The following is a 72,089-nucleotide window of genomic DNA, read 5'->3' on the forward strand; positions in this document are numbered from 1 at the left end:
CAATCTGGTGTAAGTTAAAATGGAAATTTATTGGCTGATATATCTGAAAAGCCCAGGGAAGGACTGGTGGAAAGTACAACTGGAATCGGGGTTTAAATTATATCAGTCAAAACTTAGCTGCTTCTCTCTTAGTTCATTCATTCGTTCAACAAGTATTTAAGTGCCTACTATGTACCAAACAGTGTTCTAGGAACTAAAAATTCATCAATGAGTGAGCCAAACAGACAAAAATTCCGGTCTTTATGAGATTGCATTCTGCCTTTAATTGTGATAGCTTCACTCTCATGTTTGACTTTGCAGTTTCCAGTTCACATCACTGCAACACCAAGTCCAATGGAAGAGGGAAAATCCACTTCTCCAACAGCTCAGAGTCAGCAAGTGAATTTGACTTTGATATTTCTAACTTAGATTTTCTGCTCATTTCTGAAAGAATCGCTGTCAGGTAGATGGGCTGCTTTTATTACCTGGGCATGGATCACCTGATCTCCCTGGAACCAGAGGGGGAGTCAACTGCACTGGAACCACAGTAGCTGAGAGTTGGGGAGAGGGGTGGATGGTCAAATGGGAATCAGCTGTTGCTTAAAGGAGGGTAACTAGATTCTGGGCAGCCTAATCCAATCAGTATCTACTGATTGGTGTGCTTTACTGAATAGACTTTTAAGTTTTTCTATAATTCTATCTGTCTCTCCTTTCCTTTATTGCATCTAGAGTTTGTGTCATTTAATGTTAAGTTTACAAATTTATTTTCTCATATTATCTTCCGCACTTCATATATATTTAAAATATTTAGCTCTTAATTCATCTTGACTTTATTTTTTGAGAGTGGTATGATGTAAGGATTGGATCTTTTAAAAAATGTGTGCTTATCTGGTATTCTGATTTTTTACAATGAAAAAGGATGGACTTGTATGATTGAAAAGTGTTCTAAAAGATTGACATTGCAGTCATTTATGTGTAAGGACATAATAAAAGATTGATATGCCAGTCTTTATGTGCAAGGACAGTGTGCACATCACTGTTTAGAGAGGGAGTATAGCGAGGTGATGCAGAGCACATCTACTGGAGTCAGACGGACCAGGGATTAAATTCTGCAACCAGTTAGCTGTATGCATTGAGCAAGTCTCTGGGTCTCAATTTCCTCCCCTGTAAAATGATGATCACCTCCTCATTGGATTGTTGTGATAAATAATGAGCCAACCTCTATAAAAAGACATAAGATAGTTCTTGGTGTATAATAAACATGGACAAGTAATAGCTAAAATTCTAACATGAAAAAGAACACTGTTCAATAATGGGAAATGGTTTAAATAAATTATGATACATTTATATGATAGAATATGGTGCAGGCACTGAAAATCATATTTTAGAAGAAACTTTAATGATTTGGAAAAATTTTCACCGTAAATTAAAAAAATTAAGCAAGGTGCAAAAGTATATAAAGTTTGATTCTAATGTTTAAAAAAATATATGTGTGTGTGTGTTTATACATAATTTTTTATTATACCCTTAGAGAAAAAGACTAGAAGGAAGCTCCCAAAATGTTAAAGGTGGGTATCTCTGGGTTCTAAGTTTATAAATTTTTACATTTATTTAAAACATTTTCTATAACAAGAATTACTTTTATAGTTAGAAAAATGTTATAAAATGCAATATAATTTGTGCTACAATATAGTATGTGCAAAGGGAGAATAAAGACGTGAAAGCTCTAAGAGGAGGTTGAAGAAGCAGATTTTGGAGTTCAGGGAGAGGGGCCAATGAAAAATACCTATCTAGGGCCCAGCCCTGTGGCCTAGTGGTCAAGTTTGGCACGCTCTGCTTTGGCAGCCTGGGTTCATGGGTTCAGATCCTGGGTGCAGACCTACATCACTCGTCAGTCATGCTGTGGCAGCAACCAAGATATAAAATAGAGGAAGAACTGGCAACAGATGTTAGCTCAGGGCTAATCTTCCTCAGCAAAAAGAAACAAATAAACAAAAACACCTATCTACCCCATCAACTTTGGCACCAACTGAGAGAGGCAAATTGAGATCCAAACAATCACTTTTATTATTAATAAAGTTTAGAGGATGTACCTTTAGTTCTGTCAGCAGGTTTGCTAACAGAACTATGTGGTCTTACAGTGTCAGTCAGTGACAGCCTCTGAACTTCCTTACAGCAAGGAGAGTCGAGGAAGAATGTGTGTTCTCATGCAAGGAAGAGGCTGAAGAAGCAATATTTCATCATGTGGATTTATTATAATTTATTTAAACCATTATTGAGGAAGCAAACTCTGCTCCTTCTCCCAAACTCACCCATCGGAAAATTCACTCCTTCCCCATGGAGGGCAAAGAAAGTGCTACCTGGGTGGCTTTGCTTCACGTGAAAACTTAAAGCCAGAAAAAAATGATGTACCTTCCCAACATTGAGGAGTGTTCAACCATGTCAAATACCATAGAAAGATCAATGAGGAAGAGGACCAAAAGAACATTTGTAGAATGATGAGGAAGAAATCAGATTTGAAGAATTCATTGGAAGTAGGACAGTAGAGATAATTTGTATAGATTACCTTTTTAAGAAGTAAGCCAGTTAGAAAATGAGAGAAAGAGTTGTAGTTTGAGAGTGCATAGAAGAAACAAGGTTTATGTTTTAGTTTATTTCTATGTATTCATTTAAAAAGTTTTAGAATCAGAAAAACTTAAGCCTGTGTATATCCTGAAGGGAGAGAACAAATAGGGAAAATTTGAAGAGAGGAGAGAGAATAACCAATGGTACAGAGGTCTGGAGTAGACAGGAGGCAATTTGAAGTGTATTTTTTCTGAAGCAGGAGGTTCCATCATCAGTCCAGCCCAAGAGAGAAGCCATGAGAATAACTAGGGGCTGACTAACGATGGTGGAAGCCTATTTGGTTGAGTGTGAAGGTCCCAACAAATTTTAAATTGAACCAATTAATACAGTTATTTAATTTAATTTTTCTAGGAGTGCAGAAGCAAAGGAAATAAATATTTTGGTACATTTGGTTTCATGAATTTGCAAGGCAGAAATGGCTTTTAGTGATTGGGCAAAAAATCCAAACAAATAAAATAAAATTTAACAGATAAAGAGTATTTTTTTTCCTGAAAGGAAACCTGTTCTGGAGGATAAAACTCAAAATGGATTTTGAGAAGCTTAAGGTTTAGGGTCTGGTAAGCTCGAAAAATAAAGGTTCATTTTGTTGAGCAACCCTCTAAATTATGTTTTATTGTTATTATGAAGTCCAGTTACGTCGAAAACAAATGTATCTAATAAAGTAAGCAAATCCATAAAATAAGGGATGTATGTGTACTGAACTGACAATGTTTGCCTGTGGCAGGACCTGATTTGGGTTACATGTGCATATTTGGACATATTAAATGAGACAAAGCAGGCAAACGTATATAAGCTTCGGTTTTATCTAGTTACTATGATCGTTAAATCCTTTGTTCCCATGGAACTTCAAAACTGGCAAAAGAACAAAGTTAGAACTTAACGGTGCTGCTATTTTTAATCAGTCATGTGTTCCAAATACATTAATTGCATACCAACTCTTTAAAATAAGTGTGCTTGGCTAAGAGACAGGACATTGTGTTTTCGAAATAAAGCATTTCCCAAATGTCTATTTTCATACATGTAATTCACGTGCAGGTTTTATTACAGATTGACCATGGATGTGATACTGACTACAATATGAAGTGAGGAAACACAGTACTTAGTATTTGACCTTCTCCAAATTTGATCCTGATCCTGTTTGAACCAATGGGCTCTGTTTTCACTGGAGAATCGTTTTATGTCTGTGGAAGGGCTCATCTCTCTCTCCTAAATCAAGTAACAAAGGAAATAACAGAAATTCAGGGTCAAGTTACCAGGTTTGAATAAAAACATGGAGGGAAGAATCTAGGAAAGATGGAGAGCAGATGTAGGTTGCCATGTTTAAATCAGGACTTAGAAAACAAAGCCAGATTTCCCAAGTCAAGGTCATGAGCATGTGGTAATGAGTAAAGTAGGAAAAGCTTGAAGAAACGTTGCAACAAAGGATAGGCAGATTGCTGAAAGAGAGGATTTTAAGTAGTTTAATAATTCTTCTATTTTCCTGACCTCACCTGTCAGATAAACCCCTATTTGGTCAACCTATGTGTTTCTCTGAATAAACATAAGAGTACCATTCTCTTTTTATAGGTTAAGTAACTTGTCTAAACTCATACACCCAGCAAGTGGTGAAGCAGAGATTTTCCCCTAAGTTTAACTCCAGAATTTTAACTTTTAACCATGAAAAGGAAATATCACCTGGGAGACAGTTTACCCTTTTCGGGCATCACTGAATTATTTTACGCGTGGGAAAGATGGGCAGGTGGGTTTCCCTCACAGTACCTGAGTTGTCCACCTGGTGGCTTTGCTCCCACTTCACAACTGGTTGGCCCTAGTTCACCAGGCTACAGCTTCCCCAGGTGGGTGGCCACAGGCAAGAGTCTGTCCCCATAGCCCACAGGAAAAGTGCAAAAAAAGACAAATTTTTCCACAGGAGCTCTCAGGAGAAACACTCTTGTTTCTAACCTTCCTCCCTAATTTTGAGGTTCCTCTCCTCTTTAAGGAGCTTCTTTCATCAAAACTGCTCAGTCTGAATTCTCACTTACGTTTTTGAGAAATCTCAAAAGTATAGTCTGGAGCTTGGTTCCGTCTCCTTCCCTCATACTCCAGGCAATGTGTGGAATCCAGGAACTCGTAAGGATTCCATCAATATGTTCTACCTTCTGACTACTCTTGGGCTCAGCCAATGGAAAGCCCTGGAGAATGAAGTCAGGATGTATATTCCCTGGCTTCTTCCTTCAAGTCAGCCGAGATGGTAAGTTTTATGTGTCAACTCGGCTAAACGATAGTTCCCAGTTATTCACTCAAACATGAATCTAGGTGTTTCTGTGAAATATTTTGTAGATGTGGTTAAAGTCCATAATTAACTTACTCTAAGTAAGAGAGAATATCCTAGGTAATCTGGGCAGGCCTGACTCAATCAGTTGAAAGACTTTAACAGCAGAACTAAGGTTTCCCAGAAGAACAAATGCTGTCTGTGGACAGGAGCTTTATCCTGTGCCTGAGAGCGGCTTGTCCTTCCCATGGCCCACCATACAGATTTTGGCCTTGCCTTGCCAGCCCCTACAATTACATCAGCCAATTCCTTGCACTAAATCTCTTCATGTTTATCTCCTACCAGTTCTGTTTCTCTGGTTGAACCCTGACTGATACAGTAGCCTTGAGCTGGCTGTGTCTCTTAACCAAAGGCCAATGCTCCTCTCAAGTGGCTGACTCGTTATGACTCTCTCTCCTTCCTGTTCTGTAACTGTTTCTGGCCTGCCAGTGGTAACAGCCTAAGTTACTGTATCATTACTAGCAGTTCGTCTATACCCCGTATGTGTACATGATCCCTTTGACACCTGTCCCTGAATTACCCTCGTTTGAGTGTGCTATTTCCTCTTGAGACCTAAGTGATGCATCCACTAATAAGAACACTTAAAATAAAAAACAATCATCAAGTGCATTAATTCATTTATTCAGAATATTATTGAGTGCCTGTTATTTGAGCTGACCAAGTGCTAGGCTCAAAGGATATGATGGTTAATAAAAACAACATGGTCTGTGTCTTCATGAGCTTATAGTTTGGTGGGGGAGGTAGACAAATAAACAAATAATTGTTGTTTTTTGTAGGAAATGCTACAATAGGGAAAGGATAGCATGCTATGAGAGCACAGACGAGGGGCTCCTAAGCCAATATTGAGTTGAAGCATCTGGAAAAGCTTCCTGAAGGAAGAGATATTCAAGCTGAGGCCTGAAGTAGGAGAAAAAATGAGCCAGGCAAAGGGAGGTGTGAGGTAGATTGTGTATGTGTATGGTGGGGAGAAGAGTTTCAGAAAAGGGAGTAATGTGTGCAAAGGCCTAGAGTCCTGAGAGGGTGACTTCTTTAAGACCCTGAGAGTCAGTGGGCATAGAGGGGAGACACAGGCTGCAGAAGCAAGCAGAAGCCAGGTCGTGAAGGACCTTGCTGTCATGTTAAAGAGTTTGGGTAGGGGAACCCATCGAAGGGTTTCAGGCCTGGGGATGCTGTAATCAGATTGGAGTTTTAGAAAGATCAGTCTGTGAGTGGAAAAAATACCGAAGGGGTGAGGTTGGAGTTCCAGTTATGCAGGCAAGAGGTGACTTGCATAACAGCAGGGGCTAGTCCAGAAGAAGAAAAAATGGTATATTTCTAGAGATATTTGGAAAGTAAATTTGACTTATCCCAAGGAAAAATGGGATTTTGGCTCCTGGGATTGAGGACGGTGAAGGGAAAAGAAGAGTTAAAGTGTCTCTTAGTTTCCAGTATTGGCTGGCTGGATGATGGTGCAGCGTCTGAGATAGGAAACACAGGTTTCGGGAGAAGAAAATGAGTTTAGTGATGAACGTGTTGAATTTGAGGAACCTATGGGATATGCAGGAGGAGGGTGAGTAGTAGGATATACAAATTTGAAACCTAGAAGAGAGTTTTGGACAAGAGGTAAAAATCTGAGATTCATTAGCAAATACATGGTAACTGATACTATGGGATTGGATGAGAAATTTTAGGGAAAGAATATAAAGTGAGAGGAGGGTCTGAGACCAAACCAAGGAATGCCATATTTGAAGGGATGGTGAAGAGAGGATCCTATGAAGGAGTCTGAAAAGCAGAGGAGGTAGGAGAGGGGGAGTACTCCTGAAGCCCAAGAAGAGAGTATTTCGAGCAGTTCTTATAAAAAACGGAGCGAGAAGGGTATGGAAGTCGTACAGGGGAATGAAGAAGACATTGGCCCCTCCTTCTAACCCAGATGGAGTGGGGGAAATGAATAATTTCTACGTAAGAGACTGCAGAAGAAGTTGTAACTTCCTCAAGAGAGAACCATGTCCTCATTAAGGCAAGGTAGTGTACATTCAGAGAAGAGCCTGAGAAAAGAGAGGGTCTTCCTTTATTACAGAGAGGGTTTCCAGAGGATATAGTTGTAAGTTTGGATAAAATGCCCAGGAAAGCATGGAGACATGTTTATAGGGCAGTGGTATGCCTGGAGTGGCCCTGTCCATCCCTCCTACCACTGCTGCAGTGTTCCTAACACACTGGCAAGATAAAGCCACCATTCTCTGCATGATAATAATATTCAGACGTATATATGATAATCATCCAGACAGGTGGGACTCCATAGCAGTGACCAATGGGGCCAATAAATAAGAAAGAAGCAATCTTTTGCAAAATAAAACAAATCTGAAGTGTGCAGGGTTAATTTGACGAGCTACACGTGCTGCTGTATACATCAGTGATTCCCAAATGACAAACCAGGAAGTTTTCCCTGATTCAAAGCAAAATGAAAAAAAATGCAAATAATGTAGTGAGTTTTTTAATGCATCTAAATATATTCAATTTTAACAATTGCCCTTTACCCTTAAGTTATATTATTTCTTCGCATTTTTTGTTGTTAAAATGTTTTCTTTTATGAAACAATGGTAATAATAAATGACAATTTATTTTAATGATCTTTCATGGCAAGATAAAATAGTGGCAACCTATTGATCTTACTGGTCTTTGATATCTCCAAATCTAGAAACCGTTCATTGGTTTTCTCACTTGTGAATATTATTTTTAGTGTAATATAATTTGTTCATGCCCATTAGGAATTAGGAAGGTAGAATTTCAGTGTTACTTGATGTAGTAATCTTTCTGTCAGTTGCCAAGTAACACCTACTAGCATCCCGTTGGAACACAGTTTGGGGAAGCTAGTGAATGTACTAGAACTTGAAGAACAAATGGTTCTGAATTCCATTACACTTGGTAAACCTTGCATACCAAACCTCTCTTCTGGGTTTCATTATGCATGTATCACATGAAAGACTGAGAAGTCCTGGAGTCAAGAAATCAATTAAATTTTGTTTATTAGATAAACAAATTAATTTGTTTGCTGCAGGAAAATTTTTTTCTGGCATCCCTAATTAACACCTCCTGCAATAATCTTCTGTTAAGACCAGTTTGAGAAGTGTTTGAATAGTTGCTCTTGAACGATAATCAACCATGTGCCCCCATTCTGTAATACAGACAAATATCTCAGGAAATCCAATCAAAGCTGAAGCCTATTTAAGTTCAATTTCATTTGTTTTTAATTATATCATACTGATTTTTAGATACGTCAGTCTGTTGGCTATGCTCAAAAATAACAATAGCAAATACTTCTGTGGCTTTTACCATGTTTCAGGCACTCTTCTAAGCTCTTTTAGGTGTACTAACTCATTCGTTCCTCAAAATCACTTATGAGGTAATTACTAATATTATCCCCATTTTATGGATGAAGACATTATGGATGAGAGACACAGGGAGGTTATGGTACTTGCTCAAGATCATACACTTGGGTCCAGAGCTCTAGCTCTAGCTGTGCTGCTCTCTCATGGGCTCCTTATAGCCAGAATGGTCTGCCAAAGCTCAGTTTCCCACCGCACCGTGGGATTGGCCATCTGTAAATTTGCATCAAGAATGAAAGATGGATTGAGGTGCTCTGAAACTATCCACCTGACCTGGATTGACTGTCTCTCAGGCTTTGCTTCACTACAGCACTTTCTGAACTTTCCACAGACTTTGGAAATAGTAGCAGCACTGAGTGAACCCTCTTTGAAAGGAGTCACCAAGGTATGGACTGACCACACTTCTAAGGAACCATGGACCCAAGGGAAGAGTTAACCTCCAGCCTCTCTGGAAGGAGTTGGCCGGGATGGACTAACTTCCTGGTCTGGATTTACTCTGGGAGAGGCTCTGGTTTCAAGGCTCTTGGCACAAAGTCTCCTGGGAAGTGGTTAGACTAGAGCTGGCTAGTGTCAGGCTGGGGAGGACAGAGTGGGTGGCAGTGGGGGGCCAGAGGCCTGCTGATCCCTAATTGGGCCTCCATCTCAATTCTTTTCTGAATTCTTAGGCTGTCAAATGCAACTAACCTTTCGTTTAAGAAAAAATTATGTTCTGCTTTTGGGCCTCTTTAGAAAATTGTTCACATAAACCCAGTGACTCAGTTGGTCTCCAGTGTAACAATTCTTTTGTGCCACTAGTAGAAGGCCTGTCAACTTTCAGTGCTAACTTAAGTCCAAGATTGCTCTGCTCCCATTTCGTGGCCACATTATATTGGGAAAAACTTCCAAGTACCTCTGGAAACCTTCAAAGATCATCCTGCATTTAAATGGTATGTAGCTGATGGTTTTTAGCATATTGAAGCCAATCCTCCTGGGGAGCAGGGAAGACTGAAACATTTAATTTAAAGGAGTTAAGGCAAGAACTGAATATTAAGAAAGTAAGTAGGGAGGAGTTGAAATTAAAGTCATAGTTATTGAACGGCAAACATAGTTTTAACAAAACTATATATAATACTTTTAGTTACAAAACACACAGGGAACCCAGAAATATAAGTAGTAAATCTATTTGGCTAATTTGGAGTATAACCAAGCATATGAGGTGAGAAAGAGTGTTTGTCTGTTCCTAGGACATTAGCAATAACGTCCAAGGATGGAAGGGAAGAAAACTCTCTTGTGTGAGGGGAGTAGTTCCTTATTCTTTCCTAAAATAACAGTTTTCTTCCTGTTATCGTGATTTTCCCCCTTTCTTATTGAACTGACAAAAGAAATTTCAAGTTTATCATAGTAGGAGATTGTCAACCTGGAAATCAAATGGTGGGGTATCTTTGTAATTGGGTGACCAAGTCATATTGAGATAAAAGCATTTTGCTCCTTTAGAGATGGAGTAAAATATGTGGGGCCCAAATCTGGCTCATAGGCCATTTGCTGATAATCTCTTGTTTCAGAGAAATTTCAGCTTTTGAGAAATTCCATCCTAGTATTATTTTGGGTTGCCAGTTTGTTTTTACTAGTAATTGCATATTAAAACTCCACTTTGTTTCACTTAACAGATGACATCTAAGACCATAGATGACAAAAGACAGATTATCAATGGAAGTTGTGGAAAATCCTTCCAAACTATTTTAAGAAAAGAAAATTTTAAACCAGGAGTAATTAAGCCCAGCTAGACCTAAAGCTGAGATGCACAGAGTACATACTGGAGTCACTTCTATCCCTATAATTAAATGATTTTGTGGTTCAGCCCAGTCTTTCACACAGAAATGAGTCTGTTGTTTGATGGAGTGAAATAAAACAGAGAAATCTTGACTATTAGCAGATAAATTAGGGTCAAGAATAGATTATTTTCTTAATTATCTGTGTTCTTATAAAAATGCAGGGTAAAGAATACCTGTAAATGTCGCAAACCACATGCTCATGTCTATTAGTCTCTGAATAGCTTTATAGCATATTTAGTGCCTTTTTGGTATTTGTTTGATTCTGCTTCATTTTTAGATAAAGGTATGTATATACGCCGGTGTTGACCTTAAACAAAGACAGCCAGTTATTTCTCCAGCAAAAATGGATTTATTTAGGATCAGCAAAGAACTGCAGTGTGGAATATGCAAACATGGCAAGCGAGGTGCAAGTCTCCCAGCAACAAGGAAAGAAGAGATCTCTCATAGAGGGGAAAAGAAAGTTGGGAGGGCTACTGTAGACAAAGTGTCCACTGGAGGAACGGAGAGTTGGATGTGTAGTGGCTTTTCATTGGCTGAGTTGTGACAGACTCTCATTGGCTGAGTTGTGACAGACTCTCATTGGCTGAGCTTGCTGGTGAAGAAGATGAAGTCTTTCTTCTTCCTATTGGACTCTGCTGTTGACATAGGGCATGAGAGCTCCCCCTTTTGGCCTCCTGACTCCTATTTAATGAAGTTTCTGTTTATTAATTTGACATTTTACCCTTTTGATCAAGATTTTTTTCTGAAAGCATCACTGATCAAGCATCAGGTTTTTCTGGTTCCGGCAGCTTTTTGTCCCTCAATGCCAGGAAGGAGTTTTTCTTGGTGTTGGGTCAGAGGGAAAGTGCAGATTGGAAACCTATTGAGGCCACATTTGAGTAATGAGGAGGGGTAGAAGGGAGAACTCTCAGGCATTTTTCTTCTCTAAAGTCCGTATGTTATCAAGATCATAGGCACCAAAGATCATCTGAAGCATTATATCATTGTCAAAGGTTTGGCAGACAAACTTTCAACAGGCCTGGTCCAGACGTCTTGGGGAAGCTGTCTCATCAGATGTCACTTCTTCAATTCTGGGGAATCTTTACTTTCAGGTCACCAGATGATGTGCAGGTCCAGTCAGGGTTTGGTGCTTTCTTTAGGTGTGTCACATGAATCCTAGTCTATTCCTTGAAGTTTTATGGCACAAGAGTTAGTTAGCAGTACCTGATGGGTGCCTTTCCAGCAAGGCTGAAGGAGTCCTTCTGGAAGTGTCTTTTCCAATAGACAAAATCTCTAGGTTGCAAGGTGTTCCTCTCCCTGGAGTGCACTATGAAAATATTGCTCTACCAAGCCATGGTTATTTTTAATAGAAGCAATTAGGGCTTTGCAACATTGGAGTATATCTTCTTTTATCAGCTGTGAGTCAAAAGACGCAGGAGCCTGGTGCATTGGGCCTCCTGTGACTATTTCAAAGGGTGAAAGTTTATGAGTTCCAAGGGGGGTGGATCTGAGATTTAGAAGGACCAACAGCAATGCTTTTGGCCAAGGTATTTGGAGGGCCTCTATAGATTTTGCCAACAAAATAAAATCTACAGAGTTTGAGTCTTAATATTGCTATGGTGCATTTGACTAAACCATAGGATTGAGGGTGGTAAGCACAGTGAAAGTATTGTAAAACCAGCCAGACAGCTCAGACTTGTCGAAATACCTGAACAGTACAATAGGTTCCTCAATCACTGTGAAGCTCAAGAGGAGTTCCTCAGGGAGGGGTCATCCTTTCCAAAAGGACTTTTGCCACAGAAGAGGCAGTATCCTGTCTGCAAGGGAAGGCTTCAGTCCAGTGAGAAAACACACAAACTATTACTAAAACATCTTTATACCCATGACATGGGGGAAGCTGTATGAATTCCATTTGCCAAGCCTTGAAAGGTCCATTAGGCAGTTGAAAATGTCTGGGAGCAGTACAAATAGGCTTCCCTGGATTGTATTTCAGAGGAGTGGGACAAGTGAGGTAGGCACTTTTTGTAGCCTTGTTAATATTTCCCCACCAACATCACTTCACAAATGCTATCATTTTGTCAGTAGATCAATGGTTTAACGCATGTACAGTGGTTAAGAGTGGAAATTTTAGAGTCTCCAGAAGGACTGGGTTGTTATTTGGTCTGAACCAGAGTTTTCTCTTTTTAATCAAACCAACAATTGTTGAATTTCCAACCTTGTTTTTCCTTTTTTGAGGCTAGTTATTGGGCTTCTTTAGTCAGTTTTTTTATGTTATCATTTGGGGAAATATCCCTTTGGACCATGACAGAGGCTTGCCTGTTGTTGGTTCCTTTAAGGGATGCATTTCTTGCAGAAATATTAGCAAAGTGATTTCCTTTAGCTTCCAGAGAGTCAAGTTTAGAATGCCCCAGGATCTTAATCCCCGTGTCGCAGGGTCCAGTTGCTGGCTATAATACCCTATAGGTCGATTGTGGTCCCTGTGTTTTGGGGTGAGTACCCCAAGGGCATTCCCTTCCTTTTCATATACAAAGAGGAAAAAGGGAATCTGATAATTGGAATGTCCAAAGGCAGATAGGTTCATCAAACTCTTCTTTAAGGCCTCAAAGGCTATGTTGTCTGATTCTTCCCATAAAATTGGGTCAGGGTTGTTGTTCTTTGGTAAAACATACAGAGATTTGGCCATAAGAGAGAAATTTGGAATTCAATTTGGGCAGTAACCAACTAGCCCAAGAAAACCTTGCAGTTGACACTTAGTTTGGGTTTTGGGAAACTTAGGACACCATGAAGACTATCTGGATTCCGGTGTAGCCCTTGTTCTGATAGCAGACATCTTAAATATCAAACCTGGGTTTGGGCAAAATTTCTTCTTGACAACCTTATGTCTTTTTTTTTTCTTTAGGGTATTTTTTTTAAATTAAGGTTATAAAAGTTAACATCCTTGTGAAATTGCAGTTGTACATCATTATTAGTCATGTTGTAGGTACACCACTTCACCCCTAGTGCCCTCACCCCACCCCCCTTTCCCCTGGCAACCACCAATCCGTTCTCTTTGTCCATATGTTTACTACCACCTATGAGTGGAATCAGACAGAGTTCATCTTTCTCTGTCTGGCTTATTTCACTCAACATAATACTCTCAAGGTCTATCCATTGTTGTTGTGAATGGGACGACTTTGTCTTTTTTTATGGCTGAGTAGTATTCCATTGTATACATATACCACAACTTCTTTATCCAATCATCAGTTGCTGGGCACTTAGGTTGGTTCCATGACTTGGCTATTGTGAATAATGCTGCAATGAAGATAGGGGTGCATGGAACTTCTGGAATTGCTGATTTCAGCTTCTTAGGATAGATACCCAGTAGTGGGATGGCTGGGTCATAAGGTATTTCTATTCTTAACTTTTTGAGGAATCTCCATACTGTTTTCCATAGTGGCTGCACCAGTTTGCATTCCCACCAACAGTGTATGAGGGTTCCCTTTTCTCCACAGCCTCTCCAACATTTGTCACTCTTGGTTTTGGATATTTTTGCCATTCTAACAGGTGTAAGGTGATCTCTTAGTGTAGTTTTGATTTGCATTTCCCTGATGATTAGTGATGATGAGCGTCTTTTCATGTGTCTATTGGCCATCCGTATATCTTCTTTCGAGAAATGTCTGTTCACGTCCCCTGCCGATTTTGTAATTGGGTTGTTTGATTTTTTATTCTTGAGTTGTGTGAGTTCTTTGTATATTATGGAGATTAACCCTTTGTCGGATAAATAACTTGTGAATATTTTTTCCCAGTTAGTGGGCTGTTTTTTTGTTTCAATCCTGTTTTCCCTTGCCTTGAAAAAGCTCTTTAGTCTGACGAAGTCCCATTTGTTTATTCTTTCCATTGTTTCCCTCATGTGAGGGGTTATGGTGTCCGAAAAGATTCTTCTGAAGCTGATGTCAAAGAGTGTACTGCCGATATTCTCTTCTAGAAGACTTATTGTTTCAGGCCTAATCTTTAGGTCTTTGATCCATTTTGAGTTTATTTTAGTAAATGGTGAAAAAGAATGGTTGATTTTCATTCTTTTACATGTGGCTGTCCAGTTTTCTCAGCACCATTTGTTGAAGAGACTTTCTTTTCTCCATTGTATGCCCTCAGCCCCTTTGTCGAAGATAAGCTGTCCATAGATGTGTGGTTTTATTTCTGGGCTTTCAATTCTGTTCCATTGATCGGTGCACCTGTTTTTGTACCAGTACCATGCTGTTTTGATTACTGTAGCTTTGTAGTATGTTTCGAAGTCAGGGATTGTGATGCCTCCAGCTTTGTTCTTCTTTCTCAGGATTGCTTTAGCAATTTGGGGTCTTTTATTGCCCCATATGAATTTTAGGATTCTCTGTTCAATTTCTGTAAAGAATGACATTGGAATTCTGATTGGGATAGCGTTGAATCTGTAGATTGCTTTAGGTAGTATGGACATTTTAACTATGTTTATTCTTCCAATCCATGTGCATGGAATGTCTTTCCATCTCATTATGTCGTCGTCGATTTCTTTCAAGGTCTTGTAGTTTTCGTTGTATAGAACTTTCACTTCCTTGGTTAAATTTATCCCAAGGTATTTTATTCTTTTTGTTGCAATCGTGAATGGGATTGAGTTCTTGAGATCTTTTTCTGTTTAGTTCATTGTTAGCATATAGAAATGCTACTGATTTATGTAGATTTTATACCCTGCAACTTTGCTGTAGTTGTTGATTGTTTCTAATAGTTTTTCTATGGATTCTTTGGGGTTTTCTATATATAAGATCATGTCGTCTGCAGACATTGAGAGTTTTACTTCTTCGTTGCCTATTTGGATTCCTTTTATTTCTTTTTCCTGCCAAATAGCTCTGGCCAACACCTCCAGTACTATGTTGAATAAGAGTGGTGAAAGTGGGCACCCTTGTCTTGTTCCTGTTCTCAGAGGGATGGGTTTCAGTTTTTGTCCGTTGAGTATGATGTTGGCTGTAGGTTTGTCATATATGGCCTTTATTATGTTGAGGTACTTTCCTTCTATACCTATTTTATTGAGGGTTTTTATCATAAATGGATGTTGGATCTTATCGAATGCTTTCTCTGCATCGATTGAGATGATCATGTGGTTTTTGTTTCTCATTTTGTTAATGTAGTGAATCACGTTGATTGACTTGCAAATGTTGAACCATCCCTGTGTCCCTGGTATAAATCCCACTTGATCATAGTGTATAATCTTTTTGATATATTGTTGTATTCAGTTTGCCAGAATTTTGTTGAGGATTTTTGCATCTATGTTCATCAGTGATATTGGCCTGTAGTTTTCCTTCTTTGTCTTGTCCTTGTCAGGTTTGGGGATCAGGGTGATGTTGGCTTCATAGAATGTATTAGGTAGTGCTCCATCTTCCTCTATTTTCTGGAACAGTTTGAGAAGGATAGGTATTAAATCTTCTTTGAATGTTTGGTAGAATTCTCCAGAGAAGCCATCTGGTCCTGGACTCTTATTTTTGGGGAAGTTTTTGATTACTGTTTCTATTTCTTTACTTGTGATTGGTCTATTCAGATTCTCTATTTCTTCCTGATTCAGTTTGGGTAGGTTGTATGAGTCTAGGAATTTATCCATTTCTTCTAGGTTGTTCAATTTGTTGGCATATAGTTTTTCATAGTATTCTCTTATGATCCTTTGTATTTCTTCAGTATCTGTTGTTATTTCTCCTCTCTCATTTCTAATTTTATTTATTTGAGACTTCTCTTTTTTTTAGTGAGTCTGGCTAAGGGTTTGTCGATTTTGTTAATTTTTTCGAAGAACCAACTCTTTGTTTCATTGATCCTTTCTACTGCCTTTTTTGTTTCAATATCATTTATTTCTGCTCTAATTTTTATTATTTCCCTCCTTCTACTGACTTTGGGCTTTGTTTGTTCTTCTTTTTCTAATTCCGTTAAGTGTCGTTTGAGGTTGTTTATGTAAGATTTTTCTTGCTTATTGAGGTGAGCCTGTATTGCAATGAATTTCCCTCTTAGGACTGCTTTTGCTGCGTCCCAAATAATTTGGTACAGTGTGTTTTCATTTTCATTTGTCTCCAGATAATATGTGATTTCTTCTTTAATTTCTTCAATAATCCATTGTTTGTTCAGTAGCATGTTGTTTAGTCTCCACATTTTTGGCCCTTTCCCAGCTTTATTCTTGTAGTTGATTTCTAGTTTCATAGCATTGTGATCAGAAAAGATGCTTGTTATTATTTCAACCCTCTTGAACTTATTGATGCTCGCTTGGTTTCCCAAGATATGGTCTATCCTTGAGAATGTTCCATGCGTGCTTGAGAAGAATGTGTAACCTGCTGTTTTTGGATGAATTGTCCTATATATATCTATTAGGTCCATCTAATCTAATTTTTCATTTAATTCTATAATTTCCTTGTTGATTTTCTGTCTGGATGATCTGTCCATTGGTGTTAATGGGGTGTTGAGGTCCCCTACTATTATTGTATTGCTGTTGATGTCTCCTTTTAGTTTTGTTAATAGTTTCTTTATGAATTTTGGTGCTCCTGTGTTAGGTGCATATATATTTATAACTGCTATGTCATCTTGGTGGAGCGTCCCTTTTATCATTATATACTGCCCCTCTTTGTCTTTCTTTATCTGTTTTGCTTTGAAGTCTACTTTGTCTGATATAAGTATGGCAACACCTGCTTTCTTTTGTTCATTATTGGCTTGGAGTATTGTCTTCCATCCCTTCACTCTGAGTCTGTGTTTGTCTTTGGGGCTGAGGTGTGTTTCCTGGAGGCAGCATATTGTTGGATCTTGTTCTTTGATCCATCCTGCCACTCTGTGCCTTTTGATTCGAGAGTTCAATCCATTCACATTTAGTGTGATTATTGAAACGTGGGGGCCTACTGTTGCAATTTTATCACTTGTTTTCCGGTTCTTTTGCATTTTGTTCTCATGGAGAGCTGTTACTTTGTGTTATTGTCCTTCTGCTTATCTCCTTTGTTCTGGATTTTGTAACCCCTTTCCTTTTTTTGATTTTTTCAGGAATGAGTTTCTTCCTGAGCAATTCTTGAGGAGGAGGTTTTGTGGTGATGAACTCCCTTAACTTTTGTTTATCTGGGAAAGTTTTTATTTCTCCATCGTATTTGAAGGATATTTTTGCTCGGTAGAGTATTCTCGGCTGCAGGTTTTTGTCCTTCAGAGTTTTGAATATTTCATTCCAATCTATTCTAGCCTGTAAGGTCTCTCCTGAGAAATCTGCTGATAGCCTTATGGGGTTTCCTTTGTAAGTTATTTTCTTCTGCCTGGCTGCCCTTAGTATTTTCTCTTTGTCATTGACTTTTGCTAGTTTCACTACTATATGCCTTGGGGTTGGTCTTCTTGCATTAATAAAGTTTGGAGATCTATTGGCTTCTGTCACATGAAGTTCCATTTCTCTTCCCAAGTTTTGAAAGTTCTCAGCTATTATTTCTTTGAACAGGCCTTCTGCCCCCTTCTCCTTCTCTTCTCCCTCTGGTATACCTATAATCCTTATGTTGCATCTCCTAATTGAGTCGGATAATTCTCAGAGAGTTTCTTCATTTCTTTTTAGTCTTAGTTCTCTCTCCTCCTCTGCCTGCAGCATTTCTATATTCCTATCCTCCAAATTGCTAATTCTGTCCTCCATATTATCGACCCTACTGTTCAGAGAGTCCAGATTTTTCTTAATCTCCTCCATTGTGTTCTTCATCTCCAGTATTTCTAATTGGTTCTTCTTTATAGTGTCAAGCTCTTTTGTGAGATAGCTCCTGAACTCATTGAGTTGTCTATCTGAATTCTCTTTTAGCTCCTTGAGTTTTTTCATAATGGCAGTTTTGAAATCATCGTCATTTAGGTTATAGATTTCATTGTCTTTGGGATTGTTTTCTGGGTGCTTATCATTTTCCTTCTGTTCTGGAGATTTAATATATTTTTTCATACTGCTTGATGGCATGGATTTGTGCCTCTGCGTAGAGATAGAGTTTAGTCGCTGCTTCCACTTGTTGCGACTGGTGTGGGGGGGGGGGGGGGAAGCTGTTTAGACTGCCCCAACCAGGAACCCTGTCAGCTGTTACTGACTGGGCCTGGACCCCTCCTTGTAGTCACAGTGGTCCTGTGGGGTCCCTCATCAGTTGTGGGTGCAATTGCAAGGGGGCCTCAGGCTGTTGGTGCCTACTGCTGCAGCTCACTTAGATGCGCTCCCTCCTTGTGGTCTGCAGCGGTGTTGTGGGCTTTCCCATCAGCCAGGAGCAGGATCACCTATAATCACCGATTTGTCCCTAACAGAACCCACCAGATCACACTTGTCCACTATAAGTCCCAGCAGAGCTATGGGTATCTTCTGCAGTCTGTCATTAGCTCACCTAGCTTTGCTGCTTTTGCCCCAGGGCCTTCCCACCTTGCGATTGCCAGTTGGGACCTCTCCACTAGTGCTGTGCAGAGGCTTTCGCTGAGGCTGCTGTAAGAACCTGGAGTTCCCCCCCCCGGGCTACATAGCTGTTTCACCAGAGCTCTACTCTGCCCCACTCCACTCTCACAGGATCTCTGGGAGCCCCTTGCCTCGTCTGGGACACGGCCAGAGTCCGTGGGCCTGGCAGTGGCTTGTAAGCTGCTGCCTTGTGGGGAATTCTGCTCTTGGGAGCTTCCTGGTGTTCTGAATGCTGGGTGGGGCCCCCCTGCCAATGGCGAGCAGAGGCCCTCCCTGTTGGGGGGGGTGCAGGACCCTGGAGTGACCCCCTGGGCCGCAGAGCTGGGTGTTGGAGCTCCACCCAGTCCCCAAGCACATCCATGGGAAGTCTGGGTACCCCCTGCACCGACCCGTGCACCGGAGACCCAACCTTATGTCCTTTTAAGGCTAAAAGCTTTAGCAAGTGGATGCTGTCTTCCTGAGAGGAGACTTGGGGAGGAGCGCAAAGAAGCAATTATCCACATATCGCAACAAAGTAGAACCCCTAGAGAATTGTATATCATCCAGATCAGCCTTCAGGATATGGAAAAATAAGAAGGGCTCTCAGTAAAGCCTTGAGGCATTACTGTCCAGATGAATAGTTTTCCTTCCCAAGTGAAAGCAAAGAGGTGTTGACTAGCTTCATCAACTAGAATGCTAAAAAATGCACTGCATAAATCAATTACCATAAAGAACGTGCTCCCAGTGGGAGTGGATATTAGCAGCATATGAGGGTTAGGAACAACAGGGTGTCGAGGAAGAACAATGTTGTTTATTGATTGGAGGTCCTGAACAAACCTCCACCCTTGGCCCTTAGGTTTTCTCCCGGGTAAAATAGAAGTATTACAGGGACTAACACAAGGGATAATGAGGCCTTGAGCCTTGTAATCTTCTATTATGGGCTTTATTACTTGAAGGGCTTCTTTACTTATATTGATTAATTCTGGGGACAGGTTTTGAGGGCTCTATTTGAATCTTGGTGGGGGGTGCACTGTGAATTTTACCAATATCCTTTGGAGATTTTTTTCCATAAGGAGGGTGGTAGCTGATTTAATAGGGACAAATGATCAGTGTTTCCAGAATCAGCTCTAGTAATGTCATAGACAAAGCAAATAAAAGATGATAAGGGTCATTTAATTCACCTAGTTGGCTGTTTTGATGACTACTGTCAAATTCTAGAATTATTTCCCCCTTTTGTGAGAAAGAAATTCCAGCATGATACTTTTCCAAGAAGTCTTGGCTTAATGAATAGGGGTGGAGGAACGAAGGAGAAATGGGTGTGTCTCTGTCAAAGGGCCACACAAAAGGGAATATGTCAGAGACAAGGAACCTTTTGAGGTTTATTAGAAATCCCCATTGTCTGAACTATTGTAGTACTCCAAGGCAGGGACTGCTTAATAGTAGTGCGGCTGAGCACTGAGAGTGTGGCTGAGGTGTCAGGACAGAAGGAGATTCACCTCCAATCTGGAGAAATGTTTCTCCAAACTGATTAAGAGGAAGGAGTGAGAAGAGCCCCTGTGGCTCCTCAAAGCCCCATCATTGAGAATTTGGAGGACATTGGAAAGGCTAGTTAGAGGGCCAAAGGTACTTGAAGCGCTTAAATTTGTAAAGATCTCTTCTCCAATGTCCTGGCTCTTTGCAATAATAACAAGAACTAGAAGAATTTTAGTTTTGCTCAGGGGCCTTCATTTGCTGGAGTTGAAGATTAAGAATTTTATCAGTCTTTCTTTTAGGTAACTCATCTAGAGTGTGAGAGAGTTGGCTTGCCAGATGAACTAAATTTGGAGCGGACATGGTTTCCCATTCCATCCTGATCCGTTTAAGAGCAATTTGAAGTTGATTGTAATAGTCATGAACAGCTTCATAGGTTTTTGCACACAAGCCTGAATTTTGTTCCAATTAACAGGCTCTGGGAAAGCCTTAGGAATTGTCTGATGAAGTTGTCTAGTGATGTTTGAGCCTTATCGTACAACACGCCAACGGGTTGGTTTCCTGTTTGTAATTCTAGAGAGTTTTCAGGATTTTCCCATTTGGCAGTTTTTATCCAATGCTGCACCTGGCCGTCACTGACAAGCATATGAACTAGCTAATATAAGTCAGGGAAACCAGGTTGATAAGTTTGAACGACTATATCAAATTCCTCAGCAAATCTGTGAACATCTTTGGTTATTTTGGGAAAATCTTTGACTTTGGCTCACAGTGCAGCTTTAGTCCAGGGAGTATAAGAAATTAAGGGTTTAACCTCTGGATCGTCAGAAGGCTTAATGTTAGGGGACAGGTTCTGATAGGTTCAGAGGCAGAGAGAGTGGGGAGAGGTTCAAGGAAAAGGAGAAGTTTTGCAAGAGTGTTAGTGTAGGGAAATTGAGAGTAGAGAGGAGGTTAGATGGTATAGAGGGGAAGGAGGAAGATGGCGCCAAAGGCAGAGTCTGAGCGCAAGGAGCTGGGGAAGGGGAACAAGATGGTGCTGGAGGAGGGGAACATGAGGCTTTGGAAGTCATTTTATCTTTAATCTTTTGTTTGCCTCAGTTAATCTTAAAATTTTATTTTGCAAAGAGGCAATTTTAGATTCCTAATAACATTTGGAAGGCTCCAAATACCAATCAAAACAGGTGTTCCATTCAGTTTTGGAAATTACAGAGCTATGGTTTTCCAGTTTGGTTTTAAGAAAACTAAGTTTGGGGAGTTCAAAAGTTCCCCATAATAGCCATTGATATTTTAAATTACTTTTGGTTAAATTGATCCCTTTAGTTGGAAATGCACGTGAGGAGTGCCCATAGTTTTTAAACATAAAATCAGCTAGGGTCCCTGTAAAGGATGAGGGACACCCTCAAAATGCTTAGATAAGTGAGATACCATTCTTAGAGTTTTTTTTCCTAGAGCAAAGGAATACTTGAACAGCTTAAACAGCTCAAACTGTCTGTAGGCTTAATACCAGCCAGTCCCAATAGAACAGTCTGATTTCATTAAGATGCATCAAGGTCGAATCAATGCAGTTTCATGGAACAATGCAGTTCCAAAGAACGTCCAGTTCCCAAGGGAATTGGACTGAAGGTTGATCAATGCAGTTCTAAAGGACAGTCTCCTCTCAAGGGAGTCAGCCCAAAGGCTGATGGCATAGTTCTAATGAAGAGTCCAAAAGTGGGACCAAAGGCTAACCAGTTCCAAGTATGGGAATAGTCCGGTTCCAAAAGGAATTGGACCAAAGTCTAGCGCAGTTCAAAGAAACAGCTAATTCAAAGAGTCAGGCCAAAGTGCCACCTGAGTATTCACAAACAAGGCCTTAACCAGAAAAGGAGGATGCCTTGAAACAGGTCTCAAAGAAAGCCTGGAGAGCCTCAAATGCAAAGAGGGCCACAGCTCAGATCCAGGAGAAAAAACTTACCCTCAAACTCAAGCGTCAGCAAGAAAAGCAGTCAACTCAATGGTCTCTTTTGTTGACACTACGTCTGTTTGCTCACCAACCTCAGAGTTGTCCGGAGTCTTCTCTGGATCCCCATACAGGCCACCAAAATGTTGACCTTAAACAAATAGAAGCCAGTTATTTCTCCAGCAAAAATGGGTTTATTCAAGATCAGCAAAGAATTGCAACTGGGGGTCTGCAACCATGGTGAGCCACGTGCAAGTCCCCCAGCAGCAAGGGAGGAGACACTCTTTTATAGAGGGGAAAAGGAAGTTGGGAGGGCTATTATAAACAAAGTCCATTGGAGGAATGGAGAGTTGGATGTATAGTGGCTTTTCATTGGCTGAGTTTGCTGGTCAAGAAGAGGAAGTTTTTCTTCTTCCTGTTGGGCTCTGCTGTGGACATAGGGCGTAAGAGCTCTCCTTTTTGGCTTAGGACTCTAATTTAATGAGGTTTCTGTTTATTAATTTGACACTGGCTTAATAGCAAGTAATAGTAAGAATTTTATATGCATAGAAAAAATGCCTAGAGGGTATTGCAGACATTTTCTGTTCATTCTTCAACCTGGAAGGTCACCTTCACAGGAAGCTTTCTCAGCTTTACTCATGCAAAGTCAGTTGTTTCCTCCTCTCTGCTCCCACAGCACTTAGTCCAGACCTCCACTGTAGCATCTATGTATTACTTTAGTGTAATTATTTGCTTCCCTTTCAGCTGGGAACTTCTCAGAAGCAGAGACCTTGCCTTCCTCATTGTTGTGTCTTTAGCACCTAGCACAGTGTGTGGCATGCCTTAGGCACACAATCACTTTTATTGACCAACAGTCTTTTCAATGGGAATCAAATGTAGAGAGTATGTTTGGCTTGCAGTTATAGCTGCAATTCAGAGGCTGGAGCTGTCTCAGACTTCTTTTTTGCCGTTTAGCTTGTCTAGTACCTCTGACCAAAAACTCAGCCCATTCCTAATGTTTCCACATGATCTTGTTCAGACTTCTAGTCTGCCCCAAATCCCAGAGAATGTTCAAAACTTTGGTTATACTGAATTGTGTTATATTAAATTCAATTTGAGGTTAGGGGGCTGTAGAAGAAAAGTTCAGAAATCTTTGGGCTTTATGTAAAGACTTGGATGTAAGAGTTAATCAGTTTCTATATACCCAACAATAGAGTACCTTGATGGTTATTCCATTCTACTCACTGTAGGGTTATGGATGGGCAAACTTTCTGTCATCCAGTATTAATTTAACTTAATTTATTTCATTTTTAAAAATTAATTTATTGAGATATAATTCATATCCATATACTTCATCCATTTAAAGTATACAATTCAGTGGTTTTCAGTATAATCATAGAGTTGTGCAACCAACACTACTAATTCCAGAACATTTTCATCACTTCTGAAAAAAACTCTGTACCAATGAGAGTTATTCCCTATTTCTTCCCAAACTCTACTCCCTACGCCTAGGCAACCACTAATTTTCTTTTTGTTTTTGTAAATTTGCCTATTCTGGACATTTCATATACATGGAATCATACAATATGTGGTCTTTTGTGACAAGCTTCTTTCATTTAACATGTTTTCAAAGGTGATCTATATTGTAGCATGCACCAGTGCTTCATTCCTTTTTATTGCTGAATAATATTCCATTGTGTATGTATGTCACATTTTATTTACTCGTTCAATAATTGATGGACATTTGGGTTGTTTCCACTTGTTAGCTATTATGAATAGTGCTGCTGTTAACATTCCTATACAAGTTTTTGTGTGGACGTATGTTTTAATTTTTCTTGGATATATACCAAAGAGTGGAACTGTTGGATCACATGGTAACTCTATGTTTAACTTTTTGAAGAACTGACATTCTGTTTTCCAAAATGACTGCAACATTTTACATTGCTACCAGCACTGTATGAGCATTCCAATTTTTCCACATCCTCACCAACACTTGTTATTGTCTGTCTTTTTGATTATAGCCAACCTAGTGGGTAGAAGGTGGTAGTTCATTATGGTTTTCATTTTTATTTATCATGGCTACTGATGTTGAACATCTCTTCATGTGTTTATTGGCCATTTGTATATCTTCTTTGGAGAAATTCCTATTCAGATCTTTTGCCCGTTTTAAAGTTAGATTATTTATCTTTTTATTGTTGAGTTGTAAGTGTTCTTTATATATTCTTGGTACAAGTCCTTTATCAGGTATATGATTTGCAAATATTTTCTCCTATTTTCTGGGTTTTCTTTTCGCTTTTTTCTTAGTAACATTTGCAGCACAAAAGATTTTCATTTTGATGTAATCCAACTTATCTATTTTCTCTTTTTTTTGCTTGTGCTTTTGGTGTTATGTCTAAGGAACTATTGTCTTATCTAAGGTCATGAAAATGTAGGCCTTTATAAAAAGAGTTTTATAGTTTCAGCTCTTACATTTAGGTCTTTGATCCATTTTGAGTTAATTATTCTATATGGTGTGAGGCAAGCGTCCAACTTCGTTATTTTGCATGTAGATATCCAGTTGTCTCTACCATTTGATGAAAAGACTATTCTTTCCCCACTGAATGGTCTGACACCCTTGTAAAAAATTAACTGACTGTAAATGCAAGGCTTTATTTCTGGACTCTGAATTCTATGTCATTGATCTATATCTTTATGCCAATGCCATCCTTATTTTATTACTGTAGCTTTGTAGTAAGTTTTGAAATCAGCAAGTGTGAGTCCTCCAACTTTATTCTTCTATTTTAAGATTTTTTTTTGTCTATTCTGGGTTCCTAGGATTTCCATGTGAATTTTAGGATGAGTTTGTAAATTTCTGCAAAGAAACCAGTTGGGATTATGATAGAGATTGAGTTGAATCTGTAAATCAATTTGGGAAGTATTGTCCATGAACATGGGTATATCCATAGTATCTAATCCATGAATATGAGCTGTCTTTCCATTTATTTAGGTTGTCTTTAATTTCTTTCAACAATACTTCATAATTTCCAGAGTACAAGTTTTGCACTTCCTTTGTTAAGTTTATTGCTAAGTATTTTATTCTTTTTGGTGCTATGGTAGATGGAATTGTTTTCTTAATTTGATTTTGAATTGTCCATGGCAAGTGTATAGAAGCATAATTGATTTTTGTAGATTGATTTTGTATCCTATGAATTTGCTGAACTCATTCATTCTTATTCATTATTCATTCTTATTCTTATTCATTATTCATTATTATTATTTGTTTTAATAGGTTTTTAGTGGATTCCTTAGGACTTTCTGTATATGTATACAAGATCATGTCATCTGTAAGTAGAGATAATTTTACTTCTTTCTTTCAAATCAGGATGCTCGTTATTTCATTCCTTCCCTGCCCCCAGTTGGTTTACCTAGAACCTCTAGTACAATGTTATATAGCAGTAGTCAAAGTGGATGTCTTTGTCTTGTTCCTGATCTTAGGGGAAATATTGTCTTTCACCGTTAAGTGTGAAATTATTAGCTGTGGGTTTTTCATAGAGGCACTTCATCAGGTTGAGGAAGTTCCTTTTGATTTTTAGTTTTTTTTTTTTTTATATCGTGAAAGGGTGTTGAATTTTTTGAAATGCTTTTTCTGCCTCTCTTGAGATGATCACGTGATTTTGTCCTTTATTCTACTGATATGATATATTACATTAATTGATTTTTGACTGTTAAACCAACCTTACATTCCTAGGCTGTCATCCATTCTTGCACCTGCTCAGCTCAGACTTATATCTTGACAAGTGTTAAGCCAATGCTGAATCTTCATCATGTTGCTGTATTTCATTTTTTAAAAATCTTTTTATTATTTGATGTTAAGTATGGCATTTATAATGGCATCTTCTATTGAATGTCACACTGTCAAATCCATAATTCACCACCTCTCAGTTTCCTAATCTTTATAGGGCTCTTACCAAATTGTCTTTTTTTTTTTTTTTTTTAAAGATTGGCACCTGAGCCAACAACTGTGGCCAATCTTTTTTTTTTTTTTTTTTGCTTTATCTCCCCAAATCCCCCCGGTACATAGTTGTATATCTTAGTTGCAGGTCCTTCTAGTTGTGGCATATGGGATGCCACCTCAACATGGCCTGACGAGTGGTGCCATGTCCGCGCCCAAGATCTGAATCCTGGGTCGCCTCAGCGGAGCAGGCGAACTTAACCACTCGGCCACGGGGCTGGCCCCTTACCAAATTGTCTGTACTAGAAAATATGAGAAATTGGTCTTTTCTCTTCTCATTTATCTGAATATAGGTGAAGAGGACTTTGCCTAAATTGAATCAGAACAGGATGAAATTCTTAAACACAAAATAAATGTCTGTCTGTAATCTATCTTTCAAATGGAACACAGTCTTACCAAGTTATATAGTTGTTTTTACTAGACTCTTAGTTTATGTGATTTAAAGATATCTCTAAGTCTCAAATTCTATCATTCTTGGTTTTAAATCAACCTCACCTTTTCCTTTACAGTTGCAAGGGTGATACACTTACAGCTTATAAACCAAATTCGGCCTGTTGGTATGTTTTATTTGGTTCATAGGCTTTTGAAATTTAAGCTGAGCATGTACTGTGTAGGCAGACACTACACCCAACCTTCCTATTATCTTCTATTCTGCATTTAAGCCAGGCCCCTAAAGGCTTTGGAGTTTGTAATGCCTGTAATAAACCATTTTACTTTTGACATCTTTATTTATCTCAATGGGATCATTATTTTCTGGTCATCCAACTTCTGAAACTTCGAGTCATTGTTGCTAATTTTTTGTAAATTTTTTTGGCCTTTAAAATATATCACCCTATGTATTTAATACCACTGAACTATACACATAAAAATAGTTAAGATGGTAAAAAAAAAAACCACCCAAATTAAATATGAATAGATTCTTATTGTGTAAGATTTAGACAATCAAAAGTACAAAAGCCCTGAATGTCCTCTTCCATCTCTCTCTATCACTCCTTCCCTGTCTTCCAGCCCACTTTGTAGACATTTACGCACACACACACACAAGTTATTTGTTGTTTATATAAAAAGTAGGCTGGACGAATATACCCTCAACTCATTGACAATGGGTACCTCTAGATGGGGAAGTAGTGGTAAAGAGGAGTGAAGGAGGACTTTTCAGTTCTGAACTATTACTACCAATGCCATATGAACATGATTTACATACATCTTTGTATGAAGCCTACCTCAGCAAGATGTGAAACCTAAACACTACAAATGTGAAGATTGGTAGACTGACAAATGTAGAAATATTACACTGTATCAGTCAGTGTTCCACCTGACAAGCAGAACCAATAGGGGAAATAAATAAATAAAATATTATAGATAGATAGATAGACAGATAGATGATAGATAGGTAGGTTTATGTGATTGTTGGGGCTGGCTAAGCAAGTCTGAAATCAGTAGGGCAGGTCTTCAGGAAGAGAATACTACAGGCATGTTGGAACTCTATCTTCCCCTTTTGGGAAAAACCTTAATTCTACTATTAAGTCTTTTCAACTAATTGAATTAGGCTCCCCCAGATTTTCCAGGATAATCTCCATTGCTTAAAGTCAATTGATTAGAGGCTTTAATCACGCCTGCAAAATATCTCTATAGCAAAACCAAATAACTGGATACTATAGTCTAGTCAAGTTGACACATCCAAAAAGTCATCACATATACAAATTAAAAATTTATGTAAGGAAAAGACACTGTGTATAAAGACAGACAACAGATAGGTAATATATATTTATAATATAGTTAATAAAAGGATTAATATTCAAAATTTATTGAGTTCCCCCAAATCAATAAGAAAGACAAGAAACAGCTGATAGAAAAATGGGCAATGGATATGAATAGACAATTTATATACAAAATAAAATAGTCTGATGAAAAAATGTAAAAAATACTCAAACTCACTAATAATTAAAAGAATATAATCACAAGCAATAACTATTTTTTTCCTGATAATTTTGGCAAGCATTTAAAGAGATGGATAATATCAAAAGACAGCAAAAATGCAGAGGAATGGGCATTCTCATTCATACAGAAATACTTTGGTGAGAGTGTACATATGTAAAGGCTTTTAAAAAAGAATTTTAGCAGTATCTATGAAAATTTTAAATGAGCACATTTTTCACCTGGTGAACTACCACTAGGAATCTACTTTCTCTTCCTCCCATTGTTTATCACCAAGTTCCAATGTTTGAGCTTTTATCCCTGAGCCTCCCAACTGAATTCCCTGATTCTTCTCTCCCTATCTGAGTTCAGCTTTCACGCTACTGCTACATAGATCTGCCTAATTCTCCCCCATCTCTTTTTCTCTTATGCACACACACAAATACAAATATGCCGTAGCATTATTTGTAACAGCCCCAACCCAGAAACAACTCAAATGTCTAACAACTGTAGCATGGGTAGGTAACTTGTGATATATTCATGCAATAGGGTATTTACAATAAAGGAAGTGAATGGACTATTAATCAAATATCAACATGTATGGTTCTCAAAAGAATACTGTTGGGTAAAAGAAGGAAAACATCAAAGGAAACATAAAGTATGATTCCATTTAAACAAAGTTCAAAAAAGGCAAAACAAAACTACTTTATTTAGGGATGCCTACCTAGGTGGTAAGACTATAAAGAAAAGCAAGGAAATAAATGATTATTCCAAATGTTTGAGTAGTGATTACCTTGGGAGGTGGGGAGAAAGGGAGTTGTGATTGGGGAGGTGAATTCAGGAGACTTCTGGGGTGCTGTGGATCTTAGACTTCTTGACCTTGATGGTAATGACATGTTAAACTGAACACATGTGTCTTTGTCTCTATTCTCATAATTTGAAAAAATACCACTAGGAAACTTCCTGAGATGCTGGCAGTATTCTATTTCTTGACATAATGGTGGTGGCACAAATTTTAAAATTTTCATTTTAAAAATTAAATTTACATATGATTTCCACACTTTTCTGTCTGTTGCATTTGACTTGAAAATTGTTAAAAATAAATTAGATAAAAACCTTTATGAATTACTCCCTGCCTACAGAATAAAGTTCAGACTCAGTATGAACTTTGAAATTCCTCCATATACAGACTACCTCAGCCTTTCTAATTCTAACTTCCACTACTGTCTTCAATGCAAACCAAAAAAACACCAAACCAAACAAAACAAAACAAAGCTCCAACAGATACTAATTTTACTAAGTTGGCTTTACAAAAAAAAAAAAAAAGTTGACCTTTCCTCTTACTCTTTATTTGAAAGTAAATGGGGACAGATTTTGAATTGCCTACCACACGTTTTTCTAAGATGAATCAGAGCAGGATGAAATGCCTGCTTAGTCTGGCTATAATGAATATGTGTCTATAACACAATTCTCAGAAAACTCATTTCTCCCCAGTTGTTATCTAGCTGGCATTGTGTGTTTAAGAATTTTCTCTCAGTTTAAATAAGCTAGAAACATTTGTGGAAGGCAAGTCTATGAGGTGTTAGATACTGGTTTGTGCCCACCAAAACACAGTGAAAAATAAACAAACAACCAGAATTGAGCCCTGAGTCTTCAAGCACAGACCCTCAGGTTCACACTTAGTCACTTCACACGTAGACACCACTGGAAGAACCAGGACCTAATGTTCCTGGAAAATGGGACTTCTTAGGTTCACAGATGTTTACTGCAAATACCTGAGCCCCATGCTTCGGGTGGAGATCTCAGCAAGAAGACTGATGGACAGCTTCCAGGGGAAAAAACGAGGGAGGGGCAGGATGTGGTCTTGGTGATTCAGAAGTGGCTCGCCTTTCCACCACCAGAGTCAGCATGCAGCCACATGGCCCCACATGGTGCAGTGATGGCTCTCGATGAGCTGTCAGATGAGTTGTCTCACCAGCTCCTCCCTGCTTGCCTTCATTAAAGCACTTGGTAATTTCAGAAGCCCAATTTGCATACAAGTAGTTTTATTCTGTCTTTCTAAATTAGTCAAGCAAGAAAGTGTTGAAGCTTTCTGATCTACATGATATGGTGGCATGAAGTGTTTTTGAGCATTTTAATCCTTGCTTGCCTCACCTGGTCCTTAAAATGGTAAAGTTATGTCACCCATGTGGAGGCAGCCTACCATAGTGGTTGAACCTCTGGGTGTTGGAGCCAAGCTGACTGGGTTTAAGTCCCTGCCAGCCACTCCCAGACTTGTGATTTGAGAAGTGTGCCCATGTCATTCTTTTTTGCCCCAGGGCATGAATTTGGTGCTCTTAATGTGATTGGTGCAGCCAATGCTAAGAGTCATCTCTGCTGGTGCAACAGTGACAGAGTTTACAGCAAGTTCCAGCAAAGCAGTGGCAGTTCTGCTGATGGCCATGTCTGGATTCCAGGGCTGGCACAGTGGCGAGTGGGTCACACTGTCTGGCGCTGGGCATTAATTTTCCATAACTTGATTTGGGGTATTGTTCACGACTGCAGTCCTCAACCCAGCTATGCTGGCAATTCTGGGAGTTATCTAACGACGTTTTAATACATTCTCTTTTGCTTAAACCAAACTTTTGGTTTCTTTTAGATGTAACTAAGGATAACGACTGATGCAATGACCTTGGGAAAATGTTTTAAGTTTTCTCAACCTATTTTCTCTTCTGTAAAGTAGCTTAGTAATATCTATCTCTTATGGTTAACGGGAGACTTAAAGATGTTAATGCATGCAAGCAGTCATTATGGTGCTGGCACACGGTAAGGGCCCCTAAAATATTAGCCATTATTATTAATAATTTATTGGGCACAGGAAGAACATTGGACTGTCTTTAGTAAGGGTGAATCTTGGTATGAGATTTTATCTTTTATCACCTTTTATCTTAGAGTTAGGAATGATAGCATGGAGTCTTTGAAATTAGAGATCATTATATGTTAGTTCCAAGACTCAAGAATAGTGACCCCATCTGAATGGTTATGTAGAAGAAATAATTCCCTCTTGATTGCAGTGACAGGATTAAAAGTAACTTAGTGATTTTTATGGCTCATGGCTTTAATTTATGGTTGGTTGACTTAGGTAACCATATATCTTTTGTTTTACTTATTTAATTTAAATTTAACATAGGGACTGAAAAGGGCATACACAAATCTTAAGTTTATGGTTTGGTTATTACATCAAGTCAGATATTGAATATTACCACCGCTGTAGAGGCCTACTTTGTGCTCCTATCCTCCAAAGGTAACCACTACACAGATTTCTCTTACCATAAATTAGAGTTGCCTGGTTTTTAACTCAATGAGATTGTATAGTATGAAATCTTTTTGTTGCTAAATGTTATATGAGATTCATTCATGTTGTTACACATAGAAGTAGTTTTCATCATTGCTGTATAGTATTCCATTATGCATATATACCACAATTTATTCATCCATTTTATTATTAATGGACATTTGGGTTGCTTCTAGTTTGGTGCTATTAAGATTAATGTAGTAAGAATATTCTTGTAATTATCTTTTTGTGCACATATGTATGCATTTATTTTGGATTTACAGCTAGGAGTTGAATTGCGAAGTCACAAGGTAGGCATGTACTTAACTTTACTGGCAACAACATTTCCAAAGTAGTTTTACCAATTTATACTCCTGCAGCATTGCATGAGTTTATGGTACTCTATATCCTCATTAACACTTGGTACTGCCAACCTTTTTAATTTCAGCCATTCTGGAGTGTGTGTAGGATATCTTGTTTTGTTTTCCTGATAACTAATGATGTGGAGCACCTTTACATGTTCATTGGTTGTTTGGATATCTTCTTTTGTAAAAAAATCTGTTCATGACTTTTACATTTTCTTTAAAAAAAGTGTGTCTGTCTTTCTCTTATTGATTTAAAAGAGATCTTTATATAGTCTAGATATGAGGTCTTTGTGCGATTTATATATGTAAAATATCTTCTCCCACTTTGCATCTTGCCTTTTCATTCTCTTAATGGTGTCTTTTGACGAACAGAAGTTTTAAAGTGTAATAAGTCCAAATGATCAACCTTTCCTATTATGGTTAGTGCTTTTTTTTTAAAAAAAAACAAAAACCCAGACTTTATTTTTTAAAGCAGTTTTAGGTTTACATAAAAATGTGCAAAAAGAACAGAGATTCCCATATACTCCTGCTTCTCTCCTCCAGTTTCCCCTATTATTAACATCTTGCGTTGGTGTGGTACATTTGTTACAACTGATATTGATACATTATTATTAACTAAAGTTCATGGTTTGCATTAGGTCTCACTCTTTGTGTTTGTCCACTTTTTGGGGTTTTGACAAGTGAATAATGTTATTTATCCACCATTACAGTATCATACATTCACTGCCCTAAAAATCCCCTATGTTCCACCTCTTCATCTCCCCCCAACTCCGGGCAACCACTGATCTTTTTACTGACTCCATAGTTTAGCCTTTTCCAGAATGTCATATAGTTGGAATTATACAGTGTGTAGCCTTTTCAGACTGACTTCTTTCACTTAGTAATATGTGTTAAAGTTTCCTTTGTGTCATTTTGTAGCTTAATAGCTCATTTCTTTTTAGAGGTGCATAATATTCCATTGACTAAATGCACCATAGTTTATTTATCCATTCACCCACTGAAAGACACCTTGGTGGCTTCCAAGTTTGGGCAGTTATGAATAAAGCTGCTATAAACATCCATGTACATGTTTTTGTTTGGGCATAAGTTTTTCACTCTGGGTACATACCAAGGAATGTGATTGCTGGATCACATGGCAAGACTATGTTCAGTTTTGTAAGAAACTGCCAGACTGTCTTCCAAAGTGTCTGTACCATTTTGCATTCCCACCAACAAATGAAAGTTCCTGTTGCCCCACATCTCCTCCAGCATTTGGTGTTGTCAGTGTTTTAGATTTTAGCCATTATAATGTATGGGTAATGGTATCTTGTTGTTTTAATTTGCATTTCCTTGATGACATATGTTGTGAAACATCTTTTCATATGTTTATTTTCCATATGAATATCTTCTTTGGTGAGGTGTCTGTTGAGGTCTTTGGCCCATTTTTTAATTGGGTTGTCTTCTTATTGTTGAATTTTGAGAGTTCTTTGTAGATCTTGAATAACAGTTCCTTATCAGATATGTCTTTTGCAAAAACTTTTCTCCAAGATGTGGCTGGTCTTCTCATTTTCTTGACATTGTCTTTGGCAGAGCAGAAGTTTTTAATTTTAATGAAGTCCAGCTTATCTGTTATTTTTTTCATGGATCATTCCTTTGGTGTTGTATGTAGAAAGTCATTGCTATATCCAAGGTCATCTAGGTTTTCTCCCATGTTATCTTATAGGAGTTTTATAGTGTATAGATTCTTTTTTTTGCACATGGATGTCCAGTTATTCCAGCATCATTGTTGAAAAGACTATCTTTGCTCCATTGTATTGCCTTTGCTTTTTACTTAAAGGAAATATATTTATGGGGGTCTATGTCTGGGCTTTCTATTCTGTTCTATTGATTTATTTATGTATTCTTTCACCAATACCACACTTTCTTGATTACCAAGTCATGTTTTTATGGATGCTGAGATACCTCCAGTGTGGATGGAGGATGGAATTATGGCCCACTATCTATTTGGACTTGTCCATGGAACCACAGATAGTTTACTTGTGACCAACTTAAAATTTATTAGTCTGTCCTCTTTAAGTGGCAAGTGACAGAAACCCAGCTCAAACTCAAGCAAAGGAAAGAATATTTTGGCTCATGGGAACTAGTAAGAACCAAAGTGGAACTGGCATCAGATATATTCCATATCTCTTCTTCTCTCTCCACCTTCCCCTCTCACTTAGAGGATTTTCAACAATAGAAGAGCAAAAAAAAAACAAAACCCTACCTCCTACTGGCTTAAAGAATAACTTCTTCATTTCCTTCAAATGTTTGTTCAAATCTCACTTCCTCAATGAGGCCGACCAACCCTAACTTTATTCACCACCAAAACCTATCTTCTCCATCCCAGCACTCTGATCCTTTTTACCATGCTCTGCTTTTATATTTTTCCCACTTACTACTTCCTAACATCCTGTAGAATTTTCTTATTTATGTTTTTAGCCCATTATCTCTCTCGACTAGAACGTTAGTTCCACAAGGGCAGGGCTGTTGTGTATTTTGTTCACTCAGATATTCTGAGCATCTGGAACAGTGCACCTAGAACATTCCACATGGTAGGTGCTCAATAAATACTGTTGAATGAGTGAAAGGGAATTCATTATCTCACATAAGAAGAAGTCCCAAGTTGGATTGTTCCAAGATTGTTGATTCTGTGGATCAATGACATAACTGAGAACCATGTTCTCCTCGTCTTCCCTGTCTGACATCCTCAGCATGCCAGCTTGGTCTCAGGCTAGCTCTCTTCATGGTTGCAAGATGGCTGCTGCAGTTCTAGGCATCACATATTGACAAGACACATCCAGCAGCAGCAGAAAGATGGCTGCTATCTGCTTTTCATGTATCCCCTTTTCTTCTTCAATCAATGAGGAGGCATATATTATTTTTTAAAAACCACAAGTGCATATATAATAACTGAAATTAAAATAAATGCATATATGGGGCTGTCCCGGTGGCACAGTGGCTAAGTTCAGACGTTCTGCTTCTCGGCGGCCCGGGGTTCGCCGGTTCGGATCCCAGGTGTGGACATGGCACCGCTTGGCAAAAGCCATGCTGTGGTAGGCATCCCACGTATAAAGCAGAGGAAGATGAGCACGGATGTTAGCTCAGGGCCAGCCTTCCTCAGCAAAGAGAGGAGGATTGGCAATAGTTAGCTCAGGGCTAATCTTCCTCAAAATAAATAAATAAATAAATAAATAAATAAATAAAATAAATGCATATAATCGCATTAGTTTCTCAGCTAACCCTTACAGACAGGATGCATAATGGTAATATAAATTAGTCGATTGCAACAATGTTAGTTTTGGAAGAAATATGTCAATATAAATTTATGAAATGTTAAGAAGATATTTCTGGGTATAATAATTTGGACATTGCTTTTGAAAAGTTAAATAGCTGGAAAAATTATTTTTAAAAATCCATAATCCTTGTTTATTTTGATGAAATTCTTAGACAAAAAATAAAACCATGAGGAAATCTATTGTGAGGATGACGAAAGGAAAAAGGTTCTTGAATATATTAAAGTAAGACAAAGTAGCTTTAAAAACTGTGAAATATATTTAAAAATACAAAATTTCCGTAAAGCCTTGTACAGCCAAAAACACATAATAGACCACTCATACATTTTTTTTGGTCTGATCAATTGAATGCATATTTAATTTAACTTAGGTTATAGGTCAAGTGGATTAAGAAAATTCACTTTTGCTAAGAAAATGAAATAGTGGTAAAGGATCTGTTGAGCTCATTTACTATTAACTGTTTTGAAAAAATAAGAATATTTCATGTGAAAATGTTAATTAGAAAAATGGACTATATTGGTTGCAGTATTGCTCAACATATGTGTAAGGCTCATGCTTATAAAATCTGAAGAGAAAATAACTACAAATCACCCTGTTAATTTGTTGGGCATTTCTAGCTGAATTAAGTTTGTCCTTGTTAAAGAAATTATCTTCGTTTTTCCCCCTCAGGAATGCATGTAAAGCAGTTCCTGTCTCAATGTACGCCTAAGGCAGAAAGTTCAGCGCTCAATTACCTGCTGTCTGAAGGCTCATATTTTGCAGTGAGCAAGTGGAATAGCATTTTAATCAGAAGTCTTGACCCACGTTCTTCTTTTTCCCTTCACAGCCCTGCAAGCTATTTGGCATATGAAGGTCTTGACCTGAGAAAACCATCTTGGATAACCGCGGCAAGGAGAAGGAAAAATGCAACACCTAGGAGATTTCAGTAAACAGTAGAATCATGCCAACCTAATCTGTGTTAAAATGCTTGGAATGTGGGAGCCGCTGATGATGCCTGTTGTCTGTGTGTCTGACTGAATCCTTTCTTTACTCAGAGCAGCAAAGCAAAGCCTGGGAACCAGGCCAAATGCCTGCCACTTACCTTAAATTGATCAGCCACTTTGAGATTAAAACTCCTGAAAGCTGCCACACCGTGAAAACAAGGCCTCCTTCACATTAAAGGCAAATTGCGACTTTGAGTTTGCTGTGATCTTTTTTCCATTTTATCCAGTTTTTCACAGTGCACACTTTTTTTTTTTCCTTTCCATTTATGCTCCAATGTAGAAGCCAATAGTTACAGCATCTTGGCCAAGCATTCATTAAGGTTTATAAGACCAAAATTTATGGTTATTTAGGAGTTGGCACAAAGACAGACTGTTGCTGGAAAAAGAAAAAGAAATACAGGTGGGAAATATAAGCCTCAACAAAGGCGCATACTATACAGTAGTGTGCTGGGCTCACAGGAGTGTCTGCCAGGAAAATATTGTATCGTATTTAAAACCAGCTACTCCTCTGTTCTGAATCCTTCCCATTTTATGGCTCTGTAGGTGATTGAAACAAGTATACTGGTCATTCCAAGAGACTTTTCTGACTTTATAAGTGCTACCATTTCCAGGAGCGGGCAGTCGTAGAGATAAACTGATGTGTGTTAATCTGGGTGATAATCTGTCACTTGGCTAACAGATGAGGTGAATTGAAAAAAATATATATATACATATATATATATATAATGGGTCAGAATAAGGGCTCTCCCATGAAGAGAAGAGTCATGTTATCCTCCTCAGTAGACCTTACATAATGGCAGGGCCTGTGTTCCCAAAAATGTAGGGTGTGGGCAAAACACACCCTTAGTCTTTGAATTCGGGTAGTAATGTGGAATTCTGGCACAGGCTGGAAGTCTATATTCTCCCTCAGGAAATATTGTTAATGATTCTTTTTTTTTTTAAATACTCTCTGATTTCCTAGACTAGGGGAATAAGAAGGCTCCTTGTCCTGTCATTTGCAATATTTGTGAAGCAATCATTTTAAGAATATATTTTAGTTTACTCATTGTCCAGGAGTACTGCATGTAATGAAAAAACAGCTTCAGTGTTTCATGATGTAAACTCGTCTCAAAATATCACTTGTTTTAGCTATGCCAGTAGCTCACTGTATGATTTAGGGAAAGTTAATTTAAATGTCCAGCCATCTCCTATTATCAAATAGGACTATTTTACCAGCAACGATAATAATCATCATCTATATTCTACCAAGTGCACTGTGAGAAGGTATTTGCTTCCACTTTTCTGACCTTGGACACACTAGAATCTTTTCACCCTTTCTCTCCATGAAATTAAGTTCATCTTTTTTATTAACTTTGTTTTGGAAATCTTCCACCTAGTTCTTTTTATCGGTATCAGCTCAACATGGAAATACATGCAGTGTTATGTAAACTTGCATTTGTTCATATGTTGCTCTGCAAAGGACCTATTTATTTGTGCATATATATGAATACTTTCCCCTAACTATACACACTTTCAGCTCCCCAAGGGCGGGGGCATGACCTTCTTGATATCTCTCCACCAACAAATTGCTCATTGAATTTGGAAAATTGAGTATGCACACAATCTTTTGCATCATTTCATAAAATGCTAAATACAACTTTGGCTGCATGAGCACACCATGTGGTCATCATTTGCAGATAATACTGATTATTTCTGAGCATGGGTGAGCCTGTTCATTAAGTAGTGATTAGAAGTCTCTTCCCTTGTTTCTCCAACTGCCAGAAAGCCAGAGCCATCATAAAAGGAAGAGAAAAAGCTATGATTCAGTCTGGTGCTGATCTCTGTCTCTGCATCTTTTTAACCAGTTTGCCTTACAACTTTGTTGTTTAAATTTTCTATCATACATAATAGACTTTTATCTTGACTACCGATTTTATCATAGCTTCCAGGTCTTCATACTTCCGTGTATTTCCTATTAATTCTGATTCTTCCATGTTTCATCGATTATCAGTATTTATGGAGGGCCTCATTTTTGCTCAGCATTAGGCCAAGGGTAATTGAAAAATCCCTAAATAATGAGAAGTAGGTGATAAGAGAATACAAACAAGCGAACAACTGCCTGCAGTGATTTGCTTTGCATTTTGTTGCATAGGGTGACAATCTGAGGACAATTCAAAAGAATATACAGTAGAGTCATAGTTCATGATGAACAGCCAATATGGCGGTTCAGAGAGTGTGCCCTGAAGCAATCACAGAATATATAAGACTTCAACAGGGCCCAGAGGGATGATAGAGAAAGGAGGGAAGTCTCTCCAAGAGAGGGGAATGGCATAAACAAAGGCACAGAGGTGGGATTGAATTTGGTGAACTCACAAATCAGCCAAGACATGCTTTGGTGGGGAGTTGAGAGTGTGGCTAAGAGTGTGTTGGGAGGGGCTGCCCGGTGGTGCAGCGGTTAAGTGCACAAGTTCCGCTTTGGCAGCCGGGGTCTGCTGGTTCAGATCCCAGGTGTGGATGTGGCACCACTTGGCAAGCCATGCTGTGGTAGGTGTCCCATATATAAAGTAGAGGAAGATGGGCATGGATGTTAGCTCAGGGTCAGTCTTCCTCAGCAAAAAGAGGAGGATAGGCAGCAGATGTTAGCTCAGGGCTAATCTTCCTAAAAAAAAAAAAAAGAGTATATTGGGAAATAGGACTGAGAGAAAGACAAAAGCCAACTAATGGAAGGCCTCAAACAGAGGAGTTGTGATTGTCTTGGGAGAAAAATGGGATCCTCTTAAGATTTTGAGTTGAGAATGAAAGATTTAAGATGACTATCAATTCTTTTTGATGCTAAGAGCCCTAGACTTGGAATCAGAACACCTAGGTTCTGGTCTTGGTTTCACCATTTTCAAGCCATGCAATCTTAAGCAAGTTAGTGAATCTGTCTGAGCCTTAGTTCTTGCATTCATAAAACAGGAATGATAACACTTGCCTTGCCAGTCTGGTTCAGCCCACCATTGACAGCCACAGCAGCCACACGGCTGTGATGGAATCAGAATCTGAAGGGCCCCACTGGCTGCAGAAATTGAGTGGAGGAAACAAATCAGAGGTGCTGCAGGCGCTGATACTGTGTCATGTAGGTAACTCTGGTCTGCTGGTCTCCAGAAAAAATAATACTTCCAATTTCTTCTTTCTCTGAAACTCCATCTTCGCACCTCGGCTACTCTACCAACCCTGACATTTTGCTACTCTCTCTTCCCTTGTCCCTTTTCAGAAAGCCTTCTCCTATACCTGCTTATACCACCCAAGGGAGCTCAGATCCTCTCTGAGAAGTCGCCAACAGATTCTCAAAAGCCCTGTTGTCTGCTGAGTTCTCCTCCACTCACATTAACACTCCCTTTGTTAACATTATTCCTTAGTACCAGGCCTGCTTAATTTCTGCAAATCTCCAAAGTTTCCACTGAGTCTGACTCTGAATGATTTTTTATTTCTCACCTAAAAGAATTCACTTTCCCCTACTTTCCCCAATCTCCCACTGATTTCTTTCCTTCCTTCTGGTCACCTGATCTTTCTGATTACCCCTTACCAGCACACCTCTATTTCCTTCCGTTTTCTCATCTCATTCTTGAATGTTTCTACATTTGAAAAGCTTCGGAATCCACACCGCTAATGCCAAGTCCTGGTGAGAATGTGGGGAACAGAAACTCATGTAGTCCTGGTGAGAGTATAAATTGGTACAACCAATTGCAAATCAATTTGGCAATACTTAGTAAAGCCAAACATGCTCAGACTCTCTTCCCAGGTGTCTGCTGCAGTAACAGCAATTGCTGTCACATATTGAGTGCTTACTTTGTGTAAGACTCTATTCTTGCTGCTTTATTCTTTTGAAGGGGGTGTTATCATTATCCTGTTTTTACTGAAGAGGAAACTGAAGCACAGAGAAATTAAGTAACATACCCAAGGTCACACTCTTGTGATTTTGTAGGGGAGCTTGGATTTGGAGTAGGCAATTGGGCTTCAGAGCCTGAGCGATTATCCACCAAGCTCTGCCTGGAGAAGTTCATGCCCCAGGAGCCATGTTTACCGATGTTCCCTACCGTACTACTTAGAACAGCACAAAGGTGTGAACGGCCGGACTGTCCCTCCAAGGCGAATGGGTGAATATATCCATGGACTACTTTTGGGAGCTAAAATGAATGAAGTGGATCCACAAATATCAACATGGACAGATCTCAACAATAGAATCTTGTATGAAAAAAGCAAAGCACAGCAACATATATACAACACCACCAGCAATGTAAAAATTTAAAACACAAAACAGTAATACATAGTTTATAGATAATTACATATATAGTAGTTAAAAACCTTAGATGTGAATGAACGAGATGAAGTGAAAGATATCTTATCTTGAGAGATGAAGAGAGAGAGAAGGAATGGAGTGATTTTCTCTGTATTTGTAGCCTTCAAACAAAAAAGAGAGGGTTGATGAAAATATGGCAAGATATTAATTTATAGTCAATGTTATCCTTTGGTTCCCTTCTGTATGATGGAAATATTTTATAAACACAATTAGAAAATATTTTAAAAAGAAATAAGCCAAAACCTTATAGGGAGAGACCATCATTTTTATGGTTTTTCAAGTCAAAACAAGTAATTCTTGAGCACAGATTAAATGCTCAATATTGTGAGGGAATAAAAAAGAAGGAAAAGGCACTTTGAAGGAGCCTAGAGATTAGTTAAGCAGACAGAGCCAGACCCATATAATAATTAGGAAACAACACACACACAGGCAAGGAATTGTGAAGCATAACCTACTCCAACTGGAGGAATTTCACCTGTGAAATTTTAGCAGCTTGGCTGTGGTTGGTGTATCAGGGGAAGGGAAATTGTATTGGACTCGTCTTTGAGCTATGGTAGCCCTTCAAGTACGATCCCGGGTGCGATAGCGGAGGCTCTGCTCTTAAGGAGCGGAGGATAGGAAACACCTTGGCTGCTCATCCCCGTTGACAGCATGCTACCCATGTAAAGCAGCCAAAAGCATAATTTCATTATTTTATAGCCAGTCCTCTGTTTATACATCTCATGTCCATAGATTTGGTATAATTAGAGCCTAGAGATAATACCTAAGGGATTTATTGAACATATTCATTCTGTGTAATATTTGTTATTTATTTAGCTCTCAATATGTACTCCATACTTGAGAAATATGTAGACAGACAAGTTTTCTGCCCTGGGGAGCTTATGTTCCAATATGGACAAGCAGAACAGAAGGGGTAGGATCTGGACTTGGGGAGGACTGGGCAGGTCGAGGGAGGCTGCCCAGGTGGGAGAGAAGGGAAGCTGAAGTCTCCGGAAAAGTGGGGATGGGAACGTGGAAGGAATGAGGACTTTTCAAGAAATCCTTTAAAAGTAGACATGATGTTCATTTAGTATAATGCCCTTGAAGAAACTTTTTGAGAGCAGGGGAAAATGTTAAGAAAAATGAATCTGATTACGACAATAGTAAGATGAGCAGCAAAGAAGCATTAGTACTTTAGTGGCAGCTACAAATGTACTGAAGCTACCAAATGCCAGGTGACATGCTGGACTCCTTACATATATTGTTTTGCCGGTTTTGAAAGGCTGGTTTTAGTGTCATCACTTTACATATGTGAGAACTGAGGTTCACAGAGTAACTTGCCCAAGGTGATACAGCTAGTAAGTGGATGAGCATGAATTCGAAGTCAGATCTGACTCCAAAGTCCATGCTTTTTACTCCACACTCCCCACAAAGCAAAGAGAACATCAAGGAATGAGGAACAGACAGGAGGGTTAGAACATAGCCTAATCGTACACACTTGGCAACAATACAATGCAACCACTTCAGCAATCAAGGGAGTAAATTTTCTTATGTGAGAATAAGTAGGGTCACTGAGGGTAGGTTAAATGACTGCACTGAACTGCATTTATCACTAGGAAAGAAAGAAAATCTGTTGAGACTTATGCTAATGTACTGGGAGAGCAGTCAGAGAGTAGAAATATATGGCATGACCACGGAGAAAAAGAGCAATGAGGAAAGATGAACAGGAGAAGCTTCAAACTTCCTTAAGAAGTGGACATTTAAGAGCTCTGGATTTTCAAGCAAAGGTTTCTTTAGTTCTTGGTCTGTGATCAGGCTAGGTTTTGGTAGCCTACCTCTTTTTTGACCCACCTGTGTAAGAATCCATTGGCTTGGGGATCTGCCTGCCTGTCTGTCTGTCTATCTATTCTATCATCTCCCATCTCATTTCCAGAAGAATTTAAAGTAATTTTAACAAAATATGCCTACCCAATATTTAGTAAAAGTGTAATAATTACGAATTTGCCTGCAATGCTCTTTCCCATCACCTCACCCCATCAACCACCCATCCATCAAACTCAGTCTCATACTTTAAGATCCAACTCAAAACTTCTCATCAATCTGACCCTTCTATCTTGTCCCATACTGTTCCATGTGCATAATTTTATTATAGCGTTAATCATATTGCCTTAGAGTTAGTTATTTCATGGAAGTTTTCTCATTAGACTATGAGATCTTTGAAGGTGGGAACCAAGCTGTGTTCATCTTTGTATCCACTGTACTCGGCAAAGTGTTTGATGCATACTAGGTACTCAAATGGTTATGGAATAAGTGAGTGATTAAATAAAAGTCAGAATCAAGGAAAATAAGAGAAAGCCAGTTACTAAACACATAGATTAATCTACATTTTTGTTGTTGTGCATCGGGTTTGGCTCTGGAGGCTACGGCAAAAAGAGAAACACTGAAAATCACATTATCATTATCAAAAGCACAAGGCAAACACATTCTCAGGGAAGCAGTGTTTATACCTGATTATGCCTAATTAACCTTTGTTTCGGGGCATTTAAGTAATATGCTATAAATTGATTTTTCCTAGCAGAAGTTTCATATTAAAAAAGAATAGATATCTACAAAATGATGACCAGGTTGCCAAAGAGTTATAACCAGAATTTCCCAGTACCGTTGACACAAGATCCCTAAGTTTATTTTTTAAATGTGACAATATTATAATGAAAATGCTTTTTGTTTTGTTGTTGGTGAGTTAGTACGCCGCCAAAGGAGATGCCATTCTAATCACCCATCAATGTAGTTCACGATGTCATTATTTTTAAATCCTATGTCAGGTGCCCTCTCTTTCATCATATTTGTTCTGAGACGCTGTGGTTCAGTAAATAGAGGATGCTCTTGGAATCAGATATCCTTAGTTTAGGTTCAGTCCCTAGTTCTGCCACTTATTTGCTATGTGATCCTGGAAAAATAATAGAACCTCTCTGAGCTTCAGTTCCTCATCTGTAAAAATTATATGAACAGTATATGAGGCAGTATATGTCAAGGACACAATATAGTGGCCCCCATACAGTAGCCACTCAATCAATGGCTGTTATTATTAAGGGCAAAAATCCAATTGTCACCTGGTTGCCCTTAATTAGGACTCTTGAAACTGTTCCAAACATTTTTAGGGCAGTAGGTAAGGAATGGACATGTTTCAGGTTGTTCCCCTGGGGCATGTTACCTTTGACTGTTGCTCTGTTGATTATTGCCAAAACAATCACTATCTCGGGGCTCACCCTCAGTCTGTCACCATATGTTTCAACAGGAAAGCTGGAATTTTTGCTTCTCTGTAGCTGTCTTGCTTCCAGTGGTACTATTTTTCCCTGGCGTCTATCATGCAAATCCTGCTGAAGCAGATGCCAGAATTTTCTTAGATTGATGCTGTCCCTTTTTATCTCCACAGCCTGCATCCTGGTCTTTATCACCTACCTTCCCTCACCTTATTCCAGTTCTTTCTATACAAATGATCAGGACAATCTTCCTCAGACTCTGAGTTCAGTGTTTAATTATGCCTTTCAAGAATTTGAGAAGTAGGACATGCTAACCTGTTAGATTATTGGTCATCAATATTAGTATTTTGCTTCTACACCAAGGGAAATTTTATGGGGAGTCTTAAAAGGTTATGAAAATACCTTAGTTATCTTTAACAACTTCCTAATAACCTATTACCTATATATCTAGAATTTCTTTGTTTCCTTGGGATTGGTTTCTTGATATAGATAGTGACATACTGTATAGTAGAGAGAGCCCTAAAGGAGAAAGATTAGGGAATTTTTTTTTAGTTTAATCTCAAGCTTTCTGCAGAGAATGGGAAACAGTCACCTACGGTATGTCATCTAGAGGTGCTTGAGCTGGGGTGATAATCCAGATCATGTGTTTATTTCAACAAAGAAGAAGTGGAGAGAAAAATGCTCTGATCTGGTGATTTCTGCTTATCCCAGAAAATGGGACTTCAAAAGGAAAAAGCAAGGAGATATCTAGGCCCACATAGAAAAGAAATGATAAATGATAGAGCTCTGCCTATGAGGAAGGATAGCAATAACCAGCTTAATAGGCACCATTGACTGCGAACTTTCTGTTCCTAAATTTTATTCTCTTTTTTAAATCCTGATTGGTGTTCATCAGAAATAGACTCAGTGTTTAGGTGCTGAATTCTGTAGCTTCCCATTTATTTCTTATATAGTTACATTTAAACTACTTAGCTCTTCATCAATCACAAATATTTGTTTATTGACTACTGCAAGAAAGCATTGTAGCCAGGCATTGTAGCACAAATAAAGTAGCATATGACTGCAGTGGACGTTTATAGGATTTTTTTCTTCTTTTTTTGTTGGCTGCTCAGTGTCCACGCTCCTTGCTATTTGCGGGAATGCCCCAGTGTGTGGTAGTGGTGGGATGGAAGGAGAATAGGTCAGATGTCTGTTTTGCCTAATTCCTCTTGTAGCTGGAGTGTGGACATATGATACAGGCTGAGATAATTTCTCCCCTGAGGACTTTTATCCCAAAAGCAGTGATACAAAGACCCAGGGATAGTTCAGGAATCATTTACGGCAGTAAAGAAAGTCCAACAGCAGTGGTGTCTGTTGGGGCAGGGATGGTGTGGCCAGCAGGAGTGTCCAGCAGGATGTGGAATCTGGCTTTTTAAGAGAATGCCAAAGGGGCTGAATGTGGCACCCTGGAAGGGCTGGGAAGCTAACTGTCTGTAGGTCAAACTTTGACTAATGGAAAACGGGAGTCAGGAAGGAATAGGCAGATACAGGCCCTCTTCCTCCTCCTTCCCTTGAGGCACAGTTTCTCCATGAGTTTGGTCAGGAGGCTTGCTGTGTCTGGCCCATGTAAGGCAGTGGCCAGCATGGAAAATTTTCACCTTGTGTGGCTTCCCATCTTTTCCTGTTTCATTTTCTTTTTTCCTTATTCTTGCTGGCTTGGGATTGTGTTCCTAAGTAAAACATGGTAAGAAAAGCCTCAGTTTCCTCCTCTATTGCTTTACTCTCTACTACTACCATACTCAGACTTCTGATCACCAAATGTGTGGGATTTCCCTCACACGTTAAGCATTTCTCTGGTTCTTGGTAGACACTACTGGGTGTCTTACAATTCAGTTCAGTTCTGACACTATCTGCCTCAAGTTGTTGTCAGAGCCCACAAGTTAAGGGCTCACTCCCATAAGACTGTCCCTGTTTCAGAGGCCAATCAAAAGTCCCAGGTTGTCAATTGTACTTCTGACTGACTGGCTATAGTTCCCATGAGCCCCTTCTCAAGTTCAATAATGTGCTAGAACAGCTCACAGAACTCAGGGAAACACTTACTTATATTTACTGGTTTATCATATAATAAAAGTTATGATAAAGGATAGAGATGAACAGCCAGATGAAGAGATAGATAGAGCAAGTTTCAGAAGGGTCCTGAGATCAGGGGCTTCTGTCCCTAGGAAGTTGAGACGTGCCATCTTTCTGGCACATGGATGTGTTCACCAACCCATAAGCTCTTTGAACTCCATAGTCAGGGATTTTTATGGAGGCTTTCTCATGTAGGCATGATTGATTATTAACTCAATCTTCAGCCCCTCTGCCCTTCCCAGAGGAAGCGGGATTGGGCTGAAAACTCCAAGCTTCTAATCATGGCTTGGTCTTTCTGGTGACCAACACCCATCCTGAAGCTATCCAGAAGCCCACCAAGAGTCACATCATTAAAACAATAGATTCTCCTCTCACCTAGGCAATTCCAAGGGATTTAGAGCTTTGTGACAGGAACTGGAGTAAAAGACCAAATATTAGAACAAAAGATGCTCCCAACACCTTTATCACCTGTGAAATTACAAAGGTTTTAGGAGCTCTCAAGACCTCCCTCAGCTCTGCTTTCTAGAGATTCCAGACCAAAAGAAGGCTTCAAGCAAGATGAATTAATATTATACAAGTTTAAGGTTTAAAAATACTAATTCTATGCAAGATTTACATTAAGAAAACTTAAGAATAATGGTTTAGTTGATTATAAATTAAAGGATAATTGTGTATATTTAGAAAGGATTCTTTTTTTTATTTACCTATCTTTTACTCTAAAGTCAGGGAGGATGTAGAGGTTTAGGAAGTTTGAGGTCATAATACAATTTTATAATTCTCGAGATTTACAAAACTAGAACTATATTGTTGTGAAGGTTAATCTAGTCATTACACAAGACTGAAGGTGACCCAGACCAGCATAGCTATAAAAACAACAAATAGAATTTGTAATGCAGAATATTTAATATTCAGATATAAACCAAATAATTTAAGATACAAATAGGTATAAGGTGGAATAGAGCCAAATCAGTTTACCAAGCCCAAAACTACTGAATTGTTTGAGAACAAACTTAAGTTCCTATAAGATTCTTGCTACGCTATACATAAATTTGATAAACATGCAGACTATTCTATAAGGTTCTGAATGGGATGTGTCTCCAGAAAAAAATAATAACTTCTACTGGAAACATGTCAAGAAGATTCTGAATCTAGAAAGATACCCAAAGAACATCATACTATAGGTATTTCCTATATGAAAGCTCTAATCAAGGAGTGAATCGCTCCCACAGTATCCTTACCAGTGGTCCTTCAGCTTCTATTTGCAGAGTTCTTCTCATGGAGAATTTGCTTTCTCAAAGGGAGGATGATTTTTGATGTCACTGTGTGTGAGTATGTGTGTTTTAAAAGTAAAATGTGCCTCCTTTAACTCGAAGAGATTCTAGGTCCTTAAACCAGGCAAAAATGGTCTGCCTCCTCTTCCACATGGCGATCCTTAAAATACTTGAAGACAGTTTTCGTGTTTCCCCTGGATCTGCTGTGCTCCAGGCTAAATGTTACTACTTTTTCAGTCACCCCTCCTATGTTCCGTGTTTTTGTTTTGTCATGGCCATGTTTAGTTTCTAAGTGAAGGGGTCAAGTCTTAGTCACTTTCTCTGATTGAGGTATCATTTCCTTCGAGAATGTGATGCTCAGACCTGAACAAAGTCTGTTAGGTATTGTCAGACCAGTGCAGCTGAACAGTTGTATCAGTTCCCTCATTGAAGATTCTATACTTCCAATAGCGTAGTCTAAAATTATATTACTTTTTTTTTATGGACACTGTTGACTGCAATAAAACTTACAGTCAGTTAAACTGTTAGTTTTTTTCCCCTTCTGTTGCTTCTAAGTCAGATCTCTCCCATCTTGTCCTTGGTACTGAATTTTCTGAACCCAAATTAAGTGCTTTTCATTAATTGTTATTAAGCTTCACCTTATTTGATGCAGGCCATCATTAAGGCCTGTGGAGATTTTTTAGGGGGGGCTTCAAAATCTGCCACGTAATATATTTACTATCTGCTTAGATTTTGATCACAAGCCTTCAATGATAAGCAAATTGACAAGACAGAACCAAGGATGCCTGCAGCATACCAGTAGATAGTCCAGGTTGATCTCAACATGATATTCGATCAGTTCTCCTTGGGTACCATCATCAATCAGTTAAAATGTTATACGGTTGTACCGAGCTCCAAGAGATTTTGTCAGAAGACCTGATGAAATACGTTTCCACTGGTTTACCACTTTTCTCTTCTGCTACATTAGTAACTGACATCCTACTCCATGCCAGGTACAATCAGCTAGGCCTTATGTTGCCAACTGGCATGGCACTCATAGCTAGGTCTTGGTGTTCAACTGTTGAACAATTCTGTTAAACAATTTCACAGAACATCAACATCAGACAAGGTCACTCTCTGATCGTAGTGGATCAAGACAATGCCTGTAATTATGTCTGAACACAAATAAAACAGGAATATTGTCCAAGCCTCAAATTACCAAACATCCCCGTCTCCCAGCTAATGTAAGCAATTGCTGCTGCTTCGGCAATTACAGCTTTATCCTCACTCTAGTCTGTCCTTTCTTAGGAAAAGATTTATTGAGATACCTAATCATAGAATTATCCCTGCTTTCGACAGCACCCAATCTGGAATGAACTCTTCTTTCCCTAGAGCCTCCTCTAAGTCACCCAGTCAAAGCTCAAATCCTGTAACAGGTTCTTTCTACAAACTTCTTACTGAGACGCCCCATGGTTTCCCCATAGTGAGTACTATGCCTTGCTGTAACAAGTAAGAAACCCAACTTAGTCAACTACAGGTGTGTTCCTGGTGGCCTTTGGTTGGAGAGGGTTGACACACTGGCAGAAAAGAAGGAAACAGTGTTCTTCACACACCCATTAAATTTATTATTTTCACTTTGGCTCTGGGGGTTAGACATGAGTTCACAGTCATAGACTCCTATTATTATTTTCCCTGCCAAGGATCCAGAATGGCCCACTGGCTTTCCTTTCAGGAGGAGAGAGCCTTCTCTCACCTCTGCATGAGCACAGCTCTATTCATGCTGGTTCAAACACTGGTGGTGGAAACTGGGGCAGAGTCTATACTCTCTTGGCCCCATGTCCCTCAGCGCAAGTTTTCTGCTTGTGCTGTGCGACTGAATCCAATGACGCTCGAAGTGGCATAAGGAAACTACTCTGCTTGTGGTGATTGTGGTGTCTGGCTCTGGGAGAACAGTTCTTCTCTTGAGTCATGGGTAAGCCTGGCTCATGGGCTGAGGCCAGGAGTGGGATAGAGATAAAAGCTTTTCTCCCCTCTGCAGGACCCAGCTAGAACCAGACTCACTGAACCAGACCCAGCATTACAAATATTGTATTCATATGTAGCTTGATATATTCATTTAGTTTCAGGGAACGTCAGTGTTTTCTTGGCACTGGATTCTATTTGCACTTGAAGCCTGTGATTTTTTCTTTTTTTTGCTACCAGTTTACATACTAACTGTGGCCTCTTACGTTGTAACAGCCTTTCTATTTCCATTTAATTGACTAAATATTTGTTTAACAACCATCACAGAGCTGTGGAGAATACAACGATGAATCAAATATAGCTCTGATTTTAAGAAGTATATAAACTAGAAAAAGAGTATAGACACGTACATAAGTAACTGGGTATCACTTGTTCAGTCCACAGAAATTTATCAGGCACTGACTCACTGCCAGGCACTGTAACATAAGCTGCGTGCTGATACATGTTGTGAGTCTACATGCTAAAAGGACACCATTCAAAGGATAATAATGCATTTATTGAGCACCTTCTATGTCCAAGTACTAAACCAAGAACTTTTACCTGCTTATCTCCCTTAATCCTCAGAAGGACCCTTTGAGACTGACGTTGTTATCACTCCGCTTTGCAGATGAGATAGCTGTGGTCATGATATAACTCGCTAAGATTCCAGAGCTGGCTAAGTACTGGAGTCAGGACTCAAACCCAGACAGTCTGTCTTTGGATCTGTGCCCTTAAAAAATACTTATAATTTGTGTTTTGTTATTCTTTTGGTTTACAGTCTTTTGAGATATTGTTGATCTCTGAGAACTACTGTTTTGGAGAAACTTAGAACAATTATGATGTGCAACCCGACATTTTAGAAGATGTTTGCATTTTTTTCGTTGTGGTTGCTTCATATAGGAGCACATGTGAACACATGGGCACCAAAGCAGAGCCTGGAGTCTGCGGCCCTGACTGTACTCCCGTTGTTCCATGTATTCTGTACAGTCTTGGAGGTTATTTTTAATGCAACATGCCAGAGTGGCATGTGGAAAGATCCATAGTAACCAGCTAACAGTAACAGCAGGGCCTGCCAAGTAAAAGTTCCGTAAATCAGTCATAAACGCAGTTACAAAATCAGCCAGCGTTGTGTGCATGAGGGAGTGTCCTTGGAGGAGGCACAATTCACGCACAGTTCCACGGGATCTCCTCGAAATTCCATGCGAGTAAAGAGCTCTTGTGGCAAATTTTTTTTTTTTTTAAGGGGAAAAAAGTGAGAAAGAGGCTTCCTGTAACTTTATTCTAATAGGGAACGTTCTCCCATGTGATCAGGTAGCTCGGAGAAGCTAAGCAAAAGACGCTCAGAGAAACGAACGTTTCAGATACCAAGTGCCCTCCTTTCTCATGTTTTTAATATTTTTGGAATCATTCCTTTTCCACTACCACAGCCCACGTTCAGACCTTAATAACTTGGTCTACTGAAAAGCCTTAAGGCTTTTATCTATCCTCCCTCAAACCTACCGAATTCACAACAGCAAAAATCACTCCGGGCAGGATTTTGGACATCTTACTTACTCTTTGAGTGAGAATTTTACAAGGAGCTCCCAAGTGCTACCAAACCAAATAAAAACTCACTCTTTGAAACACTAGGGGCTTTCTCCCGTGACAGACTTATAGCAGACTCTGTGAGGGAGAAAGATGCTTTACTCGGAGTTGGAGAATTATGAGGCTTTGGGATAAGGATTTTTGTATCAGGCAATGGGTACATCATCAATGAATACTAAAAAGTAATGTGTTTTACCTTTGAAAAGTCAGAGAAATCAGCTTTACTTATTTGGCTCCCTGCTGTTACAGAAAACCTGGGTGCAGGGAGCAGGCCATTCCTTAACCACAGAGAACATTACACAAGTATAAAATACATCATGGGAGCCGACCCTGATGGCCTGGTGGTTAAAGTTTGGTGCTCTCACCCTCTCGGGGGCCCGGTTTGTTTCCTGGCCTCAGACCCACACCACCTGTCTGTCAGTTGCTGTGCTGTGGTGATGGCTCACATAGAAGAATTAGAAGAACCTACGACTATGCTATACAACTATGCACTGGGGCTTTGGGGAGGGGAAAAAAAGAGGAAGATTGGCAACAGATGTTAACTCAGGGCCAGTCTCTCCCTGCAAAAAAGCCAAAAAACAAAAAAACACCATGGGCAGGAAGCTGGAGCATTGATAACCGAATGAAAGATTTAATCTGTGTTTGCAGGGGTAGACTTCGATGTCCTTCCCGAAACACCCACGACCATTCACATTACACACGCTTTTTTCACCTGACTTTACAAGTGGCTGTTTCTCTTCTTGCTTACCTATTTGTTGACAAATCACTGTCCTCTTGGCAAGGGAGATGTTGGGTAACAGTAGGATAGGATTGAAGAAACCTGAAGGGAAAGCTTTTGGAGCAATGCCACCTGAAGAGCAATTTTAAATGAGATAAAACCTCTCTGCCTTTAGAACCAAAGTTATTGGGAAAATACAATTTAGCCTCTAAAGTTATAGAAACATTGGTACTGGTAAAACGAGGTGTGGCTGAGTAACCGGAAAGGCTAGAGATAAGACTAAGTGGAAAGCTCTTTCCAGGATACTTGCTCAGGACGCCTACCTTGGCTGGGAATTCCCCAGTTCAGGTTTTCCCCCAGAATGAGATTCTTGTTGAACAGAAAGGAGTAATGAAACTGATTTTTCTCTGTTTACTTTGAGAGTTTTAATTTCAGGGACTTTGATACTTTGGGCACTTTCTTTTCTTTTTTTCCATGGTGATTTTAACCATTTTTAAAGCTTACAATTCAGTGGCATTAAATGCATTCATAATGTTGTGAACCATCACCACTATTCATTTCCAGAAGTTTTTCATCATCCCAAACAGAAACTTTGTATCCAGTAAACAATAACTCCTCATTTCTCCGGCCCCTAGCCCCTGGTAACCTCTAACCTCTATTCGCTCTCTGTGAAAATGCCTATTCTAGGTACCTCCTGTAAGTGGACTCATATAACAGATGTCCTTTTGTGTCTGGCTTCTTTTGCTCAGCTTAATGTCTTCAAGCTTCATACCATGTTGTGGCATGTATCAGACTTTCATTCCTTTTAAAGACTGAATAGTATTCCATTGTATGTATATACCACATTTTAATTATCCGTTCACTGTTGGAGACTTGGAGATTTGTGTTGTTTCTACCTTTTGGCTATTGTGAACAATGCTGCCGCAAACATCAGTGTACAAATATCTGTTTGAGTCCTTGCTTTCTATTCCTTTGGGTATGTACTTACTTAGACGTAGAATTGCTGGATCATATGGTAATTCTATGTTTAACTTTTCAAGGAACTTTGGTCACTTAAGGAGAGTATAAATCACAGAGGCAAACGTTTCAAAATTTGAGCTTTTCAAACCCAAATGAGAAGTGTCAATCGGATTCAGGAAAAAAAGAAAAAAAAGCGATTGGTGACACTCATGTGAGGGGCAGATTGGATGTAGGAGTGGAGACAGAAGCTAGATTGGAATGGATTGGAAAATGAGTGGGAAGTGAATAAGTAAAGATAGCCATTTGTTCAAGTCTTTTGAGAATTTGAACTGCAAAAGGTGGGAGAAAGTTAAGGTGGTGGCTGGAAGGAGAAAGTTGAGATGGGAGAATCTTGAGCATGTTTAAGTGGGAGATAGGAATGAGGCAGGTGTGGGAGCGATAATCCTCAGAGGTCTCCAAGAAGGCAGGAGAGGGCAATGGTGGGAGTTACCTTGGCCTGCATTGAGAATCTGCTTCTGTATAATGAGAGAAAGAGGACAGGACAGCTTCATGTACAACTAAGTTTAATCATTCAAAGATATTTTTTGAGTTGGGCTTGTCAGGGAATACAAAGCAAAACACTACCTGGATTTTACTATGAATGGTACATTAGAGGAGGGAAGGCTTGAACCTTCAAACTAAAAACAGGGCAGAAAATGCTAAATGTCACAAGGGAAAGAACCAGAGAAGGTATTATGACCTTCAGTGGAGGTAGAAAGCGCTTCCAGCTGTGGAGAAGGCCCAATAATCAGGGAAGCCTTCGCCATAGCCTAAACTATTCGGGATGAGATTTGAGATCCAGGTGGGCATCGTCAGCCGGCAAATCGAGGCAGAGGTCATGTTTCCCAAAGTGTTCTACAAGACACTTAGACATTCTATGCGAAATGGGGATGGTGGTCAAATTAATTTAGAAAGTGCCGTATATAGGAAAACTGTACTATACGACATGAGGCATTTTAAAAGCCAAAAGAGGCACTTCATTATGCCAGGACAACGGGTGTACACTGGGACTGTCCCAGGCAAACTGGGACAAGTGGTTACCCTCCTTCTGTACTATAACCCCCGTTTTAGAGATTTAAATGAACATTAGGATTTTAAAAGTTTCTGAGAAGTACTGTAGTAAAGAAACCTGTTTTATACGGGTTGATCCAGCACTTGCCCAATTTATTTGACTATGGAACCCCCACCCTGGTTTTTTTCCCCTCTTGGGAGCACATGTTAGCACCTAACAAGAACACCAGAAGCCAAGCAGGGAAAGAGACGTGGGAGTCTAGGAGGGTTTGGTCTGACATCTAGGGAGCAGTGGCAGGTGAGGTTAGAAAGGTGGGCTGAGCCACATCCTAGAGGACTCTGAGGTCCAGATTTAGAATTTTTTCTTGATGAAAGCCTTTTCTCACAGCAGCCCTCAGAAAAGGTGCCTATAACTCGAAAAAAATTTCAAAGAATCATGACTTTCAGGAGGGTAAAATAGTACAATTTTCCTTGCTTTCCTATTTCTGCTCCTTCCTTAATCTCTGAGATGAGAGGAGATGAAAAACTCCAGTTTAGGGACTTTCTTCGGTTCATGAGGTATTAAGGGCTGAGTTGTAAAATTCCTATCTGAAGTCACATTTTTCTTCTCTTATCCTGGTTTCATTTGTGAGGTCTAAAGGATAAAGGGATGGAGGAATGCTAGATTTTGAAAAGAAAAATCATCTTTATTCCATTTGCTAATGTGGGTGCTACATTCTAAGATGTAGAGTTGAGTATAAAGAGTTTGCTAGCCAGAGTAACATCATAATAATGGACCTCAGTGATTGTTATTACTTGACCACAGGTAGACTTTTCTTAAGTGGGTGTCACGTATCTGGCAACCTGATTTATAGAACAAGAGACAGGCAAGTAGCAGGAAAACCGTTAAAAATAAACTTGTTGAGAGACTAAAACTTATAGTACAAACTCTACACACACTAGGAGCCACAGACAATCTTCGGAAAGACTCCCCTTACTCATTTGCACACTCTTCTAGTAAATTTATTAACCCAAATTTCTAGCACACAATAAATTTAACAGCAAATTAAAAGGCAAGGAAAAATTAACAGTGGTCGGTACATTTAAATGAAGAGGGAAAGTGTAGTACTATAAAAATTCAATAAAAGGACTAACATGGTGTAAGTTTCTCAAGGCATTTTAGAGGCGAAAAGTTGACCAAGCCTCCGCTGTGCCCTCTGAGGATACCATTCGGTTATACCATAGAATTAAACCTGTTTATGTGGATTATTTTGATTCATCAAAGGATGTTTAAGTGCATTCCATTACTCTGTTTAAGAGGGTAGGAAAGCATATAAGACATTTGAGAAAGATTTCAATCCAAAATGCTTGTGATTTTAAAAGTTTGGCCACTTAAAGGTATCTGTTATCTGGGGAAGTCATTGTATAAATCTGATATGCATCCAGGTGCTGTTTCCTTTAGAAAGAAGTTCATTGTCAATTTTTTTCCCAATCGTATTTCACATTAATTATTAATCCTATAGGTTAAACGAGGATCAACGTGGTAACAAAGTGTTTTCAGAACAGCCTCTTGTGACTTGAAGATTAAATAAATCATTAAATTAAATTACTCCACAATCAAATGTTTATGACTATTTAAAGTTAGCCAGCCAGTGGCACTCTATAAAGGAACACCGACTGAATTATGTCATAAAATAAAGCAGTTAAACTCTATCTTATCATCTTAAAAGCCACTTGTGGTTCTTATATGGGGATGCTGGCTGTTCAGGTTGGCGGGGGAAAATCCTGGGCGTAAAGAGGCAGCTGTGAGCATCGTACCAGCTGCATGCAGGAAGCAGAGGGTCATCAGTGCAGTCCACAGGGAGCCATTTTTTCTCCTTTATATTTGATTTTGAAATGTTTTTCCTACTTTAAAGATACTTGGCAATTTTAACCTCATCAAAAAGTAGAAAAAAAACCCAAATACAGCTGCCCTTAAGGTAAACATGAGTAGAGTTCAGAAGTTCTGAAAAATTAACACTAATGCTAAGTTTGTCACTGTTGAAAATAATAAAGCACAGTTTAGAACATATGGCCATCATCCTTATTTCTTGCAAACAATAGCATTTCCACTTCCCATTCCAAATGGAGCTAGACACCTGAATAGTGAATCTTGTTAGAAAAGTACATTTTCTCTGAGATAATCTGAACATCCTAAGATTTATCTGTCTCCTGTCTCATAATTTAATGAAGTTTGCTTTTATCCATTCTTTCTTTATCAGAAATATAGGTGGATTTCCTAAAAAAAAAGAGACCTGTCTCTAATGTATTAGCAAACTCTGGGAATTAAACAAAAAAAAAACTATCTACAAAAGTCTACTTTAAAAGATGTGGGGCACTCTGTTGACTGGTAACTTGAATAGGAAAAAACAACCAACCAGACAAGTCTTATTGTATGGCTTAGGGGCATTACGGCTGCCATTCCATGAAAGATGTTGTGAGGGACACAAAATTTGTCCAATCTATAGAGTACGATTTTTGAAAAGTAATAGAATTTTAGGGTTGAGGGACTCTCAATGTGTGATCCCCGATCAGCAGCACTGGCATCACCTGGGAGGCTGATAGAATTGCAGTTTCGTGAATCTCACCACCCCAGGACACCTGAATCAGAATCTCTGGGGTAGAGCATAGGAATCTGTGTTTTATGAAGCTCTCCTAGGTGATTCTGATGCATATGGAAGTTTGAGATCTCTCTGACATCACTGCTGAGTGTCACTGAACTTACATTAAATGTGTAGAGGGACATTCAGTATCTTCCAAGGCAACCCATTGCATAGTTGAACAGCTTTGATTTTTCTGAGATAAACCTTCTCAGCACTGAGCTGATATCTGTGTCCCCGAATCTCTCTTTTGTGGTCCTAATTCTACTCATTAGGAATCACACAAACCAGCCCAGTCTCTTCTCCTTTGTTAGGATGTGAGATAGCCCGGGTGATGGTTAACAGCATAGACAGGTTCTGGGTTTGAATGCTGGCTCTATCATTAACGCATGTGTGACTCTGGGAAAGTTATCCAACCTCTCTGAACCAAAGTTCTCATCTGTAAAGGAAGGATAATATTAGTATCTCCCATATAGGGTTGTGGTGAGGATTAATTGAGATAATGCATGCACTTAGCACATAGCATTCAATAAATGGTAGCTGCTTATAATTATTATTCCAAGTGATCCTTTAAAATTAAGACAGCTGTGATGTTCCCTCTGAGTCTTTCTTTGCAAGCTAGATGTCCCCAGTTCTCTCCGCCATCCATATATTGATGTGATTTTGGATTCTCTCACCATTCTGATTGCTTTTCTCTAAATATCCTTCAGTCTCTAAGTCAATGTCCTTATCAAAGTGTGGCTCCATATTCCAGATCACATCTCATCTCTGCATGGTTGAACACTACTTGGGCTCTTTATTTTAATACTATATTTCTTCAATGTAGCCAAACTTATGTATTCTTACAGTTGTTTCATCCTATGGACTCAATGACCTTGCTTTCAACTAAAACATTGAAGTCTTTTAAAATAAATATTATTTTTAACTACACAAATGATACACGTTCAATAAGCAAAAATCAAAATAATGCCACCAATATGCACTATACAGAGCCAATTATGGTTAAAATTTTGATATGTACCTTTCTAGACTGTAAAAAAAAAATCATGTTAGGTAGTGAATTTTGAGGAGCATAGTCAAGAGCATGGACTTTGAAATACTGGCTAGCTGTGTAACATTTGAAGAGTTGTATAATCTCCCCTAATCCCATTCCTCACTGGTATCTTGGAAATAATATCTAACTTATTAGATAGATGTGAGATTTAAATGAGATACTGTTTATGAAACACAAAACAAGATTTCAGAAAAGGGTACTCTATTATCATCATTATAGTTACTGAATTACATGTTTATTTTACAAAAACATAAAATTGTATCTTCTGATTTATCACCTTATTTTAGTCAGTCATATATTGTGAACAGCTTCTAATTCAATAAGTTTATTTTTTTCTACTTTTTATTTTGAAATTATTATTAGACTCACAAGAAGTTGCAAAAATATTAGAGAGGTCCTGTGTACCCTTCATTTAGCTTCCCCTGATGGTAACATCTTACCTAACTATAGTACATTACGAAAACCAGAAAATTGACATTAGTATAATACCATTAACTACACTATAGATCTTATTTGCATTTCACCAGTTTCAATAAATTTATTTTTACAAATTAATTTAAAATTGCTGCATATATAAAGAATACAATTTATACATCTATTCCCAACTTGAGACATTTGTATACATATCAACGTATATGTGTGTGTGCATGTGTTGCCATTATTAACACTACTGTGATAGTCTTGTTAATAAATGATGTTGGGGGGCTGGCCTGGTGGTGCGGCGGTTAGGTTCGCATGTTCCACTTCAGCGGCCCAGGGTTCACCGGTTCAGATCCCGGGTGCAGACATGGCACTGCTTGGCAAGCCATGCTGTGGCAGGCGTCCCACATAGAAAGTAGAGGAAGATGGGCTTGGATGTTAGCTCAGGGCCAGTCTTCCTCAGCAAAAAGAGGAGGATTGGCAGATGTTAGCTCAGTGCTAATCTTCCTCAAAAAAAAAAAAAAAAAATGATGTTGGGAAAACTGCATATTCACAAGCAAAAGAATGAAATTGGACCTTTGTCTTACACCACTAACAAAAATTAACTTATAGGTGGACTAAGGACTTAAATGAAAGACTCGAAACTGTAAAACTCCTAGAAGAAAACATAGGGGAAAATCTCCTTGACATTGGTCTTGGCTATGAATTTTTGGATATGACACCAAAAGTGCAAGCAACAAAAGCAAAAATAACAAATGGGACTACATCAAGCTAAAAAGCTTCTGCACAGCAAAAGAAGCATTAACAAAATGAAAAGGCAACCTATGGAAGGGGAGAAAATATTTGCAAACCATTTATCTGATAAGGGGTTAATATCCAAAATATAGAAGGAACTCATAGAACTCAATAACAAAAAAACAAATAATTCAACTAAAAAATGGGCAGAGGATCTGAACAGACATTTTTCTAAAGAAGACATCCAAATGACCAACAGGTACATGAAAAGATGCTCAACATCACTAATCATCAGGGAAATGCAAATCAAAATCAGAAGGAGATGTGACCTCACACCTGTTAGGATATCTATTATCAAGAAGAAGAGATAAGTGTTGGCAAGGATGTGGAGGAAAGGGAGCCTGTGCACTGTTGGTGGGAATGTAAATTGGTACAGTCACTAAGGAAAACAGTGTGGAGGTTCCTCAAAAAATTAGAAATAGAACTACCATATAATCTAGCAATTTCACTTCTGGGTATTTATCTGAAGGAAATGAAATCAGGATCTCGAAGAGATATCTGCACACCCATGTTCATTGCAGCATTATTCACAGTAACCAAGATGAGGAAACAACCTAAATGTCCATCAGTAGATGAATGAATGAAGGAAATGTGGCATATATGTACACAATGGAATATTATTCAGCCGTAAAAAAGAAAGAAATTTCCATTTTGTGACAACACGCGTGGACCTTGAGGGCATTATGCTAAGTGAAATAAGTGAGAGAAAGACAAATACTGTATTTTTTCACTTATATGTGGAACTAAAAAAGCCAAACTCATAGAAATAGGGAGTAGTATAGCAGCTGCAAAGGGCTGAGGGGTTGGAGAAAATGAGGAACGTTGGTCAAAGGGTACAAAATTCCTTTTATAGGATAAATAAGTTCTAGGAATATAGTATATATCATGATGACTATAGTTAACAATTCTGTGTTAGATACTTGAAAGTTGTTAAGACAGTAGATCCTAAATGTTATCACCACAAAAAAGAAAAAAATGGTAATTATATGAGGTGATGGATGAGTTAACTAACCAAATTTATATATGTATCAAGACATCACGTTGCACACCTTAAACTTACCAATGTTACATGTCAATAATATCTCAATAAAGCTGGAAAAATAAATGCTGTGATTAATACTCCAGTAACTAAACACTTAGGTGCATTCTTAATTATTTAACTAAGAGAATTCCTGGAAGTGTAATTTTTAGCATAAAAAGTCAGCATGGTTTTATGATTTCCAATACATGTTGCCAAATTGTTGCAGAAGGACTTATCAATTCACATTTTGTCATGAAGTATATGACAATGTCTATTTCTTCAAATCTGTCAGCACTGAGAATCACCATTGTTCCTATCTTTATCAGTTTGGTAGATTGAGGGATGACTGTTTTAATTTGAATTTCTTTGATTAATAATGAGGATAAACAGTTTCATTTATTTATTAATCATTTATATTTCTTCTTTGTATGGTTGTCAGTTCAAACCAGTTCAAGCCTGACTCTTTAACACACACACACACACACACACACACACACACACATTGCTCCATGCCTCTCCCATCCTGTATTTGTACACAGTGTTTTTTTATGGGCCAGAGCGCAGGAACTTACATTTTCCCCTTTGTAATCATTTTGTTAAATTCAGCCAAATATTTCAGCTTTTTGGATCCTTGTTCTCTCATCCTGTGTTTGCTGTCCTTTCTGTTTTGTTTTTAACTGCAAATCTGATAAATTTGCAAAATATCTTTTTATTCTTATTTTTCAAAAAAAGCATTAGTAGGACAGGATTCTGCCCAGATCCTGTGGCACTCCCTCAGGAACTGGCCCTGTCTTGACATCGATCTGTTAATTAAGTGGGTTTACAGAATTGCTTCCTAGTGGACAGAGCTGTCACCACCACCGTGCATGATGCTGGTTTCCGAGGGTTCAAATGTTCTCAGCCTTAGGATTGATCACCGCAACTGTGTGCTGAGTTCTACTGAGGCAACAGGATTCCAGTTTCGATTTCTCCTTTGCCTATAAACCTCTAAGAAGCTGGTGGTCGTATCTCCCTCATCTCTTTATGTCTCTCCTCATCCCTCCCCCAGTTTCTTATTCATGGTAGTCATTCAATGAAAGTGTATAAAATTGAATATAAGATTTCCTGGCTGCTTTGCACATGGGGACAAATGATTCCCCTCCGCCCCCTTCCCCCACAGGTAGGCCCAGAACCCTACATCAAAGTAGTGATACATGCACAAGAAAACTTCAAATAAGTGGACTGCAAGAAGAGAAACCTCATGTTATGCATTCCATTGCTGAAAAAGGAGGGAAATTGTGTGAAAAATTTTTATACTCTATATTTTTTTAAAGAGCAATTTCTTTTTTGTTTCCTGCAATTATGGAGCTATAGTAAGTATTCATTATTGGAAGACGAACCTGAGGCACTGACAGTTTCTAGGTCATAAAATAAAGATTAAATTATTTCTTTGATTAGAAAAACACACCAAAACGCTTTAAAAATATTTTCAAGGAGGCTTGAAACTTAAAAATAAATTTCTAGTTATTCAAAACACATCAGTCTCAAAGATTCTAGTTAGTTGAGGTTTACTATGTTCTCTTTTCTCTGAAGTCTAGCTTCATTGTGGTTTTAGACCATGAGCGTTTGGATCATTAGTTACTTACCCAAGTCTAAAATCTGAATTTTTTGCCTAACCACTTTACAAACTGTCTCACTGAATCCTCACAACAAAGAAATGTACAGAAGCTTTTAAGAGGAAATAATTTACATGGACTTCCAATGCTGAGGCCAATTATTTTTAATATCATATTTTATAACATCTACAGTGATAAAAGTAGATTTAAATTCATAATACTTAGATCTTTTATTAAAGTAACAAAACAAGGAGAAATTTAGGAATCCAATACAACTAAAGTTGGAAAACAGTGTAATTCAGATGAACAATATATGCTTGATGTAATGGATGGTCTTGTTTGAACTTTGGGTTCAATATAGGAAAGAAATATCTATATTAACTTGATCCTTTTAATTTTGAGCACTATGAACCATGGTTTGAATCATCATTATCAATATCATTAGTCTTCCTTATAATCAATGATCTTGTTTTTAACATTGACCCAGTCATTTGAATAATGCACCCCAAACCAACAAGTTAAGAAAAATTGTCTTATAACAAATCCTTTCTGTAGTTTGCTATTGCTCTTACTGCTAACACTATACAAGATGGTATGTACTAACCAAGATCCCCACGGTGAGTGTGGACCTGACTGCTGTAGGTGGGTTCTTTGAACCTGGTTTCCCTTTACCACCACACACCGTGTGAAGGCTGGGTTTTCCCACCACTTTTTTCTACTTAAATGATTCTGAACCTCTAATTTGTGCTACTGGCCTTGAGGCCTTTTGGCTTTTCATGGGGTGAGAATGAGATTGTAAATACAAATGGAGCATGGGCATTAATATTATCTGGTAGTGGTTATAGATACAGATAATCTCAACAAATGTTTATATTACACTTGTAAAATTTTCATTAAGGTGAAAATTCCAAATTAAATATTTCTAAGTCAAATTTGCAGGGATTGTCCTTTTAAGAAACATTTTTTAACAGCTGTATTTAGGATATAATTCTTATATAATACAATTCACCAATTTAAAATGAAAAATTCAATGGTTTTAGTTTATTCACAGATATGTGCCACTATCACCATAACCTATTTTAGGACATTATAATCACCTTAAAAAGAAATCCTGTACCCTTTGGCTGTCACCGCCCTCTTCCTCCATCTTTCCCCTGTCTCCCACACCAGCCCTAAGCAAAGACTTAGTTTCTGTCTCTAGAGATTTCTGTATTCTAGATTTTCATATGAACAGAATCATGTAACATGGGGTCTTTTGTGACTAACTTTTTTCACTTAGTATAACATTTTCAATATTCATCTATGTTGCGGCATTTGTCAGTACTTCATTCCCTTTTATGGCCAAATAATATTCTGCTGTATGGAGATTCCACATTTTGTTTATCATTCATCAGTTGATGGACATTTGGGTTGTGTCCATCTTTTGTTTATCATGAATAATGTTGCTATAAACATTCATGTACAAGTTTCTGTGTGTACATATGTTCTCATTTCTCTTAGGTGTACACCTAGAAGGGAATTACTGGGTCAGATGATAACACTACGTTTAACTGTTTGAGGAAGTGCCATACTATTTTCCAAAGTGTTGCACCATTTTACATTACCACCAGCAGTGTATGAAGGCTCCGATTGCTCCATGTCCTTGCCAACATTTGTTATTATCTGACTTTTTGATTTTCATCATCCTACTGTGTGTGAAGGGAAATCTCGCTGTGGTTCTAATTCTCTCTTAAACTGTATTCAGTACTAATTTTGTTTGCCTATTTTTGTTTCATCATTTCCTGCTCTTTTTTTAAAAAATGGAAATCATTCCTTTGTGTTTTATTTGAACATTCTAAACTTACTTATTTTAAAGTCTGCATCAGACTATTTCATAAATTATTTTCATCTGGAGAAAATTAATGTTCTAATTATTTAGTCTCTCTTAGCATTATATTTCCTCAAATATTTTGGAATTTCAGTGTGTAGGCTCAGTTTAGTTGGAGGTATTTAATGAAGACCCTTTCCATGCTGTGCTCACATCTCCCTATCCAGCAGTTCAGTGGTGGCTTCACCTGCTTCACTATGTGACTCTATCCAGAACCAGAATTTATAATGGCATGTTAAGGCCTCATCTTAATACCGGGGATGTCGCAGATCCCATTTGCAAGCCAGCAGAAGACTTCATCAAGAAGGTGTATTTGGTCTGTAGGCCTTCACCTTGTTAGATAGAGGCAGAGCCCTAGGTGTTGGTCACTAGTAGTTTCTTCCAGTCTTCTTTTACAGATCACAGGTCACAAGGTCAGGGGGGCCAATGATATAGAGAATTGAGAATGGCGTTGGAAGTGGGGAGAGAGCCCAGGTTGCTCTTAACTTTAAATGTTGGAACTGTCATATATCTGCCAACTCCAGCTCTGCTCAGAATTTTCTGTTTCTTTTGCTGTTTTTGGTCTACAAAGATGTTTATTTTATTTTTATACCAAGTTTCAAAAAAAATTTCTATTTTATCCTTCCTTTTTATGTGGTTGGAGCAGAGGGGCTGTATTAAAGTGTGGCCTCCCTGTATCATGTTGACTAGAAGTCTTGCTTCACTGAAGGAAGGAAAGCAGCGGGCTGGGGCAATCTTACAGCAGAAGCTGAGTATTAACAGTTCTCCAGGTAAGGAAGTAGAGCGGATATTTTGTTTTTGCCTTCCCAGCATTCTTTGTCACATTAGGTAACCCCAGTTTTCCTTTGGGACTCTTCCTCCCCTCTGACATCAGTCATTATGATTTGGGGTTTGGCTCATCCTAACCCCATGGCATCAGTATGTGACTCACGGCCTGGCCACAGTAATTGGTTCAGGGATGAGCAAATAATCTAAGTTGTCCAATGAGATCCTTCCATGCTATTTTCTTAATCAGGAAAGAGATCCACTTTTCTTATCTCTGGTTCCAAGATCCTCACCTGTAAAATGGGGGGTGAATAATAATATCTGTTTTATAGAGAATCAGGGGGTAGGAATAGATGAAAAATGGCAAATAAAGTATTTAGTACAGAGCCTGGCACATGTTGGCTAGGATCAGCATCATTGTTATTGTGATTTCATGTGAAATTTAGAGGAGGGAGAATTGACCTTGGACTGCTCTGGTTTAGGAGGGATTCATACAGAAGGAGAGATTTTAAGTGGATCTTAAAGGGTAAGTAAGTGTTTGATGGAAAGGAATAGAGAAAAAGTACTATATAGAGGTAGAAGAGGACAATCGGGCAGTGGGCCACAAGAGATTGTGAGGAGGAGGGTCAGGCGAAAGCTGAGGGTGCGTGAGGCAGTCGAGCACATGCAGGAAGCTTGTTGGAGCCTAAATAAAGGAGTTGGGACTACGTTTTGCAAGTATTGGGAAACCAGAGAAGATTTTGGATTGGAAAATAATATGACTGACATGGGATGGCTTATAATGAAATAACTCTTCTATAGGCAGGGGGGAAGTGAGCAATCATCCCATGTGCTCTTTCACTGCAACCTTTTGATGACTTAAACCCCAAATACAAAGCCAAAATGCACATAGGAGATGCTCTGGGAGCACGAAGGAAGAAAATGAAGCAGGAAAACATTTTCCTCCTCCCCCACTGGACTCAGAGCCCTTGCTTCAGTTATTTGTGTATTAACCAAGTCAGCTTTCCTTTATCTCTAGGCCATGTACTCTGAGTGTATGTGTGTGTTTAAACACACACATGCATTTGTATTTTTAGCAGTGTGTAAAAAATTACATTTTTCATACAAATTTGTGATTTGTACAAAGTTACACAGCAATTTTAGTGATTTATGAATTTGTTATGGTCACTTGTGTCCACATCCATTTTACTATTCTTTCCTTAAATAAATTATTGTGAGGACTCCAGAAAGATGTGGGCAAACCAAATCTAGCCTCCTTTGAAATATCTAAAGACGTGGTATCAAAAGCTAGACTGGAGCACTGACTGTTCCCTTTCAAGAGGAAATGTGTTCCACACTTTACACAGTTGTCATTACTCCCTGTTATTCCACAACTGTGAGCCTGTGTGTCAGTGGTGTCTATCATCACACTAGTGCTATTGTTTTGCTTCTGCTCAGCTCCATACATTGATTATCATTCCCTACTTGGCCCCTGTGGGCATTTAAGCCTGTGACTCACAGATAAAACCAACTTTGATTTTTCCCAACTGAAGTTGAATTTTTGTAGGTATTTCGTCTAAGCATTCTAAGACAAGCTAAAAAACAGCGTTAATTATGTTAAATACTGAACAGCTGAGGTCAGGCCCACTCTTGGTTCTAACTCTTGCACACCACTTTCCTTGGCCTGGCAAATTTTCTGCATTCATTGAGAAAGGGGATCTGCTAGGAGTTGTTTTCTATCTGATAGCAGGCCAACAGATGCTGTGAAATCATGCCAACGTATGCCAAGTTGTCACCTCTGCAATCCTGTTTATCAGGGAGTTCATTGTACGGATCTCCTGTCTACTGTTATATCAGATTTACTTGCTCAGATAGATAAAGGACCATGCCCAGATGAACAAATTCTTAGGAAGGGGCTATTTTTACCCAATTCCCTAAACCATGTATGAGTGACAAATATTTCCATAGGATTAATGAATAGGTGTTTCAGTCTCCTCCGCCCTTATTAAATACTAGCTTTTTCTTTCATACTTGGAACTCTTGAATTTGTGGATGAGAAAGATTTTCCATATGTAATGATTCCAAGGACTTTTTAACCTATTAGATTTTGTTACATATATTGGTCACTCTTTTAAAGGATTGTTTCAAATCTAACCAAGAATCAAATAACCTGAAAATCTGGTACTCCTTCACTTAGAATATTTTCATATTTTTGAGTAATATTCATGAAGAATATTTCTTGATAAGATCAAGAATAGACCAAGGGAATCATGTAGCATTAGCCATCCTTGTTTTTATCATTTGCCAAAAAATTTTCTTAGCTTCATAGAAACCACATAGAAACCAAATGACTTGGTTTTCTTTCCACTTCTCTAGGCAACAAACCAATTGCAGTTTCCATGGACACCTAGTTGAGCAACAGTAGTTAGATCTGTAAAAACTGCTATCTGACTTGGAGTCCGATGGTGACCTACCCATGAGCACTGGGATGGCAATTCAGGCTTGACCTCTAAGAGACTGATATGTATGAGATTGCGCATGAGCATTTGGAACAGTGCCAAATTACTTTCCCTGTTCTTTTACCAGTTTCTTAATATGTGGAGGTTCACAAATTATTATGGATCTTGTCTTGATAGCTGGGTAGTTAGAAAACTCCAAAATAAGAAAGTGGGAAAGGTAATAAGACAGGTCTGGTTGAAATAGATTTACTTGCCACTTGATTAAGCAACAGACCTCACATACTGATGGCTACGTTAACTCAGTTAAGAAGTAACACATATTTGGAAATCCTTGTGGAAGGCCCAAAATATACTTGAAATGAGAGAAGTCATAGACATGTTTAGTACATATGTAGGATAGCTCTGAATCTAGGCAGTAACTAGAAAATCTGCCCATTCAGGCTTAGCAGAAATATAAGAAAAGATTGAATTGAATTGTTCTGTATCACGTACTAATTTTCAGGGCCTATTCTCTCCTAGTCTAGGACAGAATGAATGACTATTTGAAAAGATTAATCTGGTTTCTAGGTTTGAATATGTCGTTCTTTGCCTTTGCTTGCATTGTGTAAAACTACCCACTTCCAAGTTGCTCCAAAATTAACAAGTTAAAAGCTGGATCTCGCAGACCATTCATCAGTGTCAGAATGTCGAAAAATAAAGGCATTGAGAAATGGTGAAAATCATACTTTAATTGGCATTAGGGGACACAACTCTTCCATAAATGTGCTAGACCATTGTAGATGTGTCATTTCTCTTGCTCTCTGTCTCATCATCTGTAAAGGGAGGGGGTGGTTGCTATTATTCCTTCGAGGACTATAGAAAAATCAACTTCTACACTCAATGAAAAATCAATTTTAATTTCACAGACAACAGAGGCCACCTCACATTCTTGAGAGATCCAGCTCTTCACAGGAATAAAACCTTCAAGTTCGTGGCCACAGGGAGTTAGATGGAAGAATTGATCTTGTACTTTCCAAAAATGCCTCTAATCACTTCTTTTCCTCTTTGTACTATGGACGGTTTCCATGAATACGCTAGAAAATGGATTCCTGGAAAAAAAGAGTGAGTATTTCTCAGAGACTTTTATTTTTGGTTTGCTTCTAGGAATTTGAGATAGACAAGAAATGGAATTTAAAACTTTTTTTTAAGTAGACTGTAGCTATTGGAAATCTGCTTAAGTTTTGTGGATGTATAACGAATTGATGATTTGAGATGATATATTGTGTCATTAGTAAAAATTGCCTCAGGAACAGGAGAAATTTAGGAGAAATGTTACAGGAATTTTTATCTTTACAAGCGCAGGGACTGACATGGGTACATACCACAGTTCCTTGTCAGCTCCTTTACAGTGTGCAGCTTCCATCTCAGTAAAGTAACCTGGGCAAATAAAGAGGGAAAGGCATCCAGGTAGAAGTGCGTGCTCATTATCTTCATTGTGATGATGGTTTCCCAGGTACATTCATAGGTCAAAACTTAGCAAGTTGTACACTTTGAACATGTGCCGTTTATTATACTTTAATAAAGCTGTTACAAAAAATAACACGTATGTTCAAAAATTAGAGAATGATTTATTCTGTTATTTAACAGTAAATTTTTTGAACACTGTTTATCTTTTAAAAATCATCCTTTTGAGGAGTATTCAATATCACTGGAAAATGCTCATAATATTCAGAGAAGTGCAGTTCTGATTTATAATGGTTCATTAATAAATATTTATTGAATGTTAAATGAATGATGTAGTGTTAAATGAAAAAAGCAAGCTACAAAAAATGCGTGCATAGTTTAATCTGATCCCAGTTGTGGTAACTCTCTCTCTTATCTCTCATGATTGAAATGAAATAACCCAAAATGTTAACATTGATTGTGTCTAAGTGGAATGACGTATGATTTTTATTTTCCTTCTTACGCTTTTGGGGCTTTTCTAAAGTTGAGCTTCCATTATTTTCACAAGCAGACTAAAACCTAGCAAAGGATCTTTTAAAAGATTCTTGCCCGCACAGGGGAACTCCTTGGGTCAAATGTTTTTAGAAAATATGCCAGTTGAATGGAGGCGCATATCTTTTCCCGCACTTCTTGCACAGTCACGTGGTACCAAATGCTGAGGGATTTTAGTGTGGAATGGTGGATATGCTGGAAAGAAAGACTGTTATACCAGCTCCAGCCTGCAGCTAGCTTATGATATACAGCCTAGAAATGCCTACTTATAAATATGTTTTATGTAGCCTCAGGAGTTCACTTATGTTTTCACTCCGCCACTAGCAGACCCTTGATAAAACAAGGACAAAGACAAGGAAGATAAATTTCCTGGGTCACTTCCATCACAGCTCTGTCAGGAAATGTTCAGCAAAGACGTCCTAATGAGAAAAGGAGAGCAGTTGTATGTGGCTGCTCCTGTGAAACGCAGATAATGCCTCAGTCTTTTGTCCAATCAATGGTGAGCCATCTGCACCTTCACTTCTTTCCTCCTTGAGTCAGAAAGGAAACCAGGCTAGAGCTTGGCCTCTGGGATGAGTGCGAGGGAGGAGGGTGATGCTGAGGAGTTGGGAAAGCTCTCATGCACAAAGATGTGCCTTTCCCACTGTCCCCCAAAATGTGAGGGACATTTGTGCTGTGAGACTCTATTCTGCCCTTCTGCCTGTGTGGAGAAAGGCAATGACTGGGCGCTGTTTACAGTGAGGTGTGATACGGCAGCAGGGCGTGGGGCTGGGGCCTGAGAGAGAGACGTTGGTGAGACCTCCGGCAGCCCTTATGTCCCGCTTTGCCAGGACGTTGGGATTGTATCTTACAGCCTGAAACATGAAAGTTAAAAATAAAATGTCCAGTAGCAAAAATTGAAAATAAAATGGAGCTCTAGCTTGAGGCATGCAGGGCCAGAGATGCACAGACCCTGGGGGCAGCTCGTAGGCGGCGAATAATTGCTCTTCAAGTTTGCAATAAAAATGGCCTTCAATAAAACTATGTTGCAAAAAATGGGAAAGAAACAGAATGGAAAGAGTAAAAAAATTGAAGAGGCAGAGCCTGAAGAATTTGTATTGGAAAAAGCACAGGACCGATATGTAGTGGATGGGAAGGCGGAATGTTTCCTGAAGTGGAAGGTAATACAGACTCTGACAATATTGGGAACCTGAAGAAAGTGTCAATTGTCCAGAGTTAATTGAAATATTTATTAATTCTCAAAGAACTGGTAAAGAAAAAGGTGGTACAAAAATCTTTATCTGACAGTGAATCTTATGATAGCAAATCAAAGACAAGAGATGTTGCTGACAAATCAAGAAGCTTTGCCCGAGATCGTGATCCCGAAGAGAATAATGAGTGCCTCACAGAGCAGTGGAGGATTAATGTTTCTCAGGAAACGCAAAGATGCCGATGAGGTAGGCTTGGTGCTGGCAAAAGAGGCAAATATGTGGTGTTCCCACATTGTAACTCCTTTTTATGAAGAGAGACGAACTTGGCATTCCTGCCTGGAAAATGAAGCTTAACAATTGTTTGCATTGCTATATATAATATATAAAACCTAGGTCTTGGTGTTTTGATTTATCAGGGTGAAGAAATAACTACATTCTAATGAAAATCAAGTTTGATATGTTCATTTTGAAGTAGTATTGGGGGAGTTGGGGTCTTTTTGCATCTATAACCCTGGTTACTTTGAACAAATAAAGTTTTCTTAGTTTCTTCCTTTATCAGAAAAGAACATTTGATACTAGGGTATATTATTTTCTTTGTATTAAAGAACAGCTTTTCTAAACGTTGGGGAACATCTCCAAGATCATTACTCAATCAGAATTGTTTAACTCATATGTGCCTAAGCACCATTCTGGGTTTTTTGTTTATTTGTTTGTGTGTGTGTATGCATAAAATACATATGTAAATAGTTTTCACTTCTTTCTTTCTTTTTTTAAACATTCACCAAAACAAAAACACCATTTCACAGCCATGGGGAAGCCCACATTTCTGGGATGCCATCATTCTGAGCAATCTAAGAAGTAAATCACTTCAAGTTAAATCGAAAGTTTTTCCTGAAGCCTTAATCTTTCAAGTGAAATAGATGATTTTGTAATTAATTGAACAATTTAAATATAACATAACTTGGACAATTTAAAAGCACCCATATCAGAATCCATATTTCTATTTACAGTCAAACAAATGCAAGTTTATTTGCAAAACCCCTGATGGTAAAATTTTATTGCTATTAACAACCTTCCCACCCAGATGAGAAAAATAGACAAATCCTGGTGTTAATTAGCCAAACAAGACTTAGTTGAATGGACATTTAAAAGTTCCTTCTTGTGAACCATTCTTTTACAAGAAGTTGAAATTCCTGTGCTATATTGACTAAAAGATCAATATCTAAGACTTTGCTCATGGAAACCTAGTCAGATGGTTAGAGATGTTGGCAATTTAGGACCTGCTGGAACAAAGGGCGAACAAAATTTGTAATCTAAACTATTGATCTACATGTTTTTTCTCTACCCCCAACTCATTTCTTACATGTAGGTTCAATCTTTTCAGAATTTGGGTTATTATTTCAGCAGAAGCCTGGAAAAACAATAACTTTGTAGTAATCAGAATGTTACCCAACTGTATGTTGTTTACTTTATTGTAAATACTGGTAAATAGTGGTCAACGCATAGTTTTATATCAAAAAAATAAAATAGATATGTGAACCTCCACTTTTGAAAATCATCAGTAGCTTATAACATTTCAGCTTTTCATTTCTTCCTTTGTTGATTATTTAAAGAGTTATAAGCAAATGCTGGAAAAGGTGTTTCTTCGAAAGTCCCCCGGACCCATTGTAATCGTTTTGTTATGTGAATAATCTCACTCTAATTTATCAGTCAGCAAATTTATCTTCAGGTAGTTATTGAAGGTATTCTGTGTCCTCCCCCACCCCTGCCTCGCCCCTAGATTTCCCTAGAATTTTGAGAAGGACCTCTGGTCCCTCCATCACACCCTTCAGCCTCCTGGAGTTTATCCCCAGCCTCTGCTCAAGTGGATCATCAGGCCACAAAGGCTACCATCATTGGGTAAAAACTGTGGGAATCCAGTTCCTATTTCCTGCTTAGGGCCGGTGGTGGTGAGTGGAATAGGGAGTAAGAGGCGTTTTCTATCTAGGAACAAAGTTTTAGGCATCACAGGCAAGAATTACACTTGCCTTTTTCCTTAGACACCTTCTCAAACATGTAGATTAATTTCTAGAATGCCATAATGATGGTGTTTAACCACCTCTTTGTGGTTAAATAACTTTCAGTGGCTCAACTGGGCACTGAAATTCTTGAAAGTCAGTATACATGTGTATCTATATGTTATATATCTATTATGTATCTATTTATATATTTCTATATAAAAATTTTGTTAAACTAATCATTAAATCTGAACCTTTGATTAACAGCACAACATATTCCTTAATTATTCTTGATAACAGAACTGCCCACATTTAAACTTGAAAGAATAAAGTGATGTAGGAGAGTTATATGTTCATAGATAATGTTTTTTTAAAAAATCATGTCACCTTAGTATAAAATCTGCTCATTGATCTGAATTGTCTCATTTTACAAATTATCCCTAACATTTAGTTGAACAATAGCTAACTCATAATTTCCTCTACCAGACTATTATAGAATCTTTCAATTTTGCATGAAGTCATTGTTTCATAAATAATTTAAGTCCTATCAGTATTTTTAAAAAGTTTTTGTACCCCAAGTGAGTTCCACACATTTGTGAATAAATAATTAATGAAATTCTGAGTGTGCTGTTAATTAAAATATGTTTTTAAGACACTCTTGAGAATTGAAGAATTGTATATATCAGCATTCAAAAAAGAGACATCCACAATTATTTTGAGGAAGGGATCTTTCTAGAGTCTGCAATAAAAGCATGTAGAACTTTGAAATAAAATCTGGGCAATTTAGGTCTTGGGAAATGATTTCAGAATATATTTAAAATACCATTTTCAACATTTATTTCAATTATTATTTCAAAGAATTATTTCCAGCAACCATTTATTGAGGTACGCTTGTCAAAAGATTACTGTTTTTTTAAGCATATTTTTAACACAGATGAGAAGTTGATTGTTGCATTAGTTTTTGAGTTCTGAGGACTATAGATATGCGACATTTATACTCTCTTGCACACACAGAGAAAGAAAGTCATTTTGAAACAGAAAACTGCTTCATTCCATAAGCATGCCATTAATGCATGATTCAAGATGTCATAGTTTGGATGAGATAACCAAATTCCTTGGATGAATCAACTGGAAGCAGCTGCTTTGTTTAGGAGTGATTCAGAGATATGGAGATTGAAGACAGTAAATTGAAGGGGAGAGAAAAGAGATAAATGTAAGGATATTACTGAAAGTGCAAAATGATTAAAAATGATCATTACGACTATCGGGAAAATTAAAAAGTTTTATGCTCGTTTGTCTTTCAGAGAACTACCTCCAAATGAAAGTGCAGCTCTAGTTTGACTATCAACAAGTACATATTTGATATTGACAGATGTACATGCCATCATTTTGAGAACAA

The 72,089-nt window shown here is 38.4% G+C and overlaps 1 long non-coding RNA gene and 1 pseudogene across 1 annotated transcript; both read left to right on the forward strand.

Annotated features, from left to right (window-relative positions):
• The first annotated feature begins 4,726 nt into the window (after positions 1-4,726).
• Positions 4,727-35,919, forward strand: LOC111773166 (uncharacterized). Its single transcript, XR_002807412.2, has 2 exons — positions 4,727-4,834; positions 35,568-35,919. It is a non-coding gene; the product is annotated as an uncharacterized lncRNA (long non-coding RNA).
• A 32,588-nt stretch (positions 35,920-68,507) lies between these two features.
• LOC100051144 (chromobox protein homolog 3 pseudogene) lies at positions 68,508-69,047 on the forward strand (annotated as a pseudogene).
• Positions 69,048-72,089: the final 3,042 nt, after the last annotated feature.

The sequence above is a fragment of the Equus caballus genome, chromosome 4, assembly GCF_041296265.1.
Source record: "Equus caballus isolate H_3958 breed thoroughbred chromosome 4, TB-T2T, whole genome shotgun sequence".
NCBI lineage: Eukaryota > Metazoa > Chordata > Mammalia > Perissodactyla > Equidae > Equus > Equus caballus.